General features: G+C 51.7%; 3 protein-coding genes, 1 non-coding gene and 1 pseudogene across 4 annotated transcripts; 4 read left to right on the forward strand and 1 right to left on the reverse strand.

Moving 5' to 3' along the window:
- Positions 1–16,643: 16,643 nt before the first annotated feature.
- Positions 16,644–19,469, reverse strand: LOC103627746 (putative laccase-9). Its single transcript, XM_008648054.4, has 3 exons — positions 19,081–19,469; positions 17,411–18,899; positions 16,644–17,129 (listed from the first exon to the last, which is right to left on the reverse strand). The coding sequence occupies exons 1-3, from the start codon at positions 19,207–19,209 to the stop codon at positions 16,999–17,001; spliced, it is 1,749 nt and encodes a 582-aa protein (XP_008646276.1). The 5' UTR covers positions 19,210–19,469; the 3' UTR covers positions 16,644–16,998.
- Positions 19,470–22,416: 2,947 nt separating this feature from the next.
- LOC111589498 (U1 spliceosomal RNA) lies at positions 22,417–22,577 on the forward strand. The gene has a single exon (XR_004849902.1). It is a non-coding gene; the product is annotated as a U1 spliceosomal RNA (small nuclear RNA).
- A 643-nt stretch (positions 22,578–23,220) lies between these two features.
- On the forward strand, positions 23,221–24,561 carry LOC100285204 (uncharacterized). Its single transcript, NM_001158098.2, has one exon. The coding sequence runs from the start codon at positions 23,246–23,248 to the stop codon at positions 24,419–24,421; it is 1,176 nt and encodes a 391-aa protein (NP_001151570.2). The 5' UTR covers positions 23,221–23,245; the 3' UTR covers positions 24,422–24,561.
- Positions 24,562–25,137: 576 nt separating this feature from the next.
- Positions 25,138–27,735, forward strand: LOC103627747 (transcription termination factor MTEF1, chloroplastic). Its single transcript, XM_008648055.4, has 2 exons — positions 25,138–26,380; positions 27,287–27,735. The coding sequence occupies exon 1, from the start codon at positions 25,182–25,184 to the stop codon at positions 26,352–26,354; it is 1,173 nt and encodes a 390-aa protein (XP_008646277.1). The 5' UTR covers positions 25,138–25,181; the 3' UTR covers positions 26,355–26,380; positions 27,287–27,735.
- LOC103628857 (uncharacterized) lies at positions 26,360–29,391 on the forward strand (annotated as a pseudogene).
- The last annotated feature ends 41,583 nt before the right edge of the window (positions 29,392–70,974 follow it).

Here is a 70,974-nt window from a genome sequence, read left to right on the forward strand (position 1 = left end):
GATATCTCCCTTTTGCTGGTGGTCTCTCAAAAAGTGATGCCGGATGTCTATGTGCTTTGTGCGGCTGTGCTCAACAGGATTCTCCGCCATGCGGATAGCACTCTCATTGTCACATAGGAGTGGGACTTTGCTCAGATTGTAGCCAAAGTCCTGGAGGGTTTGCCTCATCCAAAGTAGTTGCGCGCAACATTGACCTGCGACAACGTACTCGGCCTCAGCGGTGGATAGGGCAACGGAGGTTTGTTTCTTAGAGTTCCATGACACCAGGGACCTTCCTAAGAATTGGCACGTCCCCGATGTACTCTTCCTATCGACCTTACATCCAGCATAGTCGGAGTCTGAGTATCCAACTAAGTCAAAGGTAGACCCCTTGGGATACCAGAGCCCGAAGCAAGGCGTAGCAACCAAATATCTAAGAATTCGCTTCACCGCCACTAAGTGACAATCCTTAGGATCGGATTGAAATCTAGCACACATGCATACGCTAAGCATAATATCCGGTCTACTAGCACATAAGTAAAGCAAAGAACCTATCATTGACCGGTATGCTTTTTGATCAACGGACTTACCTCCTTTGTTGAGGTCGGTGTGTCCGTCGGTCCCCATCGGCGTCTTTGCGGGCTTGGCGTTCTTCATCCCAAACCTCTTTAGCAAGTCTTGCGTGTACTTCGTTTGGGAGATGAAGGTGCCATCCTTGAGTTGCTTCACTTGGAACCCAAGGAAGTAGTTCAACTCGCCCATCATCGACATCTCGAATTTCTGCGTCATCACCCTGCTAAACTCTTCACAAGACTTTTGGTTAGTAGAACCAAATATTATGTCATCGACATAAATTTGGCACACAAACAAATCACCATTACAAGTCTTAGTAAAAAGAGTTGGATCGGCTTTCCCAACCTTGAAAGCATTAGCAACTAAGAAATCTCTAAGGCATTCATACCATGCTCTTGGGGCTTGCTTAAGTCCATAGAGCGCCTTAGAGAGCTTACACACATGGTCGGGGAACCGATCATCCTCGAAGCCAGGGGGTTGCTCTACGTACACCTCCTCCTTGATCGGCCCGTTGAGGAAAGCGCTCTTCACATCCATTTGGTACAACCTGAAAGAATGGTGAGCGGCATATGCTAGCAAGATTCGAATTGACTCTAGCCTAGCCACAGGAGCAAAAGTCTCCTCGAAATCCAAACCTGCGACTTGGGCATAACCTTTTGCCACAAGTCGAGCCTTGTTTCTCGTCACCACCCCGTGCTCGTCCTGTTTGTTGTGGAACACCCACTTGGTTCCCACAACATTTTGCTTCGGACGAGGCACCAGCGTCCAAACTTCATTTCTCTTGAAGTTGTTGAGCTCCTCCTGTATGGCCAGCACCCAGTCCGGATCTAGCAAGGCCTCCTCTACCCTGAAAGGCTCAATAGAAGAGACAAAGGAGTAATGCTCACAAAAATTAACTAATCGAGAACGAGTAGTTACTCCCTTGCTAATGTCACCCAGAATTTGGTCAACGGGATGATCCCTTTGAATCATCGCTCGAACTTGGGTTGGAGGTGCCGGTTGCGCATCTTCCTCCATCACATGATCATCTTGTGCTCCTCCTTGATCATCCGCCTCCTGTTGATGAACCTGTTCATCGTCTTGAGTTGGGGGTAGCACCATAGTTGAGGAAGATGGTTGATCTCGTTCATCTTGTTCCTGTGGCCACACTTCTCCAATCACCATGGTTCGTATAGCGGCCGTCGGAACATCTTCTTCATCTACATCATCACAATCAACAACTTGCTCTCTTGGAGAGCCATTAGTCTCATCAAATACAACGTCGCTAGAAACTTCAACCAAACCCGATGATTTGTTGAAGACTCTATACGCCTTTGTATTTGAGTCATAACCTAATAAAAACCCTTCTACAGCTTTGGGAGCAAACTTAGAATTTCTACCCTTCTTCACTAGAATGTAGCACTTGCTCCCAAATACACGAAAGTAAGATACATTGGGTTTGTTACCGGTTAGAAGCTCATACGACGTCTTCTTGAGGAGGCGGTGAAGGTAGACCCTGTTGATGGCGTGGCAAGCCGTGTTCACGGCTTCCGACCAAAAACGCTCGGGGGTCTTGAACTCTCCAAGCATAGTCCTCGCCATGTCGATTAGCGTCCTGTTCTTCCTCTCTACCACACCATTTTGCTGTGGTGTATAGGGAGCGGATGAGAGCACCTAGAGGGGGGGGGTGAATAGGTGATCCTGTAAAAACTTAAACTTATAGCCACAAAACTTGATTAGGTGTTAGCACAGTTTATGCCAAGTGGCTAGAGAGGAGTCAAAACACAATAACCACAAGAATCCAATCACAGAGATGACACAGTGGTTATCCCGTGGTTCAGCCAAGTACAAAACTTGCCTACTCCACGTTGTGGCGTCCCAACGGACGAGAGTTGCACTCAACTCCTCTCAAGTGATCCAATGATCAACTTGAATACCACGGTGTTCTTGCTTTTCTTTTCTCAATCCCGTTTGCGAGGAATCTCCACAACTTGGAGCCTCTCGCCCTTACAAAAGATGTTCACAGAGAATCACAGAGCAAGGGAGGGATTAGCAACTCACACACGACACAAAGATCACAGCGAATACGCACACACAAGACCCAGACTTGAGCTCAAAAGACTAGCACACTAGAACGGAGCTCAAATCACTAGAATGTCGAACAAGTGCGCGAGATTGATGTGTGAGTGATCAAGAGTGCTCAAGGAATGCTTGGTTGTCCTCCTCCATGCGCCTAGGGGCCCCTTTTATAGCCCCAAGGCAGCTAGGAGCCGTTGAGAACAATTCTGGAAGGCCATCTTTGCCTTCTGTCGTCGGGCGCACCGGACAGTCCGGTGCACACCGGACACTGTCCGGTGCCCGATTTCTTTCCTTAACAGGCGCAGCCGACCGTTGCCGACCACTGCAGATCTGGCGCACCGGACAGTCCGGTGCACACCGGACAGTCCGGTGCTTCCTTCTGACCGTTGGCTCGGCCACGTGTCGCGCGGCGATCGTGCGGCCGACCGTTGGCCCGGCCGACCGTTGGCTCACCGGACAGTCCGGTGCACACCGGACAGTCCGGTGAATTTTAGCCGAAGTCGCCGGAGAAAAACCCGAGAGCGGCTGGTTTGCTCCGCGCTGGTCTGGCGCACCGGACACTGTCCGGTGCACACCGGACAGTCCAGTGCCCCAGCCCGAAGCAGACCTCCACTCCTCTTCTTCTTCCTGTTTCTAACACTTAGACAAGAATATTAGTACACAAAACCAATGTACTAAGGCTTAGAAACATACCTTAACTTGTGATTTGCACTTTGTTCATCCATGGGCATATTTTCACATTTAAGCACTTGTGTTTGCACTCAATCACCAAAATACTTAGAAATGGCCCAAAGGCACATTTCCCTTTCAATCTCCCCCTTTTTGGTGATTTATGCCAACACAACATAAAGCAACTAGAACAAGTGCAAAATCACTTCAAATAAAATAAACTTGAGTTTTATTCAATTTTGGCATATATGGATCATCCTTTGCCACCACTTGGTTTGTTTTTGCAAATCAAACTCAAATCTCTATCTCTAAGTCAAACACACATGTTGAAGCATAAAGAGAGTCATTCCAAAAGAGATTGATCAAAGATTTCAAAAACTCCCCCTATTTCCCATAATCAACATTTCTCCCCACAAGAAGCCAACTTTTGACAAAAGAGACACTACAAGAGTTTTGTTTTGACAAACCAAAAGCTCTATTATACTTTTTCAAAATTTCTCAAGTGGTAGCTGATCCATTTATTGCTTTGGCCTTTATTTTCTCCCCCTTTGGCATCAAGCACCAAAACGGGATTAATCTTGGCCTCTTAACCCCATTGCCTCACCAAAGTCTTCAATTAAAAGCAAATGGCAATAAGATGTCATGAGATGAACTTGGAATAAGTTACCCTCTCATCGGAGTGCAGTGGAAGTCTTTCATGGTCCAAGTCCACCTTTTCCCTTTCAATTCTCCTTCGAGACTAAATCAAGCAAACTCAAGCATATGGTTAGTCTCAAAGGGTCAAGTTGTAACACATCTCCCCCTAAACATGTGCATCACTTTGCAACGGACTTGTGAGGTCCAGGGAGTGTTTGTACAACTTGAGCACCATAATAAGCAACAAAATGCAAAAAGGAACATGATCAAAAGCATAAACACATGTATGCTACAATTCAATCCAAGTTCCGCGAATCTAAGACATTTAGCTCACTACGCAGCCTGCAAAAGGTCTTCTCATCTAGAGGCTTGGTAAAGATATCGGCTAGCTGGTTCTCGGTGCTAACATGAAACACTTCGATATCTCCCTTTTGCTGGTGGTCTCTCAAAAAGTGATGCCGGATGTCTATGTGCTTTGTGCGGCTGTGTTCAACAGGATTTTCCGCCATGCGGATAGCACTCTCATTATCACATAGGAGTGGGACTTTGCTCAGATTGTAGCCAAAGTCCCTGAGGGTTTGCCTCATCCAAAGTAGTTGCGCGCAACACTGTCCTGCGGCAACATACTCGGCCTCAGCGGTGGATAGGGCAACGGAAGTTTGTTTCTTAGAGTTCCACGACACCAGGGACCTTCCTAAGAATTGGCACGTCCCCGATGTGCTCTTCCTATCGACCTTACATCCAGCATAGTCGGAATCTGAGTATCCAACTAAGTCAAAGGTAGACCCCTTTGGATACCAGAGCCCGAAGCAAGGCGTAGCAACCAAATATCTAAGAATTCGCTTCACCGCCACTAAGTGACACTCCTTAGGATCGGATTGAAATCTAGCACACATGCATACGCTAAGCATAATGTCCGGTCTACTAGCACATAAATAAAGCAAAGAACCTATCATTGACCGGTATGCTTTTTGATCAACGGACTTACCTCCTTTGTTGAGGTCGGTGTGTCCGTCGGTTCCCATCGGCGTCTTTGCGGGCTTGGCGTCCTTCATCCCAAACCGCTTTAGCAGATCTTGCGTGTACTTCGTTTGGGAGATGAAGGTGCCGTCCTTGAGTTGCTTCACTTGGAACCCAAGGAAGTAGTTCAACTCGCCCATCATTGACATCTCGAATTTCTGCGTCATCACCCTGCTAAACTCCTCACAAGACTTTTGGTTAGTAGAACCAAATATTATGTCATCGACATAAATTTGGCACACAAACAAATCACCATTACAAGTCTTAGTAAAAAGAGTTGGATCGGCTTTCCCAACCTTGAAAGCATTAACAATTAAGAAATCTCTAAGGCATTCATACCATGCTCTTGGGGCTTGCTTAAGTCCATAGAGCGCCTTAGAGAGCTTACACACATGGTCGGGGTACCGTTCATCCTCAAAGCCAGGGGGTTGCTCTACGTACACCTCCTCCTTGATTGGCCCATTGAGGAAAGCGCTCTTCACATCCATTTGGTACAACCTGAAAGAATGGTGAGCGGCATATGCTAGCAAAATACGAATGGACTCTAGCCTAGCCACAGGAGCAAAAGTCTCCTCAAAGTCCAAACCTGCGACTTGGGCATAACCTTTTGCCACAAGTCGAGCCTTGTTCCTCGTCACCACCCCGTGCTCGTCCTGTTTGTTGCGGAACACCCACTTGGTTCCCACAACATTTTGCTTCGGACGAGGCACCAGCGTCCAAACTTCATTGCGCTTGAAGTTGTTGAGCTCCTCCTGCATGGCCAATACCCAATCCGGATCTAGCAAGGCCTCCTCTACCCTGAAAGGCTCAATAGAAGAGACAAAGGAGTAATGCTCACAAAAATTAACTAGTCGAGATCGAGTAGTTACTCCCTTGCTAATGTCACCCAGAATTTGATCGACGGGATGATCCCTTTGAATCATTGCTCGAACTTGGGTTGGAGGTGCCGGTAGCGCTTCTTCCTCCATCACTTGATCACCTTGTGCTCCCCCTTGATCAAGCGCCTCCACTTGAGGTACCTGTTCGTCATCTTCGGTTGGGAGTTGCACCATAGTTGAGGAAGAAGGTTGATCTCGTTCATCTCGTTCCTGTGGCCGTACTTCTCCAATCGCCATGGTTCGTATAGCGGCCGTCGGAACATCTTCTTCATCTACATCATCACAATCAACAACTTGCTCTCTTGGAGAGCCATTAGTCTCATCAAATACAACGTCGCTAGAGACTTCAACTAAACCCGATGATTTGTTGAAGACTCTATACGCCTTTGTATTTGAGTCATAACCTAACAAAAACCCTTCTACAGCTTTGGGAGCAAACTTAGAATTTCTACCCTTCTTCACTAGAATGTAGCATTTACTCCCAAATACACGAAAGTACGATACATTGGGTTTGTTACCGGTTAGTAGCTCATACGATGTCTTCTTGAGGAGGCGATGAAGGTAGACCCTGTTGATGGCGTGGCAAGCAGTGTTAATGGCTTCCGTCCAAAAGCACTCGGGGGTCTTGAACTCTCCTAGCATCGTCCTCGCCATGTCGATGAGCGTCCTGTTCTTCCTCTCTACCACACCATTTTGCTGTGGTGTGTAGGGAGCGGAGAACTCGTGCTTGATCCCTTCCTCTTCAAGAAACTCCTCCACTTGAAGGTTCTTGAACTCGGACCCGTTGTCGCTCCTTATCTTCTTCACCTTGAGCTCAAACTCATTTTGAGCTCTCCTGAGAAAGCGCTTGAGGGTCCCTTGGGTTTCAGACTTATCCTGCAAAAAGAACACCCAAGTGAAGCGGGAAAAATCATCTACAATAACTAGACCATACTTACTCCCTCCTATGCTCAGATAGGCGACGGGTCCGAAGAGGTCCATATGCAACAGCTCCAGAGGTCTTGAAGTGGTCATCACATTCTTGCTGTGATGCGCTCCTCCCACTTGTTTACCTGCTTGACAAGCTGCACAAGGTCTATCCTTTTCGAATTGCACGTTAGTCAAACCTATCACATGTTCTCCCTTTAGAAGCTTGTGAAGGTTCTTCATCCCCACATGTGCTAAGCGACGATGCCACAGCCAGCCCATGCTAGTCTTAGCTATTAAGCATGCATCTAGACCGGCCTCTTCTTTTGCAAAATCAACTAAATAAAGTTTGTCGTCTAATGCACCCTTAAAAGCTAGTGAACCATCACTTCTTCTAAAGACAGACACATCTACATTTGTAAATAGACAGTTATATCCCATATGACATAATTGACTAACAGATAGCAAGTTATATCCAAGACTCTCTACTAAAAATACATTAGAGATAGAATGCTCATTAGAAATTGCAATTTTACCTAACCCTTTTACCTTGCCTTGATTCCCATCACCGAAAATAATTGAATCCTGGGAATCCTTATTTTTGACGTAGGAAGTGAACATCTTCTTCTCCCCTGTCATATGGTTTGTGCATCCGCTGTCGATAATCCAGCTTGAACCCCCGGATGCATAAACCTGCAAGGCAAATTTAGGCTTGGGTTTTAGGTACCCAACTCATGTTGGGTCCTACAAGGTTAGCACAAATATCTTTAGGGACCCAAATGCAAGTTTTGTCTCCCTTGCATTTTGCCCCTAATTTCCTAGCAACTATTTTCCTATCCTTTCTACAAATAGCAAAGGAAGCATTTAAAGCACAATAAATTGTAGAAGGTTCATTCACTACTTTCCTAGGAGCATGAATAATATTTGCAACATTTCTTTTAGGAACAACATTTCTCCTAGTAACATTTCTATCATACACATAAGAAGAACTAGGAGCAAACATGGCATGAGAATCATATGAATCAAAAGCATCATAACTTCTATTTACATTTCTAGTTTGTCTTCTATCATGATACAAAAAGGCATGGTTCCTTTTAGCACTAGTAACCATAGGGGCCTTCCCTTTCTCCTTGGCGGGAATGGGAGCCTTATGGCTTGTTAAGTTCTTGGCTTCCCTCTTGAAGCCAAGTCCATCCTTAATTGAGGGGTGTCTACCAACCGTGTAGGCATCCCTAGCAAATTTTAGTTTTTCAAAATCACTTTTGCTAGTCTTAAGTTGAGCATTAAGACTAGCCACTTCATCATTTAGTTTTGAAATTGAAACTACGTGTTCACTACAAGCATTAATATCAACATCCTTACACCTAGTGCAAATTTCAACATGTTCAACACAAGAGTTGGATTTATGTGCTTCTACTAGTTTAGCATTTAAGTCATCATTAATGCTCTTTAATTTAGAAATTGAATCATGGCATGTTGACACTTCACAAGCAAGCATTTCATTCCTCTTAATTTCTAATGCAAGGGATTTTTGAGCCTCTACAAACTTATCATGTTCTTCATACAACAAATCCTCTTGCTTTTCTAAAAGTATATTCTTTTCATTCAAGGCATCAATTAATTCATTAATTTTGTCTATCTTAGATCTATCTAAGCCCTTGAACAAACATGAATAATCTACTTCATCCTCATCACTAGATTCGTTCTCACTTGAAGAAGCATAGGTAGAGTTGCGAGTACATACCTTCTTCTCTCTTGCCATAAGGCATGTGTGACGCTCGTTGGGGAAGAGGGCTGATTTGTTGAAGGCGGTGGCGGCAAGTCCTTCATTGTCGGAATCGGAAGAAGAGCAATCCGAGTCCCACTCCTTGCCTAGATGCGCCTCGCCCTTTGCCTTCTTGTAATGCTTCTTCTTTTCCCTCTTGTTTCCCTGTTCCTGGTCACTGTCGTTATCGGGGCAGTTAGCGATAAAATGACCAATCTTACCGCACTTGAAGCATGAGCGCTTCCCCTTTGTCTTGTTCTTGCTTGGCTGCCCCTTGTGACCCTTCAGCACCGTCTTGAATCTTTTGATGATAAGAGCCATCTCTTCATCATTGAGCCCGGCCGCCTCAACTTGCGCCACCTTGCTAGGTAGCGACTCCTTGCTCCTTGTTGCCTTTAGAGCAATGGGTTGAGACTCGTGGAGTGGACCGTTCAACGCGTCGTCGACGTATCTTGCCTCCTTGATCATCATCCGCCCGCTCACGAATTTTCCAAGTACTTCTTCGGGCGTCATCATCGTGTACCTGGGATTCTCACGAATATTGTTTACGAGATGAGGATCAAGAACGGTAAATGACCTGAGCATTAGGCGGACGACGTCGTGATCCGTCCAGCGCGTGCTTCCGTAGCTCCTTATCTTGTTGATAAGGGTCTTGAGCCGGTTGTAAGTTTGAGTTGGCTCTTCTCCCCTTATCATGGTGAATCGTCCAAGCTCGCCCTCCACCAACTCCATCTTGGTGAGCATGGTGATGTCGTTCCCCTCGTGAGAGATCTTGAGGGTGTCCCATATCTGCTTGGCATTATCCAAGCCGCTCACCTTATTGTACTCTTCCCTGCACAAAGATGCTAAGAGAACAGTAGTAGCTTGTGCATTTTTATGAATTTGTTCATTGATAAACATAGGGCTATCCGAGCTATCAAATTTCATTCCATTCTCTACAATCTCCCATATGCTTGGATGGAGAGAGAATAAATGACTACGCATTTTGTGACTCCAAAATCCGTAGTCCTCCCCATCAAAGTGTGGAGGTTTACCAAGAGGAATGGAAAGCAAATGCGAATTCGAACTATGTGGAATACGAGAATAATCAAATGAAAAGTTCGAATTGACCGTCTTCCTGTAGTCGTTGTCGTCGTCCTTTTGGGAAGAAGAGGACTCATCGCTGTCGTAGTAGACGATCTCCTTGATGCGCCTCGTCTTCTTCTTCTTCCCTTCCTTTCGTCTATGACCCGAGCCGGAGTCGGTAGGCTTGTCATCTTTGGGCTCGTTGACGAAGGACTCCTTCTCCTTGTCGTTGATCACGATTCCCTTCCCCTTAGGATCCATCTCTTCGGGCGGTTAGTCCCTTTCTTGAAGAGAACGGCTCCGATACCAATTGAGAGCACCTAGAGGGGGGGGTGAATAGGTGATCCTGTAAAAACTTAAACTTATAGCCACAAAACTTGATTAGGTGTTAGCACAGTTTATGCCAAGTGGCTAGAGAGGAGTCAAAACACAATAACCACAAGAATCCAATCACAGAGATGACACAGTGGTTATCCCGTGGTTCAGCCAAGTACAAAACTTGCCTACTCCACGTTGTGGCGTCCCAACGGACGAGAGTTGCACTCAACTCCTCTCAAGTGATCCAATGATCAACTTGAATACCACGGTGTTCTTGCTTTTCTTTTCTCAATCCCGTTTGCGAGGAATCTCCACAACTTGGAGCCTCTCGCCCTTACAAAAGATGTTCACAGAGAATCACAGAGCAAGGGAGGGATTAGCAACTCACACACGACACAAAGATCACAGCGAATACGCACACACAAGACCCAGACTTGAGCTCAAAAGACTAGCACACTAGAACGGAGCTCAAATCACTAGAATGTCGAACAAGTGCGCGAGATTGATGTGTGAGTGATCAAGAGTGCTCAAGGAATGCTTGGTTGTCCTCCTCCATGCGCCTAGGGGCCCCTTTTATAGCCCCAAGGCAGCTAGGAGCCGTTGAGAACAATTCTGGAAGGCCATCTTTGCCTTCTGTCGTCGGGCGCACCGGACAGTCCGGTGCACACCGGACACTGTCCGGTGCCCGATTTCTTTCCTTAACAGGCGCAGCCGACCGTTGCCGACCACTGCAGATCTGGCGCACCGGACAGTCCGGTGCACACCGGACAGTCCGGTGCTTCCTTCTGACCGTTGGCTCGGCCACGTGTCGCGCGGCGATCGTGCGGCCGACCGTTGGCCCGGCCGACCGTTGGCTCACCGGACAGTCCGGTGCACACCGGACAGTCCGGTGAATTTTAGCCGAAGTCGCCGGAGAAAAACCCGAGAGCTGTCCGGTGCACCGGACACTGTCCGGTGCCCGATCTCCTTCCTAAAACAGCGCAGTCGACCGTTGCCGACCGTTGCAGATCTGGCTCACCGGACAGTCCGGTGCACACCGGACAGTCCGGTGCCTACTTCCGACCGTTGGCCAGACCACGTGTCGCGCGCAGATTCTGCGGCCGACCGTTGGCTCGGCCGACCGTTGGCTCACCGGACAGTCCGGTGCACACCGGACAGTCCGGTGAATTTTAGCCGTACGCCGTCGGCAAATTCCCGAGAGCAGCGTCTTCAGGTCGAGGCAGCCTGGCGCACCGGACACTGTCCGGTGCACCACCAGACACTGTCCGGTGCACCACCGGACAGTCCGGTGCCCCAGACTGAAACAGCCTCTTGGCTGTACACAGCCAACTCTCTTCTTTTCTTCTTCTTCATGTTTCTAATACTTAGACAAGTATATTAGTACACAAAACCAATGTACTAAGACTTAGAAACATACCTTTGCTCTAGATTTGCACTTTGTTCATCCATGGGCATTGATTCACGTTTAAGCACTTGTGTTGACACTCAATCACCAAAATACTTAGAAATGGCCCAAGGGCACATTTCCCTTTCAAACACAATGATTTGTTTTACCGAGGTTTGGTTCTAAAGAACCTAGTCCCCGTTGAGGTGGTCACAAAGACGGGGTCTCTTTCAACCCTTTCCCTCTCTCAAACGATCACTTAGACCGAGTGAGCTTCCTCCTTAATCTCATAGGTCGCTTAGACCCCGCGAGGACCACCACACACTTGGTGTCTCTTGCCTTGCTTACAGGTCACTTTGAAACAAGAAAGAGGAAGGAAGAAAGCCAACCAAGCAACAAGAGCAACAAAGAAACACAAGAACGATCCTCTCACAAGTCCTAAAACACTAGAATTGAATTGGGGACTTTGATTGGATCGGAGGCTTTGATTTGTGTCTTAGAGTGTTTCACTTTGCTCTTGTATTGAATGGAGAGTGTTGAATGCTTGGATGGTTGGAGTGGTGGTGGTTGAGGGGTATTTATAGCCCTCACCCACCAAAACAACCGTTGGGGCAGGCTACTGTTCGGTGTGCCAGCCACGTCACCCAACCATTAGGGTTCTGACGCAGTCGACCGTTGGAGCGCTGACTTTTGGTGACACCGGACAGTCTGGTGCTGCACCGGACAGGCACTGTTTACTGTCCGGTGCGCCTCTGACCTCTGTTTTGACTTCTGCCGCGAACTATAGCGCTGTCAGGGGTACTGTGCAGTCGACCGTTGCGCCGAAGAGCCGTTGCTCCGCTGTCACACCGGACAGTCCGGTGGCACACTGGACAGTCCGGTGGATTATAGCGGAGCGGTGCTGGAAAAAACCGAGAGCGACGAGTTTGGACTTGTACGGTCCTGGTGCACCGGACACTGTCCGGTGGCACATCGGACAGTTCGGTGCGCCAGACCAGAGCACTCTCAAGGTTCTTGCTCCTTTGAATTTGAACCCTATCTTTCATCTTCTATTGGTTTGTGTTGAACCTTTATGTACCTGTAGAACATATAATCTAGAGCAAACTAGTTAGTCCAATTATTTGTGTTGGGCAATTCAACCACCAAAATATTTATAGGAAAAGGTTTGACCCAATTTCCCTTTCAATCTCCCCCTTTTTGGTGATTGATGCCAACACAAACCAAAGCAAATATGTAAGTGCAGAATCGAACTAGTTTGCATAATGTAAGTGCATAGGTTACTTAGAATTAAGCCAATTTATAATTTCACTAGATATGCATGGTTGCTTTCTTTTATTTAATATTTTGGTCCACGTTTGCACCACTTGTTTTGTTTTTGCAAATTCTTTTGAAATTCTTTTTAAAGTTTTTTTGCAAATAGTCAAAGGCATATAAGTAAGGTTGTAAGAAGCATTTTCAAGATTTTGAAATTTTCTCCCCTGTTTCAAATACTTTTCCTTTGACTAAACAAAACTCCCCTGAATGAAATTCTCCTCTTAGTGTTCAAGAGGGTTTTACCAATTTTTTGTAAATATCAATTTAACACGATCAAATACATTTAGATACCAGTTCGAAAAATTCTTGAAAATTTTGAAATTGGTGGTGGTGCGGTCCTTTTGCTTTGGGCTTAATATTTTCTCCCCCTTTGGCATTAATCGCCAAAAACGGAGACTTTGAGAGCCCTTTTTATATTTTCTCCCCCATTGATAAAATAAATATGAGTGAAAGATTATACCAATCGGAGAGTGTGGTGGAGTAACGACGAAGGGTAAATGATACCGATAGAGTGGAGTGGAAGCCTTGTCTTCGTCGAGTACTCCATTTCCCTTTTAATCTACGACTTAGCATTAAAAAGACACTTGGAAACACATTAGTCATAGCAAACGAAAGAGATATGATCAAAGGTATTTAAATGAGCAATGTGTGTAATGTTTCAACCACCAAAATATTTATAGGAAAAGGTTTGACCCTATTTCCCTTTCACATGGCCACTGCCCTCGCATGAGCTCCATCCAAAGGACTGGATTTCCATTAGAGAACACATGGAGAACTACTAGGGCGTCGACTATGATATTGATAACCTGCCTAGCTTCTCTGACTAAGTTGTAGTGTTTGTTGTAAGGTTATAAACAAATGTATCTCCATGAACTCGTAGTGTAGCATGTTCTTGTGTGATGCGTGCATGCTTTACTATCATGTATGTTATTGATATGTTCCATTGGTGAGTGTTTATGATGTCTATGAAACTATTGGTTGCTACTCATGTGAGTTTCCATGAGGTCTGTGAAATACTTATGGATGTTCCTTTAGTGAAAATTTTGTTGGTTGTTGCTTCTACAAGTGTCCATGAGGTTTGTTCCTTCATGGTGCCAATATTGTTGGTTACTGCCTAAATAGTCCATTCCATCTCCCATTCAAAGTTGTGGAGTCAATACTCAAATATGGTCGACACCCATTCAAGAATCCAACAATGCTTGGTATGAAACAACAAAAAAATCTATGAAAATATATGTCACATTTTTCCCTATAGACATATCTCTACAACACTGGCAGGCATTCTGAGCTCAGCCTCCGCCTTAAAGTTAAACAAATAACAAAAACTTTCTTCCCAAGTACCAAAAATGTGTTCATCAGCCTTTTTACCTTCCATCCCATATTGTGGAATATCATATGGTCAAATTGTATTTGTCATATAAGTATACAACTCTTCTTTCAACTTCATGGCACCCTTATTTAGATTTTTAACATTGGGATTGCCTTCTCTGCAACCCAATGGTAAGAAGCCATCTTTGTCCATACTCTACCAGTTGATGCACACATATGTCCTTCTTTATTTGCTATAGGCTTCACACAAAGTAAAGATCGATATGATACAAAACATACAAAATGTTGAACTATACTTTACTTATATATATCAAAATAAAGCAATGTACATGACAAGTAAACAAAATAGTACCCTACCGTGTTTTGCATCCTACATCAACCTTGCCACGATTCTTCATGTACACCCTCTAAACATGTCTCAGTATGATTGCTCTGTTCCTAACTAAAATTGAACCTTGATAACATAATGCTTTAAAGCATACCTGAACTCATTCATGCTAAATTATATGTTTCCCACTATCATTGGAGTAGTGGCGGATCCAATGTTGAATTAGGGGGGGTAATGTCCAAATGACCAATGGTGAAGGCAACACAAGTTGATAGGAGGGCTTTATTTCTCTCTCTTCTTCTTACTCATTCCTTCTCCTCTACCTTCTACCTATTTCTCTAATGCAGTGGGGCTTATTTCTCTCTCTTCCTCCTCTATACTCCATCTCTATATCTATTGGAGTTTCATGGACAGAGGGGGACTAGATCCCCCTAGCCCCTTCAGACCTGCCACTACATTGGAGGGTCTTCCTTATCATAAAAGACTGAATTCTCACCGGGAAGCAAATGGTGAACAACTAACTCCCCATGGACCCCATCAGTCATGTTCACATCCACAACAGTAGATTCCTTTTCCTTTTTGTTTCATGTGCATCCCTAGCTTGTTCAACCATCTCATGTTCTTTTCTAAGTCCAAGAAATTCATACTTAGATTCCTCATTCATAACATGTAGTGTGGCACCTATTTGGTCATCAGCAAATGGAATTATCTCAATGCTACTCTAGCCAAAGACATGTGGAACAGGTGTCTCATTATTTTTACATGCTTGTGCACTGTTACTAGCTATGACTGCGTTCTTAACTACAACTTTGGTGACAACAGAGCTAGAATCTAATTATCTCCTTTTGTCCTCAACATCGACCAACAAATGCATCTTATTCTCACTATTTAGGTCACAAAATGCAAGGAACAAATTAAAATAGTCTACCAACTTCTCTTCCTCTATCATGCCCAGTTATATATATATATATATGATTGCTTCTTGTCAACTTCTCGAATTCACCATTTCAGCAAGGTTCTTCTGTAGATCTGACATCTTATACAAGTGACAATCTACAACCCATCCACTATATTTGCATGGCACACCAGCAAAGCTACCATAATCCAACTTAGTAGTAAGCTGACTGAACTGAACACATAATGTAAATGCCGCGTCCAAACCAATCATACCCATTCAAAAATAAGATCAAATCATCAGTTTAAGTTCACTAATGCTCTCCCCTCCCACCAAAGAAACGACATCTCAAGTCAAATTTAACATGATCTATTAAAGGGTTATTGAGAGGGACTAGGGTCTTACCCTGGTGGGGAAACACTTTGATTCATGGCGGGAATGTCGAGCTTGTGTGCGGAGGAAATGAAGAGGTCTGCATGGTTTATGGTTTAGAAAGCGGTGAATTCCTCGACGATTCGGTGGATTCTAAATTCATGCTAGTTTGAGCGATTTTCATAGAAGTGATTCTCATAGAAGCGAACTGAGAAGCAAAGCGTTTGACAGCCAGATGCCAATTTTGATAACCAGAATCCGAAACAAATAGTCCCAACAATGACTATTTTGGTGCCTTAAAGATGTTTAGGCATCAGGGATAAAGCCAAAAAGGGTTTGCAGGGGCCATGCCTCACTCCCTAATAAATCAACAACAGTTATCTGCTTAATATATAGTGTACTATCTATATTTATATTTGTGTTAATAAAAATATAGACGATAAATCCCACAAAATACATTAGAATAGAATACTCGAGTCCAAACTTGATTGCCTATTGTATTAAGACATCTCAATAAAGTTTGAGATTTCTTTAACTGCATACTTATATTTTATTATACTTTCATATGTAGAAATAACAGTTCAATATACATTAATACTTTAGCCATAATTTATCAAGCGGTAATAATATTGTTACATTAATTCACTTTTTTCTTGGATTGCACTACATATGCAGACATGAGTGGCGAATTTAGCCAAAAATATTGTTGAGATCACTAGGATTAGCTTCATCACATAATACAACATATTTTAAAAAATATCAGTGTTTTACTAAATGATTTATAAATTTTATCGGATCAACTAACCCAATAATAAAACCCTAGATTTGCCTATGCACACACACTTACCCTATAAACAAACACACATTATACCATACTATCAACCCTCGAAATATTATACCCATAGATTTTGAGATTCCTAGATAAACATCATTGCTTACCATGGTAAGACTGTCTCCAGTAGTTCCGGTAAAATACGAGACGTGTAACTGTAGATGATATTATTTGCATTGACACTATTTGCAGAGTGAAATTTGAAATAGGAGACGGGATAATGGATCTGCTGAAGATAGCCTAAGAACAATACGAGTAGTACTTGAACGGTATTGTTATTATCAAACAAATTTTCTCTAAATAATCATGATACTATCATGGCAAAAAAAAAGTGCACATAAGAAGCACATGTTTATATTGAATTTTCACGGGATGTGTGCATAATGTAGCTCCGTGACATACATTGTTTAATTACACTTGAAGATTGAACTAGGAGTAAATCCACACAAATAATAAATACAACGAATTTATTTTTCTCTTCCGTCCAAGTGAAAAGAGAGGGAGAAAAGAATACAAACAACACTAATTACATCGTCTCAACTGACCAGAAGAAACAGTCTACTTAAAATCTGTACCACGAATAAATAAATAAATCAATTATCTGAGATTAGTTATCTTGCTGGATTGTCTTGCTCTTGCATACATACACTCTGGCAGTCATGCATGGCTTCGTTTCCTTAGCACTTGGGCATGTTAGGAGGACGTGGCATCATTTGAGCGTTTGGGGTCTTGCCATTTTTCACGATGAACACAGTGTCCATGCCCCACACCGTGTGACGATCGAAGTGGCAATGCATAAACCACACACCTAATAAACAAGCAGCACAACGTGATGAGAAAAAAAAACATATACAATAAAACAACATTTATATACTGTAGTTAGGGGTGGTAATGGATCGTGATCTAAATAGTTCTTCACAAAATATCAAGGCCCTAAATAAATTATAGTTCAAAAATGAATAGGAATAGAGCCCGATTCTAATTCGATTCGATCCTTAAATCTTATAGTGCAAAATTTATAGCCCATTGTCAGCCTTAACTGTAGTTCGATCGATCATTGTTGCCCAAATTTAGCAAGAGGGTACTCACCAGGATTTGCCGCGCGGAAACGCATCGCAGCCCAGCCGCCCGTGGGCACAGAGACGGTGTTCTGGTACGGCGGGTCGACCAGGTTGTACGTGGCCGGGTCCTTGTCCTTGTCGAAGTTACCGAACCCTCGGCCCACCACGTAGAAGCTGAAGCCGTGCAGGTGCATGGGGTGGCTCTCGGCGCCGAGGATGGCCGTGTCCTGGAACACCACCTCCACGACGGTGCCGTACTCCAGGACCTTCACCTTGGTGCCCCGCTTCGTGAGCCAGAACTCCTGTGGCGGGTTGGGTGCCGTGAAGTTGAAGAGGAAGGGCGGCTTGTTGGGGAAGTCCGGGTCGTACACGCCGCTGGTGGAGTGGTAGTAGGCGTCGAGGATGTCGGTCGTCGGGCTCACGAAGCTGACGTTGTTCAGGCTCGCCGCGAGGCGGTTGCCTCCGGGGCCGGCGCACGTCTGGTTGGCACCGCAGGGGAGCGTGTTGACGGAGATCGTCACGAGCATGTGCTCGTCAACCTCCATTGGCACGTCGATCGTGTGCTCCTCGGTGACCAGGGACCGTAGCTGCGCCGTGTACGCCGTTGCCGCGGCGGTGTCGTTGATGGCCGGCAGCTCGGGGAAGTCCGGTGGCCCCGCGGCGGGCGGCGCGTCCGTGTACTCCAGGATGGCCGTGGTGTTTTTGTCGTCGAACGGGAGTCCCGCGTTGGTGAAGAAGGGCCTCGCGGCCATGTAGTAGCGGCTGTTGGCCGAGCCGTTGGTGGCGCGGTTGGCCTCGAGCAGCATGTTCATGGTCTGTCCAGGGGAGATCATGATGTAGTCGACGGTGAACGGCTTGAGGTAGCGGCCGTCGGTGCCGACCACGGTGAGGCGGTGCCCGGCGACGGCGAAGAACATCTCGTTGGTGAGCCCCGCGTTGATGACTCGGAGCAGGTACGTCTTGCCGTGCTCCACGGACATCTTGAAGGTGTCCGCCTTGGAGCACGGGGCGAAGTCGCCGGGCTGGCCGTTGATGGTGTTGGCGTCCGAGACATCGACGTCGCCACCGGTCCGCTGGGACTCGAGGAGGATCTGCTCCACGTCCGCGTTCCACCACTCGCCGAGGATGATGGGCACCTCCCTGTGCGGCTTGGGGTAAGGGTAGACGGTGCCGCGCTTGGGGTGGATGACGATGGCGCCGTGCACGGTGGCGCGGTCGAAGTCGCTGTGCGCGTGCCACCACAGCGTGCCCTCCTCCTCGGTGAAGATGATCTTGTAGGTGAAGTTGGCGCCGGGCTGGATGGGGCACTGCGTGATGTACTCCGGGCCGTCGGACCACGGGTTGCGCGGCTGGTCCACGCCGTGCCAGTGGAGGGTGATGTTCTTGCTGCCCTGGTTGTACACATTGACGATGACCACGTCGTCCTTGCGCGCGTAGATGGTCGGCCCGGGGAACTGCCCGTTCACGGCCAGGATGGTCTTCTCGTGGCAGAGCCGGGTGACATTGGTCTCCTTTATCTGCAAGACATATATATCTCGTTCGTTATTTAATGAAATCAAGTATACGCATATATGCATGGTGCAGTAGTGTAGGCGTGTAGCACATAGCAGTGGGCATCAATTAACTAATTAAGGAGCTTGGATAACTAGCAAAGATGCTGGAATACAGCTATAGAGCTATATATAGGTCTCTACTTACAACGAAGTCGTAGTGAGTGTTCCTGGAGGCCTGGGCCGGGCTAGCTGCAACTCCAAAGGCTAACACCGCGCCTAGCAGTAACGGCCAGCTCAGCTGGCCTGCCGGCATCTTAGCTCTCTGACGTTGCATCTGACTAGCTCTCTCGATCAACGTCGCGCAAATGCTGATGATGATGCGTGCTCTGAGTTAGCAGCGAGCGAGGACGATGCAAACCAAGGCTGGCGCTTGCTATACTGCAATGCTGTGTGCTCCGTATGCGTCGTTGCTCTGGGATATCTGGATCGAGTGGAGGATGCCGCTGCTGGTATCCAATTTATAGAACGAGAGCTGCCAACGACGACGACGAGGGAATGCATAGGCACGCTCCGCTCGTCTTGCCGGGCCCCGCCAAAAGTCAGTACCTAATCTGCATCCACCGGTCCGGTCGATATAGAACTTCGAATAATGATTGTCTATTGTCTTGGATAGCAGCTTAGCAACTCGTCCACGTGTTCTAGTTCTTCTAGCATCGTTTTTTCGCCGGCGACAAATGCACGGTCCGGTCCCCAGAAGAAGCCGCGTTCCATGAAACGCCGCCCCTCCTCCGATCCGTTAGCGTGAGCTAATTGACGTGCGAACGTGAGACGACGACGGCGTCCGAGCTGAGTAGCTGACCCACCTAGCTAGCTATGATTGAATCTTCACGGATGGCACGACAGCCAAATTTGTGTGTTGCCAGTTTATTTACATGAAGCCAACATGCACGCACAGTCGCCTGGAAAGGCTGGAACGAGTCAAGGGACCAGATTCGCGCCACGTGGAATTTTCAACGAACGTACGGCAGCATGCATGCATATGCATGGATGGTTCCGACTTCCGAGCGATGCTGTCTTGCACTTACAGGTTACAGCGAATGACGAGTTGAAGACCCAGTTTAGAATATTTTGGCACACCTGCATATCGAAGAAGGTTGATGTACGTGGTCAATTTGACTACAGTATACAAACGTGGGTCGTATAACGAACCTGTGTCTGTGTGCTGACGTACTATGCAATCGTGAAGAAGATATATATTCATTCTATCGATATCGGAACCTACCTACGCTACGCATCCACACGCATCGATCAACGTGCGTACAGTAACAATCACACCTTCTTAAACTATGACGCAATCGCCTAACGCGCGCGAAGCAAACAACAGATGGACGTATAGATTCGTGCGTTTTTTTAGCAGCGGAACGGAGGGCATGTTTGACACATTCAGACTATTGTATGCAATGCATGCAGCAGACATTCAGACTACCCGTGTATATAGCAATGCATGCTATATTGACGCACACGCAGTGACACATAGACCTGCTGCGCTTCAACAACCTACAGATCGGCCTGCGAATTTTCGGCGAGCTGCTCTCAGCCATCATGCACGTGTAGTATTACAATGCTGCAACGCATACATGCATGTACGTACCTAGCTGGCTGGCTAGGCTTGTATGCACGGTGATATGATGAGTATGTACGCGGGCCTGAGACACTGTGTGTGACACTTATATTACACCAACTAATAACGGCCACAAATGTCTATCTCTCGCGTCTTTCAAAAAACAAGTGTTCTCTTGCGAGTTGCGACACTGCCAACGACAACGACAATATCCTCTTGCGAGCTCCTCATCCGATCAAACCATTTACCATAACAACATAGACAATAGGTTTTGTCCTCTTTTAGATTCTATTTTAGGCATTATTTTCAATGGATGTTCATTGATTCTAGATGCTATTCTAGGCTCTCTTTTTTTCAGCCCAACATTTTTCTCACTAATAGTAATGAAAAATCGAGAGATTGGGGGAGGGGGGGTTGGGCCTTGTAACTGACATTAAGTGGAGGCCTGATTAATTGGTACTAATCATTATAATCCCTCCGTTCATAAATACATGACACCGTTGACTTTTACAAAACTACTCGTATTATTCAAAAAATAATGAATTATCATTTATTTTTATGTTTTATTTTATCACTTAAGTTCTTTTGTGTTTGACTTAAAATTTTACATTTTTAATAAATATTTTAAATAATATGAGCGGTTAAAGTTTTTAAAAGGAACAATTGGATCTATACCATTAAAAGATCCAAACTTTAGATATATACCATGGACCCCACATGTCATTGACTCATGTGGACCCACATGTAAGTGAGATAGTAATGGTATGGATCCAAAGTGGTGATCTTTTAATGGTATGAATCCAAATTTCCCTTTTTAAAAAGAAAAAAAAATCAATAATATCATATATTTGTGAATGAAGGTAGTACATGGTTTCTGAAAATTGACCAGCGGCCAAGATCCGCACTCTGTACGTGCGTCCACCCATGCTTGCCGGCCGTTCGTCGCAGTCATCTCTATGCCAACATCTCAATGCAAACATCCGTTTGAACTCCGCGTGCCAAAAGCAGATTATCAATACGAGTAGTAGATTATGCCGTTTTGACTTTACTAACTAGGGAAATTCGTGCGCAGAGACGACTTCTCAACTGGTTCTTGCTGGATTACGTACGAAAGCGAGCGAGCGCGTGCGCGTATATATCCATGAACCAATAGGAGCGAACAGACTGGCAATGTGATGTGCATGTAGGAGCGGCCTGCCGACTACGCCCGGCCGGCCGGCGCAAAAGTCGAACACGAAGCTGATACTTATTTGAAGTTGGACGCGACAGCCCAGATGACATCGACGTTTTCGTTACTTTAGTTGATAAACTATGTACTCCCTCCGTTTTTTATCATAGTTTAATTAAAAACAAACTAACTGATGACAAATAATCGAGAACAGGATAGTATATATCAACAGCTTACAACCGGTAGTGTAGTCTTGCTCTCAGTAAGTTCTCCTGCTTGATTCTTTTAAATATATGTTTAGACATAAATATATGAAAATAAATAAATATTACACACCTTGAAACCTATATTATCATGAACAAACACAAGCTAAGGTTTTAGGTCTAGACTATAGTTTGGCCCTGAATGCGATTAGGACGCCATGGATAATTCCGCACCCAAATCCGACTAGTAAACGTTATACAGCACAAGTCTTATTTCGTGAAAAAAACAGACTTGCTGGATGTTTCAGAAAAAAGAGAAAAAAAATCCAAATCCAAGCTGGAACAGGCTTGGCCCATTTATTTGCACCTTTGTCAGCCCAACAAAGCACCACGTTTGTTTTACACAGTGCTGGCATTCAGAACTGTCCCATGCCCAATCCAACGGAAACGACGTCCTAGAGCCGAAGAGTTTAGTCCCACCTCGGCACCGCAACTAGGTACTGGCAAGCTACACGGCTATATAAGAATGCCCCGGGCCAGCGTTGTTCCATACTTACCTGGACGGGGTCGATGGGCGATCATGAAGGCCCATGACCTGGATCAGTGGTCCACATTGCACTTGGTGGACACGCTGGTCTACCATCTCCCCAAGTGGGAGAGTGGACGTCATAATTTGTGCTAGAGGGGGTACGCGTTCGCGCGGCCCCTACCAGTTTTAAACATTTACTTTTGGGACCTTGGCGGGTTTATTATGTTATGTGGGACTTACTCATCTAGTGCAAAAAAATAAAATTAAGGTCTCGTTAAATAAAATCTAGTCTGGGCGACTATTAAACCATAAATTTAAATATTGATTGTTCAGTTGTAAGATTAATTAATATAAAAATAGAAAATGTTTAGGAGATAATCGTACTAATGTTTAAATTAATTATGTTCGTTTTATAATTTATGTAAATATTTTTAAAATTAGACTATATTTGATTTTTAAGTAAGTTACAATATATATAATTGGTTGTATATTTGTACTATGTTTAATATTTCCAAATTATAGTCCGGTGACAAACACGACCTTAATAAAGAGATCCTTTTTATTTAAGGCTTCAACTGTTTTGCCCTAGTGGTTCGCCCTGGATGAGAACGAAGAGGACCATGGTCTTGGGCCTAATCGGAGAGGGGCTTCGATGAAAAGGTAGAACCACGGTCGTGGGCCTAATTGGAGAATGGATAAGGGCCTGGATAAAAAGTTAGCGCCCGCAGACTCACAGTTCGTCAGTTACGGAGTTACCGTCGCCAGCAGTCTCCGCGCCACACCTGTCAGCACAACCTATCCGATTTCCGGGCTCATCCCGACGTACAGCGTCACATCGGCGTCGCCGCGATGCTACTCCTCCCGGGGCGTCCAGTGCTCTCGCCGGCGCTGCAGTACTCCTCCTCGCCGTCACCATCCCGTCTCCGCCCCCTCCCTTGCACCAGCAACGCCCCCACATCTGCTTCCACCGCCGCAGACGCTGCCACGCCCTCGTCCTTCTCCGTCGAAGACTACCTCGTGAACAGGTGCAATCTCTACGCCAACGTGGCCGCGCGCGTGGCGCCGGAGCTCTCCGCCATCAGGTCTCCCTCGAAACCCGACGCCGTGCTCGCCTTCCTCGCCAACACGCTCGAGCTCTCCCCGCCGCTCATTGCCGTGGCAGTGGCCCGCGACCCGACGATACTCACCTGCAGCGTGCCAAGGACGCTCGCGCCGCGCGCGGAAGAGCTCCGCGCCCTCGGTTTCACCGCGTTTCAGATGGGCCTTATCGTCGCGCGTTGCGGCGCGGCCGCATTCCGCTCACGCGCGCTCGTCCCCAGTGTCCAGTTCTGGCTCCCGTATCTTCGTGGTCGCGTCGACAAGCTCGTCGCCGCGCTCAAGGGCAACCCGGGCCTCCTCACCGCCGACCTCCGGACGGTCAAGTCCACCGTCGCGCTGCTCCAAGAGGAAGGCACCCTCACCGATGGCGACGTCGGCTGGTTCGCCATCTCATACTGCTCCAAGCTGCTTGTCGCGAGCCCGGACGAGGTCGACTCCGTCCTAGCCCGCGCCGACGAGTTCGGCGTGCCGCGCAAGACGCGGGCGTTCAAGGACGCGATCATCGCGGCGTTCAGCGTCACTCCGGAGCGGCTCGCATGGAAGGTCGCGTTCTTCAGGGACGAGCTCGGGTGGACGGAGGCGCAGGTGAAGACGGCAGCTGCGAAGATGCCGACGCTGATGACGGTCTCCGCGGAGCGGATCCGGAGGAACTGGGAGTTCCTGACCACAGAGGTCGGGATGGACGCGGAGCGCGTGGCCAGCTTCCCGGCGCTGCTGAGGTACGACCTGGAGGGGCGGCTGGTGCCGCGGTTCCAGGTGATGAGGGTGCTGCAGGCGCGGCGGCTGTGGCGCGGCAGGGACTTCAACAACATCGCTGCCATCACGGAGGAGGATTTCGTGGCCAAGTTCATCAGGCCATTTCTGGTCAAAGTCCCAAGCTTGGCCAAGATCTACGAGGCCGCTGTCATCGAGAAGGAAGAACAGTAGCGGGATAGTGTATCATCAGTGGGATGCTGGACAACCGGAGAGCTGATGATCCCTGTAGATAGCCAGGCATATGCAACTCCGTTGTAGATTTTAGTTTTGATAAAAGGATTACATGCCTTTAATGCAAAGATTAGATTCAACATGAAACTGTTGAACTGTGTAAAGTGAGAAACAACTTTTGAACACAGGAGTCCGGAGCTTCTATTGTGAAGGCGTGGTATAATTGCCATTTTTTTCTATAGAATTGTCTGCGCCACAATTTTTATTTTTCAGTTACGCCATTTGATCTGATCGCATCAAACTTTACTTATTTCAGTCGATGTCAGGTCGAACCCTGAGAAGGTTTAATATTGCAATATGACTTTGATTAGTGCTTGATACCTAATTCTCAACGAAGAACGGACTGGTTGATATTCTACATATCAACCCAAAATTAGGAGTACACAATTAACGCGTCGTTCGGTACTACTAGTAGTCAATGATTTCATGAACTCCAAAGATTTTACATGGTTTCTTCATGCTTCAAAATGTATTCGAATTTTCCCCCCGAAGTTTAGCTATCGTAGCTCAAATACAAATTCTAAACTTTTCAAAAATTATTCTAATTATGAAATTCTTGTTTCCAAAAACAACAAAATATTTCATTTGGCATTTGCTGTTGCGCCGTTGCCGTCTGCGTGCGCCACCGTCCACTGAACTGTGGATTACATGCGAGTATGCGACTCAAGTCAAAAATCACCACCCGCTCCCACTCCCAGCCATGCCTCTCATCTTCTTCTCCGCCGCAGCCCCCCTCGTCGCCGTCTCCCTGCTGCCCCTCCCCACCCACTGCTGCCTCCGCCTCACCGCCACCCGCGCGGCCGCCACGAGCACAACCGCCACCCCGGGTCCCGCTCCCGCGAGCACCTTCGCCGTCGAGGACTACCTCATCGCCAGCTGCCACCTCACCCCACCGCAGGCGCTCAAGGCGTCCAAGAGCCTGGCGCACCTCAAGTCCGCATCCAACGCGGACGCGGTGCTCGCCTTCCTTGCGGACCTCGGGCTCTCCCCAAAGGAGGTGGCCGCCGTTGTGGCGTCCAATCCGCGTGTCCTCTGCGCTCGCATCGACCGTTCCCTGGCTCCTATCTCCACGGAGCTCCGCGCGCTCGGCCTCTCCCCGTCCCAGATCGCGCGCCTCGCGCAGATCGCCGGCCGCTACTTCCTCTGCCGCAGCTTCGTCTCCAAGGTACGGTTCTGGCTCCCGCTCTTCGGCTCCCCCGAGCGGCTCCTCCAGGCCAGCGACTGGAACTACTGGCTCCTCAGCTCCGACCTCGAGAAGGTGGTGGAGCCCAACGTGGCCTTCCTCAGGAAGTGCGGCCTCAGCGCAGTCGACATCGCCAAGCTGCTCGTGGCCGCGCCGCGGCTCGTCACCATGCCTCCGGAGTATGTCCAGGACGCGGTGCGGCGCGCCACGCAGCTCGGCGTGGCGCCGGGCTCCCAGATGTTTCGCCACGCGCTCTCCACCGCGGGATGTATCGGGCAGGAGAAGGTCGACTCCAAGGTCGCCGTCCTCAAGGAGACGCTCGGGTGGTCGCAGGAGGAGGTGAGCCTGGCCATCAGTAAGGCGCCGCGGATCCTGGTTGCGTCCGAGGAGAGGCTGCGCCGGAACGCGGAGTTCCTGCTCAACGAGGTCGGGCTGCCGCCGCAGTACATCGCCCGCCGTTCGGTGCTTCTCATGTACAGCCTCGAGAGGCGGATAGTGCCCCGGCACCTCGTGCTGATGGTTCTCAAAGAGAAGGGGTTGGTTGAGCAGGACAGGTGCTTCTTCAACGTGGTGGCACCAACAGAAGAGAAATTCTTGGAGAAATTCGTTGCTCCCTACGAGGAATCCATCCCTGGTCTTGCCGATGCTTATGAGTCTGCTTGTATGGGGAAAGTGACCCGGGGCCTATGACTGGAATGTCGAGGAGAATTTCGAAGGTTTGTGTTCCCTCCATTGTGCATTTGTGTAACCTCATTCTACTGATCTCGCTTCAACAGAAAAATTATTCCACTGATGAACTATCGAAGACGAAGGCAGTTTCATGGACATTAGCTTAGGTCCACACTAGTAAGCGCATAAATTCATGTTATAGCCATGAAAATGTTCATTTCTAACTTAAGGATCGTTTCATATGAAAGTGCAAGCAATATAATTCTTTTTTTCCCATGAGATTTTAGTTAATATATATAATGGGATCATTGTCTATTAGACTGTCTCTAGTAGGTAAGGTAAAATAGAAGATGTGAAAATGTAAATGACAATGTTTAACACGGTTTGCAGAGTACAGTTTAAAACAGAGGATTAGATAGGAGATGAGACAGAGATCTGCTGAAGATAGCCCGTACTATCCTCTTAACAGTGTGTCATCTTGTATCGTCCTTGTGCCATTCTCCGATTGCTTTGAAATATATTTTAAAAATGCAACACAAGGGAATTTCTTTAACAGCCTGTAATGTAACACCCCACCCACCTACACAATCTCTTCCTTCTCTTCTCCTCCCACTCCCCTACCATGTAAGGCTGTCTTCAGCAACGTTCTCTAAATTTCATCCCCTAAAGAAATATTCTCTGTACTTTACAGCACACTCTAAAAGATTATGTCCTCTATATCATCTTAGTCTCCAGCAACGTCCTCTAAATTTGGTCCTCTATAGCTACAATATTAACAGAATACACAACTACCTTATTTATTAATTGTTTTCATATAATTTTAATTGGATCTAACGTGTCGCATTAAAAATGATGCAACTAATAATTTTCCAAAACCACAAATTAGTGAACGTGTAAATATTATGCAAAAAATAATGTATATAAATTATGTGAATTTTGTTCTCTCTCTTCAGCCTTCGTCATCTCCTCGGTGGCCAACTCCATGTATCCATAGTGGTAGTGTCAGAGACGGATGCCGCGGATGAAATATCCAACCTGACGCGCGAACCAGCAAATCAAGGCGATAGAGAACGAGCCCAGAACCTCAATGTTTGGCGGATATACTTCGTCCTCCAAATTTTACCGGACCCTTTACAGGAGCTTGCTAGACGCATAAAGTAGCTGAAGAACTGCTATATATAACGTACAGAACGTTTTACCGAGCGTTGCTGGAGGCAGCCTAATTCCGGCCTACTGTATACCCTTGTCTTTAAATTATAGGTCTTCAGGTGGATACTCTCCGTCCCTCCATTGCCCTGCCAAAAAAAAATATGGCACTTAGTAAACCACTTTTAAGTCTTAATAAGTAATCAGCGTTGCTATGTAATGCTTAATGTCAGAATATCTTTGCCTGAAAGTACAAGTAAACTAGGGAGCTGTTTGGTTCAGTGTTTTGCTTCCGTAGTGTTTCCCATGCTATGAAATCACATAAGTTATGGTTGGTTGGACTAAAGCCTTGTTTAGATACAATCTAATTCACATTAATCTACATGTGTTGAGATGGATTGAGATCATATTTGATTATTCCTATCCTATGTGGATTTGATTTAATTGAAAAAACTATATATTTTTTGACTTGTTTAGGATTTAAATCCACTCAATCCCACCAAATTTATATAGATTGAGAGTAAAACGAGTATGCCATAAAGTGGGAATTAAACTAAATTCCACCTCAATCTAGTCCAATGCAAGTGGATTGAGGTGAATCCGGTAACATCCACTTAAGGCCTAAGTCGGAATCGACATCGGAGGCCCGTGCAACGTCATTTACCGCCCAGCGGTCCCAGCCCCAAGCGTTATCTGATTAACTTTGAACCAGGGAAGTACAAAAACAGTGTAAATCCAACATGGCAACAGCAGTGCTTCGCCCTGACACTTGTGGGCTCAAATAATGCTTTTCAGCCCAATAGATATCCGGTCGCGCTTGTGGAGATTTCGACTTTCTCTGAGGGGAAGGGGCGCGTGAGAGGTCGGAGCCTGTCACTACCGCTCTCGTGGCGCGGCTTCGTCATTATATTATTCCTCAGCTGCGCATCACCAATTTAGTATTATGCAGCACACATCCGCGCCATATTGGGATTGTTATTCTTCCGAGCACTGTTACCATCCATGAGATGTGGTAAAAGTCAAGTTTATCCCTCCCTTCTGGCTCTTCCATTCCACGGCGCCGCCTCTCTGTCTACTCTTTCTGGTCAGCATCATGGCCGGCCTGGCTGCCATGGCCGTCGACCTCGTCACCCCCGGGGCGCTCGCGCACGACGCCGTCATGGAGTACCTCCTGCCGGCTGTCGTTCCACTGCTGCTCCTCGGCGCCGACCTCCGCTGCGTCGTCCGCACCACCGGCGACCTCCTCAAGGCATTCCTGCTCGGATCTGGTTGCTGCTGAACATTGGCGGAGGTAAGTGCTTTGATTCGCTTACTCACTCACACACATCGGTGCCGCTGCCCACTGATGACATCACCGACTGCGACGAACAGCGGTGAACTACGTCGCCATCTCGGAAGCTCTAGGCCTCACGCCGTCCGTCCTTGCCGCCGGCGTCGCAGCGGACAACCTCATCTCAGCGCTCTTCTCACTGGCGCCAAACATCCCAGCAGAGTCCAAGCAGCGACGACGAGTCCGCAGAAGGACGACGAGCGGCTGTCGGTGCTGAACGGTGGCGCGGCGGTCGCTTTGTCCTTCATCATCTGCAAGGACGGATTGGCCATGGCCGCACAACTGGGGCTCCAGGGCGGCACGTTGCCCTGCGTCACGACGCTGGCTGTGTTCCTGTCCACGGCGTTCCCGGAGCCGCTCGACAGGCTGGCGCCTGCCGGCGAGACCCTGGCGCTCATCCTCATGCAGCTCTTCTTCTACCTCCATGCAGACGGGGTTGCAGACAGGGTTGGCAGCGGCGCTGGCACCTGGTGGCAGACGGCGGCGCGGGCTCCTGCTGGCAGACAGCGGCGCTGGCACCTGGTGGCAGACGCCGGCGTGGTCAACTTAAGGCAGACGACGGCGTGGGCGATAGAGAGGTAGTCATAATAGAGAATGGACTCAAACGACTAGGGTAGATTAGTACGAAGGGGTACACAAACTTCATCAACCGCAAGAAAACACACGGTAATAGAGCGGGGGATAATAACAATCTCAATATGACGCGGATGTGTGCTGCATAATACCAAATTGACGATGCGCAGCTGCGAAGTAATATAGTGGCGAAGCCGCGCGAGGAGAGTGTTACAAACTCAAATAACTCTGCCATGTTCCGCCTCCAAAAACATTTCTCCATTCACCTGCAAGATCTCCTTCCCGTCCACCGCTCTTCATCCCTCATACAGTTCTCCCTCCAGCGCGCTCTCCTCTACATCTACATCGCCTTCGCGACCTACTCCTCTGCGTGCCACTTCGCCACCGATGACTACCTCGTCTCCACCTGCGGCCTCACCCGGAAGCAAGCCGCGAAAGCAGCCAAGCGTATGTGCCACTGGAAATCGTCCTCCAACGCCGACGCAGTGCTCTCCTTCCTCACCGGCCCGGCGCTCGGCCTCTCCAGACTCCAAGGCCGACATCACGCTGCTCGTGGCCAAAGACCCGCGCATCCTCAGCTGCAGCGTCGACGACACCCTGCGGATCCGCGTGGATCTCTTCCACAGATACGACTTCTCCGCAGCACAGATACGCAGCTTCGTCCGCGTGGCCCCCTGCTCCTTCCGCACCTTCAACATCGACGAGAAGCTCGGCTTCTGGATCCCCCTCCTCGGCTCGCCCGACAAGTTCCTCCGCATCGTCAGTCGGGGGAACTACCTCGTCGCCTACGACATCGACAAGGTGGTGAAGACCAACCTCCATCTGCTCCAGGATTGCGGTCTATCTGTCTAGGACATTGGCACAATGTGCGTGACCAACCCGATGCTGCTCCCCGGCAACCCGGACCTTACCGAGACCATCCTCGCGCGTGTTGATGAGATCGGCGTGCCCCGCAACACGTATTTGTTCAGACAGTGTCGGGGACCATAATTAGGGGTACCCTCAAGACGCCTAATTCTCAGCTGGTAACCCCCATCAGCATAAAGCTGCAGAGGCCTGATGGGTGCGATTAAGTCAGGGATCAGTCCATATGAGTGACTCGATCACGCTTCACCCGAGCCTAGCCTCGGACTCGGGCAGCCGACCTCGAGGGACTTCCGTCTCGCCCGAGGCCCCCCTTTTAACGGCGGACACATCTCCGGCTCGCCCGAGGCCTTGGCTTCGCTAAGAAGCAACCCTGACTAAAACGCCGCACCGACTGACCAAGTTGCAGGAGCATTTAACGCAAAGGTGGCCTGACACCTCTATCCTGACGCGTGCCCCCCGGCAGAGCCGAAGTGACCGCCGTCACTCCGCCGCTCCACTGACCGGTCTGACAGAAGGACAGCGCCGCCTGCGCCACTCCGACTGCAGTGCCACACGATAGAGTGAGTCTGACAGGCAGTCAGGTCTTGCCAAAGGCGCCATAGGAAACTCCGCTCCGCCCGACCCCAGGGCTCGGACTCGGGCTAAGACCCGGAAGACGGCGAACTCCGCTCCGCCCGACCCCAGGGCTCGGACTCGGGCTAAGACCCGGAAGACGGCGAACTCCGCTCCGTCCGACCCCAGGGCTCGGACTCGGGCTAAGACCCGGAAGACGGCGAACTCCGCTCCGCCCGACCCCAGGGCTCGGACTCGGGCTCAGCCCCAGAAGACGACGAACTCCGCTCCGCCCGACCCCAGGGCTCGGACTCGGGCTCAGCCCCAGAAGACGGCGAACTCCGCTCCGCCCGACCCTAGGGCTCGGACTCGGGCTAAGACCCGGAAGACGGCGAACTCCGCTCCGCCCGACCCCAGGGCTCGGACTCGGGCTCAGCCCCAGAAGACGACGAACTCCGCTTCGCCCGACCCCAGGGCTCGGACTCCGCCCTGGCCTCTGCCAAACGATCTCCGCCTCGCCCGACCCAGGGGCTCGGGCTCGGCCTCGGCAACAGAAGACAGACTCGACCTCAGCTTCGGAGGAGCCCCCACGTCGCCCGACCTCGGACGCGGGCCCGCCACGTCAACAGGGAGCGCCATCATCATCCTACCCCGAGCCGACTCGGGTCACAAAGAACAAGACCGGTGTCCCATCTGGCTAGCTCCGCCAGATGGGCAATGATGGCGCCCCACAAGCTCTGTGACGACGGCGGCTCTCAGCTCTCTTACGGAAGCAGGGGGACGTCAGCAAGGACTCGACCGCCCCGACAGCTGTCCCTCCACCAGGCTCCGTTGCTCCTCCGACAGCCACGACATCACGCCAGCAGGGTGCCAAGATCTCTCCGGCTGCCACATTGGCATGTACTTAGGGCGCTAGCTCTCTCTCCGCTAGACACGTAGCACTCTGCTACACCCCCATTGTACACCTGGATCCTCTCCTTACGCCTATAAAAGGAAGGACCAGGGCCTTCTCAGAGAAGGTTGGCCGCGCGGGACCGAGGACGGGACAGGCGCTCTCTTGGGGCCGCTCGCTTCCCTCACCCGCGTGGACGCTTGTAACCCCCCTACTACAAGCGCACCCGACCTAGGCGCGGGACGAACACGAAGGCCGCGGGATTTCCACCTCTCTCACGCCCGACTCCGGCCACCTCGCCTCTCCCCCCTTCGCGCTCGCCCACGCGCTCGACCCATCTGGGCTGGGGCACGCAGCACACTCACTCGTCGGCTTAGGGACCCCCCGGTCTCGAAACGCCGACAGTTGGCGCGCCAGGTAGGGGCCTGCTGCGTGCTGACGAACAGCTTCCCGTCAAGCTCCAGATGGGCAGTCTCCAGCAACCTCTCCGGCCCGGGACGGTGCTCCGTTTCGGGAGTCTTGAGTTCATGTCCTTCGACGGCAGCTACGACATGATACTCCTTCCACCGCCGCGCGACAACGACAACGGCGGCCGACATCCCGCCCGCCGGCGGCGGAGTCGACGACATCTTCCCCGCGTGGTGGAAGAACAACGTTCGAGCTCGCTCCGTCCTCTCCCCCGCCAACGAAGGAGGAGGCGGGGCAACCAAGGCCAAGCGGGAGGCCGCGCTTCGTCGGCTGTCGAGCGAGTCGACATCCCCAGCACCCCGACGGAAGGCACGCCAGGCGTCGACCTCGCGTTCAAGACGAAGGCAAGCGCCGTCCCCCGCGACACGCCAATCTCGAACAAGTGGACGACGCCGGCGCACTCGCGAAGAGCTTGCAGGACGTCGCCCTCGTACCTGAGATGACGGTGCAACCAGTCCCCGATGTGACTACGTCGCTCCGCGTCGACCAAAAGGTACCGACTAATTCCCATCCTACGTCTTTTCGACTCGGCCTCAACCCGCCAAGCGACCTCGCTTTGGCGGGCGCTCTCATTGAGGCGAGTGCAACCCCACTGGGGTTTCGTATGCGGTCGCCTTGGGACCGGTTGACGGACGTCTCGACCTACGGGCCCTCTAGGTCTAAGGAAGATGACGATCCCAGCATCTGTTGGGATTTCTCTGGACTTGGCAACCCCAGTGCCATGCGGGACTTCATGACCGCATGTGACTACTGCCTCTCCGACTGTTCCGACGGAAGCCGCAACCTTGACGACGAGGACTGCGGCCCAAGCCGCGAATGTTTCCACATCGAGCTAGGGGATCCCTCCGAAGGCAACCATCTTGGCATGCCGGAGGACGGTGATTTTCCTAGGCCGGTGCCTCGCGCCGACATCCCGCGGGAGCTAGCTGTGGTCCCCGTTCCGGCGGGGGGTCACGACCCACAGCTCGAGCAAGTCCGCGGGGCGCAGGCCAGGCTCGACGAGGGAACAGGAGCGCTTGAGACGATCCGCTGGGACGTCGGGCAGGTATGGGCGGGCCAACCCCCGGCCGGAGAAATACGTCACCTGCCCCAGGGTCTCCAGCACCGCGTCGCCAACGATGTCAGGCTCAGGCCGCCGCCCGCATCCAGCGGGGTTGGTCAGAACCTGGCAGCCGCAGCGATGCTCCTCTGCGCGATGCCGGAGCCATCAACCACCGAGGGTCGGCGAATCCAGGGAGAGCTCAAGAATCTCCTGGAAGGCGCTGCGGCCCGACGGGCCGAGAGCACTACCTCCCGAAGGCAGGGATACCCCTAGGAACCTCATGTCGCGACTTCCCGATTCATGCGGGAAGCCTCGGTCTACACCGGGCGCACGCGCAACACCGCGCCTGCGGCCCCGGGCCACCTCGGCAACGAGCACCACCGTCGCGACCGTCGGGCCCACCTCGACGAAAGGGTGCGCCGAGGCTACCACCCCAGGCGTGGGGGGCGCTACGACAGCGGGGAGGATCGGAGTCCCTCGCCCGAACCACCCGGTCCGCAGGCCTTCAGTCGGGCCATCCGACGGGCGCCGTTCCCGACCCGGTTCCGACCCCCGACTACTATCACAAAGTACTCGGGGGAAACGAGGCCGGAACTGTGGCTCGCGGACTACCGCCTGGCCTGCCAACTGGGAGGAACAGACGACGACAACCTCATCATCCGCAACCTTCCCCTGTTCCTCTCCGACACTTCTCGCGCCTGGTTGGAGCACCTGCCTCCGGGGCAGATCTCCAACTGGGACGACTTGGTCCAAGCCTTCGCCGGCAATTTCCAGGGCACGTACGTGCGCCCCAGGAATTCCTGGGACCTCCGGAGCTGCCGGCAGCAGCCGGGAGAGTCTCTCCGGGACTACATCCGGCGATTCTCGAAGCAGCGCACCGAGCTGCCCAACATCACCGACTCGGATGTCATCGGCGCGTTCCTTGCCGGCACCATCTGCCGCGACCTGGTGAGTAAGTTGGGACGCAAGACCCCCACCAGGGCGAGCGAGCTGATGGACATCGCCACCAAGTTCGCCTCTGGCCAGGAGGCGGTTGAGGCTATCTTTCGAAAGGACAAGCAGCCCCAGGGCCGCCCATCGGAAGAGGCTCCCGAGGCGTCTACTCCGCGCGGCGCCAAGAAGAAGGGCAAGAAGAAGTCGCAATCGAAACGCGACGCCGCTGACGCGGACCTTGTCGCCGCCGCCGAGTACAAGAACCCTCGGAAGTCCCCCGGAGGTGCGAACCTCTTCGACAAGATGCTCAAGGAGCCGTGCCCCTACCATCAGGGGCCCGTCAAGCACACTCTCGAGGAGTGCGTCATGCTTCGGCGCCACTTCCACAGGGCCGGGCCACCCGCGGAGGGTGGCAGGGCCCACGATGACAACAAGAAAGAAGATCACCAAGCAGGAGAGTTCCCCGAGGTCCGCGACTGCTTCATGATCTACGGTGGGCATGCGGCGAATGCCTCGGCTCGGCATCGCAAGCAAGAGCGCCGGGAGGTCTGCTCGGTGAAGGTGGCGGCGCCAGTCTACCTAGACTGGTCCGACAAGCCCATCACCTTCGACCAGGCTGACCACCCCGACCATGTGCCGAGCCCGGGGAAATACCCGCTCGTCGTCGACCCCGTCATCGGCAACGTCAGGCTCACCAAGGTCCTGATGGATGGGGGCAGCTGCCTCAACATCATCTACGCCGAGACCCTCAAGCTCCTGCGCGTCGATCTGTCCTCCGTCCGAGCAGGCGCTGCGCCCTTCCACGGGATCATCCCTGGGAAGCGCGTCCAGCCCCTCGGACGACTCGACCTCCCCGTCTGCTTCAGAACGCCCTCCAACTTCCGAAGGGAGACCTTGGCGTTCGAGGTGGTCGGGTTCCGAGGAACCTACCACGCGGTACTGGGAAGGCCATGCTACGCGAAGTTCATGGCCGTCCCCAACTACACCTACCTGAAGCTCAAGATGCCGGGCCCCAACGGGGTCATCACTGTCGGCCCCACGTACAAACACGCGTTCGAATGCGACGTGGAGTGCGTGGAGTACGCCGAGGCCCTCGCCGAGTCCGAGGCCCTCATCGCCGACCTGGAGAACCTCTCCAAAGAGGTGCCAGACGTGAAGCGTCATGCCGGCAACTTCGAGCCAGCGGAGACGGTTAAGGCCGTCCCTCTCGACCCCAGCGGCGACACCTCCAAGCAGATCCGGATTGGTTCCGGGCTCGACCCCAAATAGGAGGCAGTGCTCGTCGACTTTCTCCGCGCAAACGCCGACGTCTTTGCGTGGAGTCCCTCGGACATGCCCGGCATACCGAGGGATGTCGCCGAGCACTCGCTGGATATTCGGGCCGGAGCCCGACCCGTCAGGCAGCCTCTGCGCCGATTCGACGAGGAGAAGCGCAGAGTGATAGGCGAGGAGATCCACAAGCTAATGACAGCAGGGTTCATCAAAGAGGTATTCCATCCCGAATGGCTTGCAAACCCTGTGCTTGTGAGGAAGAAAGGGGGAAATGGCGGATGTGTGTAGACTACACTGGTCTCAACAAAGCATGTCCGAAGGTTCCCTACCCTCTGCCTCGCATCGATCAAATTGTGGATTCCACTGCTGGGTGCGAAACCCTGTCCTTCCTCGATGCCTACTCAGGGTATCACCAGATCCGGATGAAAGAGTCCGACCAACTCGCGACTTCTTTCATCACGCCGTTCGGCATGTACTGCTATGTCACCATGCCGTTCGGTTTGAGGAATGCGGGCGCGACGTACCAGCGGTGCATGAACCGTGTGTTCGGCGAACACATCGGTCGCACAGTCGAGGCCTACGTCGATGACATCGTAGTCAAGACAAGGAAGGCTTCCGACCTCCTCTCCGACCTTGAAGTGACATTCCGATGTCTCAAGGTGAAAGGAGTCAAGCTCAATCCTGAGAAGTGTGTCTTCGGGGTACCCCGGGGCATGCTCCTGGGGTTCATCGTCTCCGAGCGAGGCATCGAAGCCAACCCGGAGAAGATCGCAGCTATCACCAGCATGGGACCCATCAAGGACTTAAAAGGCGTACAGAGGGTCATGGGATGCCTCGCGGCCCTGAGCCGCTTCATCTCACGCCTCGGCGAAAGAGGTCTGCCTCTGTACCGTCTCTTAAGGAAGACTGAGTGTTTCGCTTGGACCCCTGAGGCCGAGGAAGCCCTCGGGAACCTAAAGGCGCTCCTTACAAAGGCGCCTGTCTTGGTGCCCCCAGCTGATGGAGAAGCCCTCTTGGTCTACGTCGCCGCTACCACTCAGGTGGTTAGCGCCGCGATTGTGGTCGAGAGGCAAGAGGAAGGGCATGCACTGCCCGTTCAGAGGCCAGTCTACTTCGTCAGCGAAGTACTGTCCGAGACCAAGATCCGCTACCCACAAGTTCAGAAGCTGCTGTATGCTGTGATCCTGACAAGGCGGAAGTTACGACACTACTTCGAGTCTCATCCGGTAACTGTGGTGTCATCCTTCCCCCTGGGGGAGATCATCCAGTGCCGAGAGGCCTCGGGCAGGATCACAAAGTGGGCGGTGGAAATCATGGGTGAAACAATCTCGTTCGCCCCTCGGAAGGGCATCAAGTCCCAGGTGTTGGCGGACTTCGTAGCCGAATGGGTCGACACCCAGCTGCCGACGGCTCCGATCCAACCGGAGCTCTGGACCATGTTTTTCGACGGGTCGCTAATGAAGACGGGAGCCGGCGCGGGCCTGCTCTTCATCTCACCCCTCGGAAAACACCTACGCTACGTGCTACGCCTCCATTTCCCGGCGTCCAACAATGTGGCCGAGTACGAAGCTCTGGTCAACGGGTTGCGGATCGCCATCGAGCTAGGGGTCAGACGCCTCGACGCCCGCGGTGACTCGCAGCTCGTCATCGACCAAGTCATGAAGAACTCCCACTGCCGCGACCCGAAGATGGAGGCCTACTGCGATGAGGTTCGACGCCTGGAAGACAAGTTCTACAGGCTCGAGCTCAACCACATCGCTCGGCGCTACAACGAGACTGCGGACGAGCTGGCTAAAATAGCCTCGGGGCGAACAACGGTTCCCCCGAACGTCTTCTCCCGGGATCTGCATCAACCCTCCGTCAAGATCGACGACGCTCCAGAGCCCGAGGCACCCTCGGCACGGCCCGAGGCACCCTCGGCACGGCCCGAGGCACCCTCGGCACAGCCCGAGGCACCCTCGGCTCAGCCCGAGGTAACCTCGGCCCCCGAGGGCGAGGCACTAGACGTCGAGGAGGGGCAGAGCGGGGCCACGCCTGATCGAGATTGGCAGGCCCCGTACCTGCAATATCTCCGCCAAGGAGAGCTACCCCTCGACCAAGCCGAGGCTCGGCGGGTAGCGCGACGCGCCAAGTCGTTCGTCTTGCTGGGCGATGAGGAGGAGCTCTACCACCGGAGCCCCTCGGGCATCCTCCAGCGATGCATCTCCATCGCCGAAGGTCAGGAACTCCTGCAAGAAATACACTTGGGGGCTTGCGGCCATCATGCAGCACCCCGAGCCCTTGTCGGGAATGCTTTCCGGCAAGGCTTCTACTGGCCAACGGCGGTGGCTGACGCCACTAGAATTGTCCGCACCTGCGAAGGGTGCCAATTCTATGCGAAGCAGACCCACCTGCCCGCTCAGGCTCTGCAGACGATACCCATCACCTGGCCCTTCGCTGTATGGGGTCTGGACCTCGTCGGCCCCTTGCAGAAGGCGCCCGGGGGCTACACGCACCTGCTGGTCGCCATCGACAAATTCTCCAAATGGATCGAGGTCCGACCCCTGAACAGCATCAGGTCCGAGCAGGCGGTGGCGTTCTTCACCAACATCATCCATCGCTTCAGGGTCCCAAACTCCATCATCACCGACAACGGTACCCAGTTCACCGGCAAAAAATTCTTGGATTTTTGCGAGGACCACCACATCCGGGTGGACTGGGCCGCCGTGGCTCATCCCATGTCGAATGGGCAAGTAGAGCGTGCCAACGGCATGATTCTACAAGGGCTCAAGCCTCGAATCTACAACGACCTCAACAAGTTCGGCAGGCGATGGATGAAGGAACTCCCCTCGGTGATCTGGAGCCTGAGGACAACGCCAAGCCGGGCCACGGGTTTCACGTCGTTCTTCCTGGTCTACGGGGCCGAGGCCATCTTGCCCACTGACCTGGAATACGGTTGCCCGAGGACGAGGGCCTACAACGACCAAAGCAACCAAGCTAGCCGAGAAGAATCGCTGGACCAGCTGGAAGAGGCTCGGGACAAGGCCTTACTACACTCGGCGCGGTACCAGCAGTCCCTGCGACGCTACCACGCCTGAGGGGTCCGGCCCCGAGACCTCCAGGTGGGCGACCTGGTGCTTCGGCTGCGGCAAGACTCCCGAGGGAGGCACAAACTCACGCCCCCCTGGGAGGGGCCATTCATCATCGCCAAAGTGCTGAAGCCCGGAACATACAAGCTGGCCAACAATCAAGGCGAGATCTACGGCAACGCCTGGAACATCAAACAGCTACATCGCTTCTACCCTTAAGATGTTTTCAAGTTGTTCATATACCTCGCACCCACGCAAAGTTTAGTCATCAAGGAAGGGTCGGCCTTGCCTCGGCAAAGCCCGACCCTCCCTCGGGGGCTAAAAGGGGGGAGACCCCCTCTGCGTCGAAATTTTCCTCGAAAAAGGATCTCTTTTTAGCAGAATCTCTTTCGTGCTTTTCGACTACTTCGAAAAGCGGATCCTGGAAACGACGGAGTACACGTAAGCAGCCAAGGCTGACCGAGCCGAGGGACTCCTACGCCTCCGGGATACGGATACCTCACTCATCACCTTCTGCGATAAGTAACTCGCGTTCGGATAAAGTGATTCCGCGGACCGAACAAGTCTTCACGTTCGGAAGCTCTTCTGCCGAAGCAGTCCTTCAAGCCTTCTCGACTGAATCGGTGACAGGGCTTCATGGACGGACGAAAGTACGCGTAAGCGGCAAGGCCGACTGAGCCGAGGGACTTCCACGCCTCTGGGATACGGATACCTCACTCATCACCTTCCGCGAGAAGCAACTCTCGCCCACGCAAACATCCCTGTTACCGACGGAAAGTCCAGATGCTCGAAATAAGAGGAAAGAAGACGCGGCTTTACAACATAGCGAGGGTGTGTTTTCTGGCCTCGGCGGCCGCAGAAGGCACACGCTACAAGACAATCTGATCCTGCAGGCTCGGGTCTTCACGCTGAAGGGGGCCGTAGCACCCTCGGCATCGACGACGCCTTCAGCGAGGTCCGACCCAGCCTCGGACCGCGACGTAGTCCGAGGACTTCTCCGGGAATCCGTCCCGAGCAGGCGGCTCGGCCGGTTACCCCTGGGGCCTCGGCCAACCATCTTCCAAGGGCGCCAGCCCGACCCGAGGCCTCGGCTGATCGACTCCGGCGTCAGCCCCGCTGATGGGCAACCCGGCTAGGCTCTGGCCAACCAGGTTCCCATTTTCAAGCCAACTCCGCCTCTGTTCGTACTGATATCGCTACCCCTGGCCTCGGCTCATCGAAGAGCGGCCGAGGGGTCTCTTTAACTAAGCTAGAGGAGCCTCAGACAACAAGGCCGATCGAGCCGAGGGATTCCTACGCCTCCGGGATACGAATACCTCACTCGTCACCTTGACACGGGGCGACTCATGCTTGGTGAAGCGGTTCAGATAATCAACAGGCGAGACTTAGTGCTCGAAAATGAGGAAAAAACACGGCTCCGTGCCGAAATTACATACATGTTCAGGCCTCGACAGCCGCAATGAACAAAAACACTGGCATTCGAAGTGCCATTACAAACGGAACTCCGGTTCCCCCTCCGCAGGTACGAACAACCCCACTCCGAGGGGGAAGGCCTGCGGAGCAACAGAAGACTGACGAGCGGCTCGCCGCCGCCCGTTCTGACTACGACGACAACGACCCCCGCTCCGGATCGCCGAGCCGCAGCAGTGCAGGCCTCAGGGTGGGCGCTGCTGCAATCTTGCCCTCGCCCACGCCGACGCTCGAGGGGCGAGGACAAGTACGAAGAACCAGAGGCCCGGGGCGCGGATGGTGGCGGCGATCCCGTCGGCGACGGGGACTTCTCGAGCCGCCCCCGCCTCGGCGCTGATGGCGGGGGCCACCAGCCCCCCGGTAGATCCCCACTCAAATCCTCCCAGACGAGTGGGGCACCGGCCTCTGCGCGAGGGTGCCATCCTAGTGCAAAAGCAGGGCCACCCCAGAACACGAACGCCGCCCTAGCAGCGCGCGGCATCGTGGGTGGTCCTCCCGTGCACACGGCGCGGCAGCCGCCCTCCGGCAGGAGGGGCCGCCGGGAGCCCAGCCAACGACTCTGACACGCTGGAGGTGACGACGCCCGCCGTCGATCAGCCCCACGTTGTCTAAGTCCGCGCCGCCCGCAGGGCCAGTGAGCGCCTCCTCCCCCGAACGCCGCGGGAGAGGGTGACCCGCAGACCCGCACGGGAGGTAGAGCGCCGGCTCAGCCTGGCCCCCACCCCAGCGAGGATGATGAACATCCTTGAAGCTGAGGGTGGGACCAAGATCACAGCCTGGCTTGCTCTTCCCCACCCAGGAACTGGTGGTCACCATCCTGGGTGACCGCCGGCGTGGGGGTGCGGCCGGGCCGGCTGATGAAAATCCTGGAAGCCGAACGATGGCTGAAAGGTACCAACTCCCACGGAGTTGCGTTCCTCCAACGAGGAGGCGGGAAGACGGCGGATACCCCCCATCCGGGGGCTTGGAAGATGGAAAGACACGACACATAAGGGAGGAAGAAGACATGGTTGCCTTCCGAAAGGGGTCTCCCTCCTTTTAAAGGCAACTCTCCCTACGTGCGCCCCCAAACGCCACGGGCTGAGTCTTCTCCAACACGCTCCAAGGCCCTCCCCTGCGACTCGGGGGCTGGGTCCCGCATGTCATGCAAACCGGCTCAGAGCAGAAGAAGCCAAACCGCCGCGCGCGGTGCACACAACCGCCCAGCGGTTACAAGCGACTCCCCGCTTTTGCCCAGACCAACGGGCGGAAGGGGCGGGCAGCCATGCAGGCGGCATGCAACCGCGCCAGGTGGACGCGCTTCTCCGACTTCTGACACGCCAGCTTGGAGGCCCAGGCCCACGCGTCACGCAACAGCGCGCCAGTTGCTGCATGCAAGCAACTGCACCGCCACTTGCGCCACCGTCGCACCTCTTCGGTTGCGGAACCTATGCCGCGACTCGAGGCGACCCAGCGCATGACCCAGCAGCGCCAGCCTGGCGCGATGGTCAATGCGGACGAAAGTGGGCCGGCAGTAATGACGGTGGCAGGCGGGTGGGAGCAGCAATCACGTCGTCAGCCAGGCTCACGTCCCATCCAGGGGCAGCAAGAGAGCCTCCTCCCACGGCGTGAAGACGGTGCGCCCGTGATCCGTTCCTCGAACGGCTCGCGCACGCGCAACGGCCGCCCCGCCAACCACTCGCCCCGTCGCATTAACTCCGCGGCGGGACAGGCGGCGCCACTGGCAGGAGAAGCGGGCGACGCTTCGCCTTCGCCGTAATAACCGCGCCAAAAAAGGTACGCCACGTCGTTCGATTTCGTATCCTTTTCCTTTTTTCCTCTTTCTCTATCTCTTGCAACAGGGACCGGGAAAGGGGGATACCCCGAAAAGGATCCTTCTCTGTGAAGGAACCGGGCTCCGAGCCCCCCCTACTGATCAGAGGTTCGAAGGCTGGCCCTCCGAAGGGTTCAACAGTCGCCTCAGATCGCGTGGGCCCGACACCCACTACTGGTCAGGGGTTCGAAGGCCAGCCCCCCGAAGGGCTCCATGGCCGCCTCAGGCTACTCGGGCTCCGCGCCCATTACTGATCAGAGGTTCGAAGGCTGGCCCCCGAAGGGTTCACAGTCGCCGCAGACGCCGAGCGAGGGATGACCAGGGGTACGTTCGATACATAACCGAGGCTCGGGCTGCGCTCCCGAGGTACCCTAGGACATTTCCGAGACCAGCGGGAACGATCTTGTAACGGAATCCCATCGGAGGGAGGCATCGAGCCCTCGGACCCCGTCGCCAGGGGACCGGGTCCGGCAGATCACCCGCAGGTACTTTTGGGCGTGCCTCTGGGCCCCCTAGCCGACCCCCAACGAACGGGGCACGGACGTCCACTCGGATCACTGAAGCGTCCCCAATCCTCTGGGACTCAAATGTGATACAATTACTAGTCCCAAGAGGCTAGTAAACACATTTATACATCAGATGATTACAGATCTGCTTAAACGACAAACCTATAAAGGTGGCGAACAACTTTAAGAGTTGGTCCACAACTCGGGACATATCATCAGAGTGGGGCTGAAGCAGCCCGATATACGCAGTGAAGCAAATCAGCGGTCCAACAGCCACAGGCAAGGTTGGGAACAGCCGTAACTCTTACCCGATCTCCTTTTTCTGAAAAAAAATAAATAAGCAAGGGTGAGTACAAACGTACTCAGCAGCCCACCTTCACCCGCGGAATGGGGAAATCAGATATAATGCATGGAATATGTGGAGCTCAGAATATTTTGCAGAAACAGCAATATTTTATGCAGGGTTGTTTTGAAAAAACATTTTGTACTTTCTCAAAGCGCATCCTCTCCAAAAGGAGCAGGAAGTTTTTCAGTATTATAACAAAATCCCCTGGACTAAACCATCCAGGTATCTCAGCAGTTTCCCACTGGTTTTCCTTTTCAAAAATAGCTACTGGACTTCCCGTCCACCATAGCTCACGGCTAAACCGCCGGACCTTTTAAAAACCATTTTTCTCAAACGCACCCCTTTTTGAAAACAAAAACATTAATTGCCATACCATACCAGACTCGTCCATACCAGTGGACACGGACTATTCGAATAGGTTTGAACTCTGCGCAGAGGTGTACACTTTACCCACTAGTCCGGTTTCTGCGATCTCACCGTCGTGAGACCCGAATGCCGAATCTCTTTCTTTCCTTGCACGTCCTAACCTTAACGGTTATACCGGAAGGAGTCAGGCCACCACCATGTCCAAACCGGACAAAACTTTCCCCCTCCTTATCCTCCCGGTGCTCCCCAGCCTTCATAATCCTGGGGTTGGACCGTACGAGTTCAGATTGAGTGACTGCCCACACAGTCTCGAGTGGTTGTACTTATCATGAGTACAGGTAGTGAAAGATGACAAACCGGTCCTTATACGAGGGGACAATCCTTCTGCTCACGCCTAAACCAGCTGAGCCATCACCTTAGGCCCTCCCCTAAACCAGGGAGTCCCTGATTATCCCACTCACAAGGTGATAAGGGTGAAAACCCTTCATCATACACATTTTGAAAAGCATTTTCTTTTGAAAACTCACACCTTTCCTCAAATCATTGGTAACAAATATATCAGGGATTGATTGCGGCAAGCGGCTGGGTGGCCATAATAACTTGTCTCAAAATCATATCATGCATAAAATAACAGGCTGAGGGTTGTGGTTGTAAAAGCATAGGTAATTTATGCATCAAAGGGATCCAGTGAGCTTGCCGTGCTTATCCGGCGAAGGGGAAAGAGGAGCTCGCGGAACTGGCTTCTATCTCCACTGCCTGGCGTAGACTTGCAGATCTGGCCTCCACGAGACGACACGAACGCTCCGATAACTATGCAACATGAACAAGCAAACATACAAACAAGCAAGTATACCAACAAATATTTAGTATAGTGGTCAATATAGTGATATATGGATGGGTAGAGTCTTGAGTAGAATATGTGTCATGTGGTGTTGGGATACTGCTGGTGGTGGAGCGAAGGTGCTTACCAGGAGGGTGGACTGGAGACGAAGCGACACTATGCGTGTAGCTGGCAGAGCGGAGTAACTGAGTGAGTGGGGTGTTTGCCTTGGCTGAGGGTGTTGCGTGTGTGTGGAGAGGGAGAGGGTACCTAGGTGTATTTATAGCTGGGTGTATGTGGTGTAGCACAGCGAAGTTCACTGTTGGTGAGAATAGTGACGAATGAATCGTCTGACTTAGTATGAACAGGAGAGTTATAGGCAGAATATGGGACGAGAGTATTTTGGGAGTTTTCTGGAATATGAACCATGCTTAAGGGATGACATGGTTGGATAGGGAATAGTTTGATAAGAATTTAGAAACGAGAATTATTGGAATCTGAGTTCGGAAGCCTGGTTCGAAGGAATCTCAAGTTAAGCGTGCTCAACTTGGAGAAACCTAGGATGGGTGACCAGCTGGGAAGTTCCCTACTGGAATGAAAATCACAGTCACCGGAGTTTGTATAACTGGAATATGGGCCTGGCTGGTCTTAGGTGGACTGGACAGCATGATGGATGAGTAGTTGAAATTTGGGGTAATCGGATGATCGATGAATAGTAACGGTGAATAGTGTCGGCGTTTCGAGACAGGGGGGTCCCTAAGCCGACGAGTGAGTGTGCTGCGTGCCCCAGCCCAGATGGGTCGAGCGCGTGGGCGAGCGCGGAGGGGGGAGAGGCGAGGCGGCCGGAGCCGAGCGTGAGAGAGGTGGAAGTCCCGCGGCCTTCGTGTTCGTCCCGCGCCCAGGTCAGGTGCGCTTGCAGTAGGGGGGTTACAAGCGTCCACGCGGGTGAGGGAAGCGAGCGGCCCCAAGAGAGCGCCTGTCCCGTCCTCGGTCCCGCGCGGCCAACCTTCTCTGAGAAGGCCCTGGTCCTTCCTTTTATAGTCGTAAGGAGAGGACCCAGGTGTACAATGGGGATGTAGCAGAGTTCTACGTGTCTAGCGGAGGGAGAGCTAGTGCCCTAGGTACATGCCGATGTGGCAGCCGGAGAGATCTGGGCATCCTGCTGGCGTGATGTCGTGGCTATCGGTGGTGCGGCGGAGCCTGATGGAGGGACAGCTGTTGGAGCGGTCGAGTCCCTGCTGACGTTGTCCTGCTGCCGTAAGAGAGCTGGGGGTCGCCGTCGTCATAGAGCTCGTGGAGCGCCATCATTGCCCCTCTGGCGGAGCTGGCCGGACGAGACGCCGGTCTTGTTCTCCGTGACCCGAGTCGATTCGGGGTAGGGTGATGATGACGTTTCCTGTTGACGTGGCGGTCTGTGCTCTAGGCAGGGCGACGTGGGGTTTCCTCCGAAGCCGAGGTTGAGTCTTGCCTTCAGTTGCCGTGGCCGAGCCCGAGCCAGGGGGTCGGGCGAGGCGGAAGTCGTCCGGCCGAGGCCAGGGCGGAGTCCGAGCCCTGGGGTCGGGCGAGGCGGAGTTTCGTCGTCTTCCGGGTCTTAGCCTGAGTCCGAGCCCTGGGTCGGGCGGAGCGGAGTTCGCCGTCTTCCGGGTCTTAGCCTGAGTCCGAGCCCTGGGGTCGGGCGGAGCGGAGTTCGCCGTCTTCCGGGTCTTAGCCCGAGTCCGAGCCCTGGGGTCGGGCGGAGCGGAGTTCGCCGTCTTCCGGGTCTTAGCCCGAGTCCGAGCCCTGGGGTCGGGCGGAGCGGAGTTCGCCGTCTTCCGGGTCTTAGCCCGAGTCCGAGCCCTGGGGTCGGGCGGAGCGGAGTTCGCCGTCTTCCGGGTCTTAGCCCGAGTCCGAGCCCTGGGGTCGGGCGGAGCGGAGTTCGCCGTCTTCCGGGTCTTAGCCCGAGTCCGAGCCCTGGGGTCGGGCGGAGCGGAGTTCGCCGTCTTCCGGGTCTTAGCCCGAGTCCGAGCCCTGGGGTCGGGCGGAGCGGAGTTCGCCGTGGCGCCTTCGGCAAGGCCTAGTTGCCTGTCAGACTCACTCTGTCGAGTGGCACTGCAGTCGGAGTGGCGCAGGCGGCGCTGTCCTTCTGTCAGACTGGCCAGTGGAGCGGTGGAGTGACGGCGGTCACCTCGGCTCTGCCGGGGGCGCGTGTCAGGATAGAGGTGTCAGGCCACCTTTGCGTTAAATGCCCCTGCAATTTGGTCAGTCGGTGTGGTGATTTAGTCAAGGTTGCTTCTGAGCGAAGCCAAGGCCTTGGGCAAGCCGGTGATGTGTCCGCCATAAAAAGGGGGGCCTCGGGCGAGACGGAAGTCTCTCGAGGTCGGCTGCCTTCGGCCGAGGCTAGGCTCGGGTGAAGCGCGATCGAGTCACTCGTGTGGACTGATCCCTGACTTAATCGTGCCCATCAGGCCTTTGCAGCTTTATGCTGATGGGGGTTACCAGCTGAGAATTAGGCGTCTTGAGGGTACCCCTAATTATGGTCCCCGACAGTAGCCCCCGAGCCTCGAAGGGAGTGTTAGCACTCGCTTGGAGGCTTTTGTCGCACTTTTTTGCAAGGGGACCAGCCTTTCTCGGTTGCATTTCGTTCCGGTGGGTGCGCGCGAGCGCACCCGCCGGGTGTAGCCCCCGAGGCCTCGGAGGAGTGGTTACACTCCTTCGAGGTCTTAATACTTCGCTTAGCGCTTCGGCTGGTCTGGTCGTTCCCTCATGCGAACTGGTCGTAGCCCGGGTGCACGGTCGGGGCCCAAGCTCTCGGGCTGGTATGTTGACGCTGTCAACGATTTGGCCGGAGCCGGTTTTTGCGAGAGCAGCCCCCGAGCCTCTGCACAGGGCGAGAGGACGATCAGGGACAGACTCGGCTTTTTACATACGCCCCTACGTCGCCTTTCCGCAAGGAGGAGGGGGGGAGTGCGCCATGTTACCCTCGATGGGCACCGAACATGGTGTCTCCGGTGAGCTGCAAGCGGGTAATCCGAGTGGACGTCCGTGCCCCGTTCGTTGGGGGTCGGCTAGGGGCCCAGAGGCACGCCCAAAAGTACCTGCGGGTGACTTGCCGGACCCGGTCCCCTGGCGACGGGGTCCGAGGGCTCGATGCCTCCCTCCGATGGGATTCCGTTACAAGATCGTTCCCGCTGGTCTCGGATATGTCCTAGGGTACCTCGGGAGCGCAGCCCGAGCCTCGGTTATGTATCGAACGTACCCCTGGTCATCCCTCGCTCGGTGTCTGAGGCGACTGTGAACCCTTCGGGGGCCAGCCTTCGAACCCCTGATCAGTAATGGGCGCGGAGCCCGAGTAGCCTGAGGCGGCCATGGAGCCCTTCGGGGGGCTGGCCTTCGAACCCCTGACCAGTAGTGGGTGTCGGGCCCACGCGATCTGAGGCGGCTGTTGAACCCTCGGGGGGCCAGCCTTCGAACCCCTGATCAGTAATGGGGGGCGCGGAGCCCGGTTCCTTCGCGGAGAAGGATCCCTCTCGGGGTATCCCTCTTCCCCGGTCCCTGTTGCAAGAGATAGAGAAAGAGGAAAACGGAAAAGGATACGAAATCAGACGACGTGGCGTACCTTTTCTGACGCGGTTATTAAGGCGAAGGTGAAGCGTCGCGCGCTCCTCCTGCCAGAAGCGCCGCGTGTCCCGCCGCGGAGTTAATGCGACGGGGCGAGTGGTTGGCGGGGCGGCCGTTGCGCGCGGGTGATCCGTTCGAGGAACGGGTCACGGGTGCACCGTCTTCACGCCGTGAGAGGAGGCTCTCTTGCTGTCTCAGGATGGGACGTGAGCCTGGCTGACGACGTGACCGCTGCGCCCGCCCGCCTGCCACCGCTATTACTGCCGGCCCACTTTCGGTCGCTTTGACCGACGCGCCAGTCTGGCGCTGTTGGGTCGCCTCGAGTCGTGGCATAGGCTTCGCAACCGAAGAGGCGCGATGGTGGCACAAGTGGCGGTGCGGTTGCTTGCGTGCAGCAACTGGCGTGCCATTTGCTCGACGCGTGGGCCTGGGCCCCAGGCTGGCGTGTCAGAAGTTGGAGAAGCGCGTCCATCTGGCGCGGTTGCATGCCGCCTGCATGGCTGCTCGCCCCTTCTGCCCGTTGGTCTGGGCGGAAATGGGGGGTCGCCTGTAACCGCTGGACGGTCGTGCGCACCATGCGCGGCGGTTTGGCTTCTTCTGCCCTGAGCCGGCTTGTATGACATGCGGGACCCAGCCCCCGAGTCGCAGGGGAGGGCCTTGGAGCGTGTTGGAGAAGACTCGGCCCGCGACGCTTGGGGGCGCACGTAGGGGGAGTTGCCTTTAAAAGGAGGGAGGCTCCTTTCGTAAGGCGACCATGTCTTCTTCCTCCCTTAAGCGCCGGGTCTTCCCGTCTTCCAAGCCCCCGGATGGGGGATATCCGCCGCCTTTCCGCCTCCTCGTTGGAGGAACGCAACTCCATGGGAGTTGGTACCTCTCAGCCATCGTTCGGCTTCAAGGATTTTCATCGCGCAGCCTGGCTGCTCCCTTCCGCCGGTGGCCACCCAAGACAGTGACCTCCAGCTCCTGGATGGGGAGAGACAGACCAGGCTGTGGTCCCGCCCTCAGCGTCGGGTGCGTTCGTCATCCTCGCTGGGGCGGGGGCCGAGGCGAGCCGGGGCTCTACCTCACGTGCGGGTCGGCGAACCACCTCCTCTTCCAGCTTCTGGTGGTGGCAATCGTCCTCCCGCGCTGCGACGGAGTCGTCCTCCAGTCATGCCGGGGAAGGCGAACTGTTGCTGTCCAGCTAGGATGCAACATTCCGTCTTCCCCCTCGCATTCGGGGCGAGGACGGCAGCGAAGATCTACCGGAGCGCTTGGGGGCGGCCCGCTCTTTGGCTTTGATGGCTTGTTCGCATCCCTTGAGTGGGACCGCGAACAAAAGCCTTCCGGTGACTGCGTTCACCTGGGGCCATGGCTGCCGCTGCAGAGGTCGTTGCCCCGCAGGCCCGAGGTCGCTTGTATCCTCGGGGACGGAACCGGAGTCTCGTTTGCAATGGCACTTCGAATGCCAGTGAGTTCGTTCATTGTGGCTGTCGAGGCCTGAACGTGTATGTAATTTTGGCACGGAGCCGTGTTTTTTCCTCATTTCCGAGCACTAAGTCTCGCCTGTTTTATTATCTGAACCGCTTTACCAAGCATGAGTTGCCCCGTGTCAAGGTGACGGGTGAGGTATCCGTATCCCGGAGGCGTAGGAATCCCTCGGCCCGTTCGGCCTTGTTACGTGAGGCTCTTCTAGCTTAGTTGAAGGGACCCCTCGGCCGCCCTTTGGTGGATCGAGGCCGGGGGTAGCGATATCAGTATGAACAGAGGCGGAGTTGGCTCGAGAATGGGGAACCTGGTTGGCCGGAGCCTAGCCGTGTCGCCCGTCAGCGGTGCCGACGCCCAAGTCGGTCAGTCGAGGCCTCGGATCGGGCTAGCGCCCTTGGAAGCCGGTTGCCCGAGGCCCCAGGGGTAACCGGTTGAGCCGCCTGCTCGGGCCGGATTCCCGGAGGTGCCCCTGGACCTCGGCGCCGCCCGAGGCTGGGTCGGGCTTTGTTGTAGACGTCGTCGATGCCGAGGGTGCTACGGCTCCCCTCGGCGTGAAGACCCGAGCCTGCAGGATCAGATCATCTTGTAGCGTGCGCTTTCTGCGGCCGCCGAGGCCAGAAGAACACGCCCTCGCCGCGCTTGCGAAGCTGCGTCCTTTTTTCCTCTTGTTTCGAGCATCTGGACTCTGTCGGTAATAGGGATGTTTGTGTGAGCGAGAGTTGCTTTTCGCGGAAGGGACGAGTGAGGTATCCGTATCCCAGAGGCGTGGGAATCCCTCGGCTCGGTCGGCCTTGCCGCTTACGCGTACTTTCACCCGTCCATGAGGCCCTGTCCCCGATTTAGTCGAGAAAGCTTGAAGGACTGCTTCGGCAGGAGAGCTTCCGAACGTGATGACTCGTTCGGTCCACGGAGTCGCTTTATCCGAGCGCAAGTTACTTATCGCAGAAGGGGACGAGTGAGGTATCCGTATCCCGGAGGCGTAGGAGTCCCTCGGCTCGGTCAACCTTGGCTGCTTACGTGTACCTCGTCGTTTCCAGGATCCGCTTTCCAAAGTAGTCGAGAAGCACGGAAGAAATCCTGCTAAAAAGAGGTCCTTTTTCGAGGAAAAAAATTCGACGCAGAGGGGGTCTCCCCCCTTTTAGCCCCCGAGGGAGGGTCGGGCTTTGCCGAGGCTAGGCCGACCCTTCCTTGACAACTAAACTTTGCGTAGGTGCGAGGTATGTGAACAACTTGAAAACATCTTAAGGGTAGAAGCGACGTAGCTGTTTGATGTTCCAAGCGTTGCCGTAGATCTCGCCTTGATTGTTGGCCAGCTTGTATGTTCCGGGCTTCAGAACTTTGGCGATGACGAACGGCCCTTCCCAGGGGGCGTGAGCTTGTGCCTCCCTCGGGCGTCTTGTCGCAGCCGAAGCACCAGGTCGCCCACCTGGAGTTCTCGGGACCGGACCCCTCGGGCGTGGTAACGTCGCAGGGACTGTTGGTACCGCGCCGAGTGTAGTAAGGCCCTGTCCCGAGCTTCCTCCAACTGGTCCAGCGATTCCTCTCGGCTGGCTTGGTTGCTTTGCTCGGTGTAGGCCCTCGCCCTTGGGGAGCCGTATTCCAGGTCAGTGGGCAGGATAGCTTCAGCCCCGTAGACCAGGAAAAACGGCGTGAAGCCCGTGGCACGACTCGGCGTCGTCCTTAGGCTCCAGACCACCGAGGGGAGTTCCTTCATCCATCGCCTGCCGAACTGGTTGAGGTCGTTGTAGATCCGAGGCTTGAGCCCTTGTAGAATCATGCCGTTGGCACGCTCTACTTGCCCATTCGACATGGGATGAGCCACGGCGGCCCAGTCCACCCGGATATGATGATCCTCGCAAAAATCCAAGAATTTTTTGCCGGTGAACTGGGTGCCGTTGTCGGTGATGATGGAGTTCGGGACCCCGAAGCGATGGATGATGTTGGTGAAGAATGCCACCGCCTGCTCGGACCTGATGCTGTTCAGAGGTCGGACCTCGATCCACTTGGAGAATTTGTCGATGGCGACCAGCAGGTGCGTGTAGCCCCCGGGCGCCTTTTGCAAGGGACCGACGAGGTCCAGACCCCATACAGCGAAGGGCCAGGTGATGGGTATTGTCTGCAGAGCCTGAGCGGGCAGGTGTGTCCGCTTCGCATAGAATTGGCACCCTTCGCAGGTGCGGACAATTCTAGTGGCGTCAGCCACCGCCGTTGGCCAGTAGAAGCCTTGCCGGAAAGCATTTCCAACAAGGGCTCGGGGTGCTGCGTGGTGGCCGCAAGCCCCCGAGTGTACTTCTTGCAGCAGTTCCCGACCTTCGGCGATGGAGATGCATCGCTGGAGGATGCCCGAGGGGCTGCGATGGTAGAGCTCCTCTTCGTCGCCCAGCAAGACGAATGACTTGGCGCGTCGCGCTACCCGCCGAGCCTCGACTTGGTCGAGGGGTAGCTCTCCTCGACGGAGATATTGCAGGTACGGGGCCTGCCAATCCTGGTCTGGCGTGGCCCCGCTCTGCCCTTCCTCGACGTTCAATGCCCCGCCCTCGGGGGCCGAGAGTACCTCGGGCTGGGCCGAGGGTGCCTCGGGCTGAACCGAGGGTACCTCGGGCTGAGCCGAGGGTACCTCGGGCTGAGCCGAGGATACCTCGGGCGCGTCGTCGAGCTTGACGGAGGGTTGATGCAGATCCCGGGAGAAGACGTCCGGGGGGACTGTCGTTCGCCCCGAGGCTATCTTCGCCAGCTCGTCTGCGGTTTCGTTGTAGCGCCGAGCGATGTGGTTGAGCTCGAGCCCGAAGAACTTGTCTTCCAGGCGCCGAACCTCGTCGCAGTAGGCCTCCATCTTCGGGTCGCGGCAGTGGGAGTTCTTCATGACTTGGTCGATGACGAGCTGCGAATCACCGCGGGCGTCGAGGCGTCTGACCCCTAGCTCGATGGCGATCCGCAATCCGTTGACCAGAGCTTCGTACTCGGCCACATTGTTGGACGCCGGGAAGTGGAGGCGCAGCACGTAGCGCAAGTGCTTTCCGAGGGGCGAGATGAAGAGCAGGCCCGCACCGGCCCCCGTCTTCATCAGCGACCCGTCGAAAAACATGGTCCAGAGCTCCGGTTGGATCGGAGTCGTTGGTAGTTGGGTGTCGACCCATTCAGCCACGAAATCCACCAACACTTGGGACTTGATGGCCTTCCGAGGGGCGAACGAGATCGTTTCGCCCATGATCTCCACTGCCCACTTTGCGATCCTGCCCGAGGCCTCTCGGCACTGGATGATCTCCCCCAGGGGGAAGGATGACACCACAGTCACCGGATGGGACTCGAAGTAGTGTCGTAGCTTCCGCCTCGTCAGGATCACAGCATACAGCAGCTTTTGAACTTGTGGGTAGCGGATCTTAGTCTCGGACAGCACTTCGCTGATGAAGTAAACCGGCCTCTGAACGGGCAATGTATGCCCTTCCTCCTGCCTTTCGACCACAATCGCGGCGCTAACCACCTGAGTGGTCGCGGCGACGTAGACCAAGAGGGTTTCTCCGTCCGCCGGCGGCACCAAGACTGGCGCCTTTGTAAGGAGCGCCTTTAGGTTGCCGAGGGCTTCCTCGGCCTCAGGGGTCCAAACGAAACACTCGGCTTTCCTTAAAAGGCGGTACAGGGGCAGACCTCTTTCGCCGAGGCGTGAGATGAAGCGGCTCAGGGCCGCGAGGCATCCCATGACCCTCTGTACCCCTTTTAAGTCCTTGATGGGCCCCATGCTGGTGATGGCCGCGATCTTCTCCGGGTTGGCCTCGATGCCTCGCTCAGAGACGATGAACCCTAGGAGCATGCCTCGGGGCACCCCGAAGACACACTTCTCAGGATTAAGCTTGACTCCTTTCGCCTTGAGACACCGGAATGTCACTTCAAGGTCGGAGAGGAGGTTGGGAGCCTTCCGTGTCTTGACTACGATGTCATCGACGTAGGCCTCGACTGTGCGACCGATGTGTTCGCCGAACACATGGTTCATGCACCGCTGGTACGTCGCGCCTGCATTCCTCAGGCCGAACGGCATGGTGACGTAGCAGTACATGCCGAACGGCGTGATGAAAGAAGTCGCGAGCTGGTCGGACTCTTTCATCCGGATCTGGTGATACCCTGAGTAGGCATCGAGGAAGGACAGGGTTTCGCACCCAGCAGTGGAATCCACGATTTGGTCGATGCGAGGCAGAGGGTAGGGAACCTTCGGACATGCTTTGTTGAGACCAGTGTAGTCTACACACATCCGCCATTTCCCCCCTTTCTTCCTCACAAGCACAGGGTTGGCAAGCCATTCGGGATGGAATACCTCCTTGATGAACCCTGCCGCCATTAGCTTGTGGATCTCTTCGCCAATCGCTCTGCGCTTCTCCTCGTCGAATCGGCGCAGAGGCTGTCTGACGGGTCGGGCTCCGGCCCGAATATCCAGCGAGTGCTCGGCGACATCCCTCGGTATGCCGGGCATGTCCGAGGGACTCCACGCAAAGACGTCGGCGTTTGCGCGGAGAAAGTCGACGAGCACTGCTTCCTATTTGGGGTCGAGCCCGGAACCGATCCGGATCTGCTTGGTGGTGTCGCCGCTGGGGTCGAGGGGGACGGCCTTGACCGTCTCCGCTGGCTCGAAGTTGCCGGCATGGCGCTTCACGTCTGGGACCTCCTTGGAGAGGTTCTCCAGGTCGGCGATGAGGGCCTCGGACTCGGCGAGGGCCTCGGCGTACTCCACGCACTCCACGTCGCATTCGAACGCGTGTTTGTATGTGGGGCCGACGGTGATGACCCCGTTGGGGCCCGGCATCTTGAGCTTCAGGTAGGTGTAGTTGGGGACGGCCATGAACTTCGCGTAGCATGGCCTCCCTAACACGGCGTGGTAGGTTCCTCGGAACCCGACCACTTCGTACGTCAGGGTCTCCCTTCGGAAGTTGGAGGGTGTCCCGAAGCAGACTGGGAGGTCGAGTCGCCCGAGGGGCTGGACGCGCTTCCCAGGGATGATCCCGTGGAAGGGCGCAGCGCCTGCTCGGACGGCGGACGGATCGACGCGCAGGAGCTTGAGGGTCTCGGCGTAGATGATGTTGAGGCAGCTGCCCCCGTCCATCAGGACCTTGGTGAGCCTGACATCGCCGACAACGGGTCGACGACGAGCGGGTATTTCCCCGGGCTCGGCACATGGTCGGGGTGGTCGGCTCGGTCGAAAGTGATGGGCTTGTCGGACCAGTCTAGGTAGACTGGCGCCGCCACCTTCACCGAGCAGACCTCCCGGCGCTCTTGCTTGCGGTGCCGAGCCGAGGCATTCGCCGCATGCCCTCTGTAGATCATGAAGCAGTCGCGGACCTCGGGGAATTCTCCTGCTTGGTGATCTTCGTTCTTGTCGTCGTCGCGGGCCCTGCCACCCTCGGCGGGTGGCCCGGCCCTGTGGAAATGACGCCGAAGCATAACACACTCATCGAGGGTGTGCTTGACGGGCCCCTGATGGTAGGGGCACGGCTCCTTGAGCATCTTGTCGAAGAGGTTTGCACCTCCGGGGGGCTTCCGAGGGTTCTTATACTCGGCGGCGGCGACAAGGTCCGCATCGGCGGCGTCGCGTTTCGATTGCGACTTCTTCTTGCCTTTCTTCTTGGCGCCGCGCGGAGCAGACGTCTCGGGAGCTTCTTCCGACGGGCGGCCCTGGGGCTGCTTGTCCTTTCGGAAGATAGCCTCGACCGCCTCCTGGCCGGAGGCGAACTTGGTGGCGATGTCCATCAGCTCGCTCGCCCTGGTGGGGGTTTTGCGACCCAGCTTGCTCACCAGGTCGCGGCAAGTGGTGCCGGCGAGGAACGCGCCGATGACATCCGAGTCGGTGATGTTGGGCAGCTCGGTGCGCTGCTTCGAGAATCGCCGGATGTAGTCCCGGAGCGACTCCCCCGGCTGTTGCCGGCAGCTTCGAAGGTCCCAGGAATTCCCGGGGCGCACGTATGTGCCCTGGAAATTGCCAGCGAAGGCTTGGACCAAGTCGTCCCAGTTGGAAATCTGCCCCGGAGGCAGGTGCTCCAACCAGGCACGAGCAGTGTCGGAGAGGAACAGGGGGAGGTTGCGGATGATGAGGTTGTCGTCGTCCGTTCCACCCAGTTGGCAGGCAAGGCGGTAGTGAAAGTTGCCTAGAGGGGGGTGAATAGGCAAGTTAAAACTTTTTCAACAAAAACTAGAAGCAAACTAGGTAAAACTGAATTGATCTCGAAATTCACCCAGTTAACTTTGGAAATGAGATGTTCTAAATGATCCACAGGGTTCAAAGTAGTAGATCTGAGAAGGGCACTTCTCAAAATCCACACACCAAAAAGATATAAACAATCTTCCACGGAATGGTGAGAGAACGAAGAACACTAACAAACACAATGAGCAAGAACGCAAGAGACACAGGATTTATCCCGAGGTTCGGTCACACCACAAAAGGTGCCCTACTTCCTCGTTGAGGTGCCCACAAAGAGCCGGGTCTCTTTCAACCCTAATCCTCCCTTTGCCGACCACAAAGGTCAAGCCCACACAATAATCTTTGCTCAAACGAGCGGGTAATACAAACTTTCTTGTGGTCTTCCACAAGATTTGGAGACTCACAAGAGACACCTAGTCGTCTAGGAGCTAGAAGCTCCAAGAGTAATGAATCCACAAAGAAATCGATGTAGTACCAAAGCTCGAATGAAGAAGAAGAGCAAGAGAGATTTAGAGATGAAGCACAAAACCGCAGCCCTCAAGCTCACTCAAAGATTTCTCTCCAAAGATTTGAAATGGGAGAGGCAAGAGATGTGTGTGAGAGAGAGGGAGGTGTTTCTTGGGTTAGAAATGGAGTTCAAATCGTGCTCACTACTTTGGGGAGAGAGGTAGGAGGTAGTATATATAGTTGGAGCTCAAAACTAGCCGTTGGGCCGATTTTTCTGTTTGAGGGCGGTTGAGCCTCCCCCCAGGGCGGTTGAACCTCCCCTGGCAGGCCTGGCAGCCTGTCTGCCAGTCTGACTGGCAGACTGACGCGCAGACTGACCGCAGACTGGTCAAAGTTGACCAAAACCGGTTGAACCGCCCAGGGGGGGCGGTTGAACCGCCCCTGACAGCTCCTGGCGACCTGTTTGCCAGTCTGACTGGCAGACTGCAGATCAGAGGTCAGAGGGGTCAGAGACCAGCTGAACTGCCCCTCAGGACCAGTTCAACTGGTCTTGACCAGTGAGTTTAGGAGAGAAAACCCCAGCTCAACTGCCCGGAGGCAAGTTCAGCTGGTGTATGGTCAAAGAGGTTCACAGCTGAAGTTGAGTTCAGCTGAAGTTGAGAAAGCTCAACTCAGCTGAAGTTCAGCTCAGCTGAAAAGCTCAGCTGCAGCTGAAGAAGCTCAACTCAGCTGAAGTCAAGTTCAGCTGGAAAGCTCAGCTGCAGTTGAAGAAGTTCAGCTGCTTTTCAGCAAGAACACTCTAGGTTTCTCAACCCTAACCACGGTCAACCATAGAACGTTAAAGAGATTTTTGCTTTTCAAAAATAGCTTTTGAATAGAGAGGTTTGAGCTTTGGCAAACACCAACCTTCTTTTTGGATCCCCCTTTATAGTACGACGATTCCTATACTCAAGTTAAATAAAATATAATGAAGTAAACTCCTTGAGTCATTGGTGTCTCATGTGTGATTTCTCCATGGCATTGCTTCATAAGGATCACAAACATCTTTGTCTCACCTTTTGAAGCAAACTCAAATCAAACCCAGTGACTTGTACCATATCACCTTATGTGAGTTCAAATCATGGCTTCAAGTCACCTTACTGATGCATCAACATGTTATAACTCTTCATAGCTGATTAGTTCATCGACTTAGTGCAAGTACTCTCTTCTTCACCTTAGCCATGGTACCTCGGTCTACAAGCCGTCGCTTGACCTTCACCTTCGCTTAGTTCCTCGAAGCCCTTTCCTTGCTATCTTCACCCTATCAAGCCATTCTTGAGTCACATCAAATTGAGCATCCATTGAGAGAATCATTTCTTCAATATTGTGAACCTTGCTTGAATGTCTTCTAGATATAATTGTCAAGATCAATCAAGCTCTAGTTTGATTCTCATAGAAGCATATATGGACTGACAGTAATATGGTCAAGCCAATTCACGATTCCTCATATCTTATTCTCTTTGGCTTGACCAATCCTCTAAATCACTTTGTCCTCTTATTCTGGTCATATGTATGTAGTGATTTCTCAGGTCTTGTCCATATATTCAAACCAATATAGAGATCATATTATATCCATTTGCATTGTCTCATTGGTTATATAACCTCGTGTTGAACCTTTGTTCACCGATCATTATACACTATTCAAGTATGTTCATCATACTGAATTTCCTGTTCAACACTTAGCAAACTCGTTAGACCTTTAAATGTGTTGTTATCCAAATCACCAAAACTCACAAAAGGGATGAATGCACTTTCAATCTCCCCCTTTTTGGTGATTGATGACAACACATTTAAAGCTTACATAAGATTTGATAAATAAGATTTTAAATCCTATGATATAGTTTCCTCCCCCTAAATATGTGCATTTCAGAAAATAACACTTTTGTACTCAAATGCCAAAAACACATATTTAGGTCAAAGTATAGACAACTTATATCATACTATCCATAGGGTGCAGTGTGTCATAAAATAAATGTGATGCTCATGACATGGAATGCACTTATCAACTTTCTTCATCTTATGTTTTTCTTATGACTTCCCCTTTTTGTTAATTATTTCTCCCCTTTTTAAAAGTCTTCTAACACTTAGTTACATAAGACTAAAGGTAAGCTTTAATGCACAATTTCTCCCCCTTTGTCATAAATCTCCAAAAAGGATACAAAGAATATAAGGGATAGAAATTATGATTAAGCGAGATGTGAACACACTATCATGAAAAGGATCCTTAGATGGCACAAAGGTAATGGATAAGTGTCACAAGTGATGTACCTTTGCGTTTTACCTTTTCAAGGGGTTTCCAGACTTGTGTTGTATTTAGAGTTCATTTTGCAATCTCTTGTCGGCATAATTGTGAATTTATTGGAGCAAAGAATCTTTAATACCCATCAAATTTGCAGTGGAAGCGATTGTCTTTGCCCGAAAATTCCTTTCTAATTTGAGACTACACATATAATAGACTTGGAAATGAAGTTAGTCTCAAAGATTCAAATTATAGACCATTCTCCCCCTAAATGTGTGCATACAAGTGATGAATACTTGTTTAGCTTATGCACTTGGACTCGTGAGGTCAGGGAATTAAGTTCTATAATTTGAACCTTGGTACAAATAAAGTATGAAAATATGAAAATGCACCAATTTAAGGAATTACTCATAATCAAAAGGTATACTAATAGACATGATATGCAATATTTTAAGCCAAGATTCTTGATAAGTTAGCATGTTTGACTCATACCTCACTAAGATGACTTAAGACTAACTTATGATATCACCACAAGAGGTATTAATCAAATATCTAGAGATTCTTTAATCGTCACCACAAGTGCAACCTTAGGGTGTGACTTAAGATATTGCATATACATGCACACACTAGCATGTAAGAGCCTAGATGTACAAAGGTAATACAATAGTTCATGGAATGACACACCTTTGTTCTATGCCACATGGTCTCCATTATAGTCATGAATTTCCATCTTAGCTTTTGATAGGCTTGACATTTCAAAGAGAAACTTATCCTCTTCAAACGATCAAGAGAAACTCATTTTCATTTCTATGGAACCATTCATCCTCATTTGATGTTCTCCAAGGTGTGAGACTACACAACATGAACTTGAAAGAAATCATTAGCCTCACAAGATATAGGCTAAACTCTCCCTCAATTTGTGCATGCAAGAGTACACAAAGTACACTTATGCACATTAACAATGCGAGGTTAAAGGAGATGTTTGTACTATATCTTGGTTTAACATAACATGCTTTACATAGATGATGAAAATTAAACCAATTGAAAGTTTAAGAACTTAAAGTATATCAATTGAAATTCTGAAGGGTAAAGCATGCTAATATGAACCTCAAACCTCATAATGAAGGATATCATATAAATATGTCACTACATCTTCATTATTAGGTTGACAAAAAGTGTAACTCCCTTCTTGAATCACTGTGATTTCTTTTCTCTTTATGATTTCATCCAACCAGGTGATCTTGAACTTCATTGATCTTGGCTTGGTTCAATCATACTTGATATGAGACCCATTGAAACTCAATGATTGAAACAACCAAGACTCTTATATCCGTGGATTTTGAATCCATCTTGAAAACACTTGGAAGGACCTTATTGAAACACTTAGAAAAGAGAGCATTAGAAACACAAGAGAGGGTTTCACAAATGATGATCCTTATATGTGGATCGCAAATGAATCATCATTCTTAGAACCCAAAAGGATAGATTAAATTCCTTTAAATTAGTGCATACATATAGTTGATGTCAAAGTTTTATGCATCATTTAACATTTTATATTGCAAGGAATTTAACCTATACTATGGTACATCCCACTAAGGATAGAAAACTAAAACAACTGAAGGAGAGGAAGTTTTCATACCTTGGCCTCTTATCAACTTCATCTTACTTTAGTTGAATAGCATCCTTTAAGCTTGTGATTTATCCAATGTAAAACAAGCACCATCTCTTAACATAGATTTTCTATGGATAAACTCAACACAAGAGATGACATTAGAAGCACAAGCACTAGTTTCTTATTTAGCAACCCTTTATATGTGGAAGGCAAGCGAGTTGCTAAAATAGAGAAACCTCATAATATGGACTAAATTTCCCTTGAGCCCTCATGCACAATATATTTTGAATGACATGGATAATATGCATGGTTATTCAATGAAGTTTAAAAGGGCTGACTTAATCCATATTATGGTGATTGTCTAATATAGAAGAATCAAATCCAAATTAATTAGAAAGAGTACATCACATAGTTTTGGATTGTTCACCATATGATAATATTCATTCATCTTCCAATTAGACCTTTATTTCATAATCAACAACTGATGCATATCCTCAAGTGCTTCTTTTTCCTTAGTGGCTACACAAGTCACAAAAAAAGATAAGATTTGAAAATAATATGCACTTGAGATTCAGTTGTTACCACCCTTGCTACTATTTTCATTATCGAGCACCCAACTTGATCCATTGAAGGAGTGATCCTGCAAAACAAGTTTAAGCTTCATATCTTGGTACCCAATTTGAATTGGGTCCTTTGAGATTAGTAGTAAAAGCCTTGAGTACCCACACAATCCTTATTGTGGCCTTTCTCTTTGTGTAGGCACCCACATATACATGACAACCATCTTACATGGTTTCAATTCAATATTTAATCACATAGATAAAAACTAGAGTTAAGAATAGGAGCCTTTTCTCCTTTTCTTGATACATCATTGTGTTGCCTTCTTGATGATGAACCTAGCTTGACCTTGGGTGCACCTAGCTTATTAAGGTTAATTGCACAAGCATTCATATCATAAAGACAAGTTATGCATGTAATTTACAACTTAGTGATCCAATTCAATGTGAAGCATATGGATACCGATTGAAGTAGATTTCTAAGATATCAAAATATGGGTTTCCAAAATTTAGAGAGTATGGATCACTAATTGTACATTTTACAGTTTAAAAATCATATCCATGTTAGTGCATATGTATGTGATGAATATCAACAAAAAGATTCTTATGCACTTTTAAAATTAACGATAAGGGAATTTTAAACTGCATCAAGAGTAGCTATTTAGAAAACAAAGATTACAATCCATATGAATGAGATACAAGTTTATCATTTTGGATTGTCTTAGCATAGCTTACTCAAGGGAAACTTATTCTCTATGACACAAGATATATAATGTTCTCCCACTAGATATGTGCATTAAGTATTTGAATGACTTGGCACATGCACTTTCAATTCAGTTAAGAGTCTCATGGGGAGTACATTACATATCATGGTCAAGGCATGACAAATTTGCAATGAATTAACTTATGCCTAAGAATACTTACCACCATATAGAACGTACCATTTGTTGTATCAATTGAAAGGTCTTACTTTATGAGAAGGTGTCATCTAAGTATTCTTCTTTTCTTCATTTGTGGAGACTTCCTTCTTTAGCTTGTTATCCCTTTTCCTTTTAGAACTAGTCGAAAAGCACTTTGAAAAGAGGTATTAGTAGTACAAGGAAGTATTTAATGAATGATGATATCTATATATGAATGGCAAACAAATCATCATTTATGAGGCGTAAAGGCATAAATTACATTCCTTTTAAATTAATGCACATGGATGAGTGAATTAATAATATGCACCAATTTACATATTTAAGCCAAAAAGAATTTAACTTTCATATTGACATTTTTTATAAAAAGAATGTCACTTGAAAGGAACTATTATTGGTCACATACCAAATGAAACAGTAAAAATCTTGCAAAAATAAAGCTGAAAAGGTTGCGACCGAGTGTCTGTGCAGATGAGACCGGACGGCAAAAGAAAAAGAACTGCGCTGCGCGCCCTGCATCCCTCACACTTCTGCACGGAAGAGACAAAAAAAATATTTTCCTTGCTGCGCGGGTGACAACGACTGGTCACAAGAACAAAAAGGCTGCGCACACTGCAGTTGAGGGAGGCAAGAAAAAAAAATATGCATGGCGCCCTGACACGTTTGCTCGGCTGTGAGAAGTGACCGAACAGAGCAGAGGTGTCCAAAAAAAAACTGGGCAGCGCCCAACAGAGGAGAAGTGACCGGACTCTGCATGCACACCCAAAAAAAAATCTGCATGCACACCCCTGCTGACCAGACAGAAAAAGTGGCACGCAGACAAGAAGCGACTGGAAAAAAAATACTCTGCGCGCGCGTGAAGAGACAGAAAAAAAATAAAAAATAAAAAAATCTGGCGCGCACAGGCTGTCCTGCTGTCCTGCTGACCGGCAGCAAGCAAAGAAAAACAAAGAACTGCACGCGCCGCAGGAAAGTGACAGCACAGGGGAAAAGTAGCAAAGCTTCTGCATGCACAGCCAAAAAAAAAAAGTTTGGCGCGCACAGGCTGTCCAGCGGAGCGGCAGCAAGCAAAGAGAAAAGAAAAAAGAAAAAAAAAGAATACTGCGCGCGCCAGGGAATTGACGGGTCAAAAAAAATAAAAAAATGCTGCGCGTGAAGTGACCGGACCAGCAGCTGGCACCTAGACAAAAAAAAATATTTTGCATGCGCATGTGACTGTAGCTGAGCACCCGTCAGAAAAAGAAAAAAAAAATAATTTTGGACGCCCTGCAGCTGAGCGGATGTGACTGCGCGACAAAAAAAAAGAAAAAATTCTGCGCACCTGACGCTGCTGCCCATCAGAAAAAGCGACTGCGCGACTGAAAAAGTGCAGCTGACCTGCGCGCGGACAGACCTGCGCAGACCGGTCAGACACCGGTTCAACCGGTCACCCACACCGGTTCAACCGGTTTTGGTCAGGGTGCTCCAGGTAAAAACTGGTCAAAAGCAGCTGAGCTGAAGTTCAGCTGCAAAGTTCAGCTGGCCTCCCCAGCTGAGCTAGAAAGTTCAGCTGGTCAGACCAGTTGAGCTTGGAATGAAAATTTTAAAATAATTTTCCACAATAAACCTCATTTCAAATTTTAAAATGTACACATAGATTGAATGACACACTCTATTTTAGAAACACATTCTCATGTTGTGAAACTACATAATTCACTTAGATAAAAACATTAGTCTCACAACTCTAGTCATATAGAGAATTCCCCTTTTGGTAAGTGCTTTAAGGATTTGAATTTCTTACTTAGCACTCTATTCATTTAAGAACATGAGATAATCCTCTTTATGTCTAGGTCATGGCAATAATACGATAATCAATTTGAAATATGCCACAAGACACATACAACCAATTTAAAGCATGTAGATTGTCACAATATAAACATATAAGCTTGCAATCTACCATATAATTGGATCTTTTCCATGCTAAGGTAAAATCTTTTAAGTTCATTCTCAAGTGCTTCATTTTTCCTATGTAGCTACAAAAGACACAAAGAAATATACCAATTAAAAGCAATGTACACTTAAGAATTAATTGTTACCATCCTTTGGATATCACTTGGTTGTAGGCCTTTTGCTTGATTCCCACAAAGGTTAATCCTTATTCCCTACAACATAAGTTCTTGCTAGAGATGAATATGAAGTTAGTGATATAACAACTCAATTCATCTTTGGGTCAATCTTAAAGGATAGACAATGTAAGATTGATAGCTTGAGATAAGAATTGAGTTGAACCGCTCAAGCACCCCAAAGCTTCATATCATCTGTGGGTACCTGCAAAACTTATTAAGTACATTTTGGTACCCATTTTTGGATGGGTCCACCAAGGTTAGCTAGCAAGTACTTAGGCACCCAAATGGCCTTTGTGCTAGTTTTAGGTGAACTAATTACCTTTCTAGCACAAATGTCATTTTTGGGTCTCCTAAGCGAATATGAATGAATTGACATGGTAGGCTTAGGATACTTACTCATGGGACAATCCTTGCATAGGTGTCCCTTTCTTCGGCAAGTGTAGCAAATCTGATTTTTAATTTTGCAAGACTCCTTCTTGCCTTGCTTCTTGTTTGCTACATGGTTAGTGAGCCTCTTTCTTTCTAAAGTTAAGCCACTATCTTTTATGTAGGGACATGACTTAATCTCATGTCCCTTCTCATGACATTGATAACACTTTCTAGTGCATCTTCTCTTATTTGGAAGAGTGGCTTGTTTGTTACCTTGTGTGGAGCATGTGGAGACGTGGTTGAGGCACTTGTCATGAGCTTTGGATTTCTTATCTTGATGTTTGCTCATGACTTTCTTGGAAAGCTTGGTATTCTTTTGAAGGGGTTTTGTGCATGCTACGGTTGTCCCCTTCTCAAGCTTTTTCACCATATTATCACGGTTATCTTGAGAAGGTTGAGCATGACACTTTCCCTTCAAAAGAGTTAAGCTCCTTCTTTGCCTTCCAACTTCTTCCTTGAGCTCTTTATTTTCTTGTGTGATAGAAATATCACTAGTTCCTGAAATTTCTAGCTCAATGGAAGATTGGCTTTCTTGAGAGCAACATTTGTTAGCACATGATAATATAGTTTCTACTTGAGTACATGTGCATATGTGAGGTTGGAATGATTTCAAATTAGTTAACACAACCTCATGAGCCATTTCTAACATGATATGTGAATCCATAAATTTATTATGAGAGCACACAAGCATATCATGTTTTTCTTGCAAAGCTAGATTTTCAATATTTAGCCTTTCTATCGTGTTCTTGAACATAGTATTTTTATTTTCTAATTGAGCAATATATGATGAATGATTAACAGCTTTAAATTGCTCAATTGAAATGTCTTCATACCTTTGGACCAAATCATCATGAGAGCACTTTAGCTTCTCATGCTCTTTGGTCAACTTCTCTAAGTCTTCAATTTTTCTGATGAGGAAGTCTTCTTGCTTATGAAGCATTTCTTTTTGTTCTTCCGCTCTTTTCATGAGTTTAAGCAAGCTCATCCGATGTTTCTTGCTTAGTTGAGTGAAGAATTGTTGAAGATCATCCTCATCTTCACTATCACTTTCTTGCTCCTCCTCATCCTCACTTTCGCTTTCACTGTCACTCCCATTAGCAATAAAGCACATATGAGAAGTGGATTTGAAAGACGAACCTTGTGAAGAGGTGGATTCGTCGTTTGGTCTCCATCGATCATTTTCTTCTTCTTCAATCTTGTTCTTCGCCTCATCTTCCTTCATTTTGAGGAACATCCTTTCGGCGATTTTCATGGCAAGATCTATTGCCCTAGGATCAACATCTGCACCAAAAGATAAAGTCGAGGCAACCTCAACTTTTTCAAGCTTAGAAGCACTTTCGTTTCTTAGTCCCCCCGACATGATCTTTCCTCACGCGGTTAAGCGTTAGAACGAGGATTAGGCTCTGATACCAATTGAAAGTTGCCTAGAGGGGGGTGAATAGGCAAGTTAAAACTTTTTCAACAAAAACTAGAAGCAAACTAGGTAAAACTGAATTGATCTCGAAATTCACCCAGTTAACTTTGGAAATGAGATGTTCTAAATGATCCACAGGGTTCAAAGTAGTAGATCTGAGAAGGGCACTTCTCAAAATCCACACACCAAAAAGATATAAACAATCTTCCACGGAATGGTGAGAGAACGAAGAACACTAACAAACACAATGAGCAAGAACGCAAGAGACACAGGATTTATCCCGAGGTTCGGTCACACCACAAAAGGTGCCCTACTTCCTCGTTGAGGTGCCCACAAAGAGCCGGGTCTCTTTCAACCCTAATCCTCCCTTTGCCGACCACAAAGGTCAAGCCCACACAATAATCTTTGCTCAAACGAGCGGGTAATACAAACTTTCTTGTGGTCTTCCACAAGATTTGGAGACTCACAAGAGACACCTAGTCGTCTAGGAGCTAGAAGCTCCAAGAGTAATGAATCCACAAAGAACTCGATGTAGTACCAAAGCTCGAATGAAGAAGAAGAGCAAGAGAGATTTAGAGATGAAGCACAAAACCGCAGCCCTCAAGCTCACTCAAAGATTTCTCTCCAAAGATTTGAAATGGGAGAGGCAAGAGATGTGTGTGAGAGAGAGGGAGGTGTTTCTTGGGTTAGAAATGGAGTTCAAATCGTGCTCACTACTTTGGGGAGAGAGGTAGGAGGTAGTATATATAGTTGGAGCTCAAAACTAGCCGTTGGGCCGATTTTTCTGTTTGAGGGCGGTTGAGCCTCCCCCCAGGGCGGTTGAACCTCCCCTGGCAGGCCTGGCAGCCTGTCTGCCAGTCTGACTGGCAGACTGACGCGCAGACTGACCGCAGACTGGTCAAAGTTGACCAAAACCGGTTGAACCGCCCAGGGGGGGCGGTTGAACCGCCCCTGACAGCTCCTGGCGACCTGTTTGCCAGTCTGACTGGCAGACTGCAGATCAGAGGTCAGAGGGGTCAGAGACCAGCTGAACTGCCCCTCAGGACCAGTTCAACTGGTCTTGACCAGTGAGTTTAGGAGAGAAAACCCCAGCTCAACTGCCCGGAGGCAAGTTCAGCTGGTGTATGGTCAAAGAGGTTCACAGCTGAAGTTGAGTTCAGCTGAAGTTGAGAAAGCTCAACTCAGCTGAAGTTCAGCTCAGCTGAAAAGCTCAGCTGCAGCTGAAGAAGCTCAACTCAGCTGAAGTCAAGTTCAGCTGGAAAGCTCAGCTGCAGTTGAAGAAGTTCAGCTGCTTTTCAGCAAGAACACTCTAGGTTTCTCAACCCTAACCACGGTCAACCATAGAACGTTAAAGAGATTTTTGCTTTTCAAAAATAGCTTTTGAATAGAGAGGTTTGAGCTTTGGCAAACACCAACCTTCTTTTTGGATCCCCCTTTATAGTACGACGATTCCTATACTCAAGTTAAATAAAATATAATGAAGTAAACTCCTTGAGTCATTGGTGTCTCATGTGTGATTTCTCCATGGCATTGCTTCATAAGGATCACAAACATCTTTGTCTCACCTTTTGAAGCAAACTCAAATCAAACCCAGTGACTTGTACCATATCACCTTATGTGAGTTCAAATCATGGCTTCAAGTCACCTTACTGATGCATCAACATGTTATAACTCTTCATAGCTGATTAGTTCATCGACTTAGTGCAAGTACTCTCTTCTTCACCTTAGCCATGGTACCTCGGTCTACAAGCCGTCGCTTGACCTTCACCTTCGCTTAGTTCCTCGAAGCCCTTTCCTTGCTATCTTCACCCTATCAAGCCATTCTTGAGTCACATCAAATTGAGCATCCATTGAGAGAATCATTTCTTCAATATTGTGAACCTTGCTTGAATGTCTTCTAGATATAATTGTCAAGATCAATCAAGCTCTAGTTTGATTCTCATAGAAGCATATATGGACTGACAGTAATATGGTCAAGCCAATTCACGATTCCTCATATCTTATTCTCTTTGGCTTGACCAATCCTCTAAATCACTTTGTCCTCTTATTCTGGTCATATGTATGTAGTGATTTCTCAGGTCTTGTCCATATATTCAAACCAATATAGAGATCATATTATATCCATTTGCATTGTCTCATTGGTTATATAACCTCGTGTTGAACCTTTGTTCACCGATCATTATACACTATTCAAGTATGTTCATCATACTGAATTTCCTGTTCAACACTTAGCAAACTCGTTAGACCTTTAAATGTGTTGTTATCCAAATCACCAAAACTCACAAAAGGGATGAATGCACTTTCAGGTAGTCCGCGAGCCACAGCTCCGGTCTCGTTTCCCCCGAGTACTTTACGATAGTAGTCGGGGGTCGGAACCGGGTCGGGAATGGCGCCCGTCGGATGGCCCGACTGAAAGCCTGCGGACCGGGTGGTTCGGGCGAAGGACTCCGATCCTCCCCGCTGTCGTAACGTCCCCCACGCCTGGGGTGATAGCCTCGGCGCACCCTTTCGTCGAGGTGAGCCCGACGGTCGCGTCGATGGTGCTCGTTGCCGAGGTGGCCCGGGGCCGCAGGCGCGGTGTTGCGCGTGCGCCCGGTGTAGACCGAGGCTTCCCGCATGAATCGGGAAGTCGCGGCATGAGGTTCCGAGGGATATCCTTGCCTTCGGGACGCAGTGCTCTCGGCCCGCCGGCCCGCGGCGCCTTCCAGGAGATTCTTGAGTTCTCCCTGGATCCGCCGACCCTCGGTGGTTGACGGCTCCGGCATCGCGCGGATGAGCATTGCTGCGGTTGCCAGGTTCTGACCGACCCCGCTGGATGCGGGCGGCGGCCTGATCCTGACGTCGTTGGCGACGCGGTGCTGGAGACCTTGGGGCAGATGACGTATTTCTCCGGCCAGGGGTTGGCCCACCCATGCCTGTCCGACGTCCCGACGGATCGGCTCAAGCGCTCCCGTTCCCTCGTTGAGCCTGGCCTGCGCCTCGCGGACTTGCTCGAGTTGTGGGTCGTAACCCCCCGCCGGAGCGGGGACCACAGCTAGCTCCCGTGGGATGTCGGCGCGAGGCACCGGCCTAGGGAGATCACCATCCTCCGGCATGCCAAGATGGTTGCCTTCGGTGGGATTCCCTAGCTCGATGTGGAAACATTCGCGGCTTGGGCCGCAGCTCTCGTCGCCAAGGCTGCGGCTTGCATCGGAACAGTCGGACAGACAGTAGTCACATGCGGCCATGAAGTCCGGCACGGCACTGGGGTTGCCAAGTCCGGAGAAATCCCAACCGATGCTGGGGTCGTCATCTTCCTCGGACCCAGAGGGCCCGTAGGTCGAGACGTCCGTCAGTCGGTCCCAAGGCGATCGCATACAGAACCTCAGTGGGGTTGCACTCGCCTCAATGAGGGCGCCCGCCAAAACGAGGTCGTTTGGCGGGTTGAGGCCGAGTCGAAATGACGCAAGATGGGAGTTAGTCGTTACCTTTTGGTCGACGAGGAGCGACGTAGTCACATCGGGGTCTGGTTGCGCCGTCATCTCTGGTTCGAGGGCGACGTCCTGCAGGCTTTCCGCGAGCGCGCCGGCGTCGTCTTCTTGCTCGGGGTCATCGTGCCGCGGGGGGACGGCGCTTGCCTCCGTCTTGAACGCGAGGTCGATGTCCGGCGTGCCTTCCGTCGGGGCGTCGGGGGCGTCGATTCGCTTGACGGCCGGCGAAGCGCGGCCTCCCGTCTGGCCTTGACGGCCCCGCCTCCTCCTCCGTTGGCGGGGGAGAGAACGGAGCGAGCCCGAATGTTGCTTTTCCACCACGCGGGGTAGATGTCGTCGATTCCGCCGCCGGCGGGCGAGTTGTCGGCCGCCATTGTCGTGGTCGCACGGCGGTGGAAGAAGTATCATGTCGTAGCTGCCGTCGAAGGACATGAACTCGAGAGCCCCGAAACGAAGCACCGTCCCGGGCCGGAGAGGTTGCTGGAGACTGCCCATCTGGAGCTTGACGGGTAGCTATTCGTCAGCACGCAGCAGGCCCCTACCTGGCGCGCCAACTGTCGGCGTTTCGAGACAGGGGGGTCCCTAAGCCGACGAGTGAGTGTGCTGCGTGCCCCAGCCCAGATGGGTCGAGCGCGTGGGCGAGCGCGGAGGGGGGAGAGGCGAGGCGGCCGGAGCCGAGCGTGAGAGAGGTGGAAGTCCCGCGGCCTTCGTGTTCGTCCCGCGCCCAGGTCAGGTGCGCTTGCAGTAGGGGGGTTACAAGCGTCCACGCGGGTGAGGGAAGCGAGCGGCCCCAAGAGAGCGCCTGTCCCGTCCTCGGTCCCGCGCGGCCAACCTTCTCTGAGAAGGCCCTGGTCCTTCCTTTTATAGTCGTAAGGAGAGGACCCAGGTGTACAATGGGGATGTAGCAGAGTGCTACGTGTCTAGCGGAGGGAGAGCTAGTGCCCTAGGTACATGCCGATGTGGCAGCCGGAGAGATCTGGGCATCCTGCTGGCGTGATGTCGTGGCTATCGGTGGTGCGGCGGAGCCTGATGGAGGGACAGCTGTTGGAGCGGTCGAGTCCCTGCTGACGTTGTCCTGCTGCCGTAAGAGAGCTGGGGGCCGCCGTCGTCATAGAGCTCGTGGAGCGCCATCATTGCCCCTCTGGCGGAGCTGGCCGGACGAGACGCCGGTCTTGTTCTCCGTGACCCGAGTCGATTCGGGGTAGGGTGATGATGACGTTTCCTGTTGACGTGGCGGTCTGTGCTCTAGGCAGGGCGACGTGGGGTTTCCTCCGAAGCCGAGGTTGAGTCTTGCCTTCAGTTGCCGTGGCCGAGCCCGAGCCAGGGGGTCGGGCGAGGCGGAAGTCGTCCGGCCGAGGCCAGGGCGGAGTCCGAGCCCTGGGGTCGGGCGAGGCGGAGTTTCGTCGTCTTCCGGGTCTTAGCCTGAGTCCGAGCCCTGGGTCGGGCGGAGCGGAGTTCGCCGTCTTCCGGGTCTTAGCCTGAGTCCGAGCCCTGGGGTCGGGCGGAGCGGAGTTCGCCGTCTTCCGGGTCTTAGCCCGAGTCCGAGCCCTGGGGTCGGGCGGAGCGGAGTTCGCCGTCTTCCGGGTCTTAGCCCGAGTCCGAGCCCTGGGGTCGGGCGGAGCGGAGTTCGCCGTCTTCCGGGTCTTAGCCCGAGTCCGAGCCCTGGGGTCGGGCGGAGCGGAGTTCGCCGTCTTCCGGGTCTTAGCCCGAGTCCGAGCCCTGGGGTCGGGCGGAGCGGAGTTCGCCGTCTTCCGGGTCTTAGCCCGAGTCCGAGCCCTGGGGTCGGGCGGAGCGGAGTTCGCCGTCTTCCGGGTCTTAGCCTGAGTCCGAGCCCTGGGGTCGGGCGGAGCGGAGTTCGCCGTGGCGCCTTCGGCAAGGCCTAGTTGCCTGTCAGACTCACTCTGTCGAGTGGCACTGCAGTCGGAGTGGCGCAGGCGGCGCTGTCCTTCTGTCAGACTGGCCAGTGGAGCGGTGGAGTGACGGCGGTCACCTCGGCTCTGCCGGGGGCGCGTGTCAGGATAGAGGTGTCAGCCCACCTTTGCGTTAAATGCCCCTGCAATTTGGTCAGTCGGTGTGGTGATTTAGTCAAGGTTGCTTCTGAGCGAAGCCAAGGCCTTGGGCAAGCCGGTGATGTGTCCGCCATAAAAAGGGGGGCCTCGGGCGAGACGGAAGTCTCTCGAGGTCGGCTGCCTTCGGCCGAGGCTAGGCTCGGGTGAAGCGCGATCGAGTCACTCGTGTGGACTGATCCCTGACTTAATCGTGCCCATCAGGCCTTTGCAGCTTTATGCTAATGGGGGTTACCAGCTGAGAATTAGGCGTCTTGAGGGTACCCCTAATTATGGTCCCCGACAAATAGTAACGGTAAAAAGTAACGGTAAAAAGTAACGGTAAAAAGTAAAGGTAAATAGTAACGGTAAAAAGTAACGATAAATAGTAACGGTAAAAAGTAACGGTAAACGGTAAAAAGTAATGGTAAAAAGTAATGGTAAACGGTAAAAAGTAACGATAAAAAGTAATAGTAAAAAGTAACTGTAAACAGTAAAAAGTAACGGTAAAAAGTAATGGTAAACGGTAAAAAGTAACGGTAAAAAGTAACAGTAAAAAGTAACGGTAAAAAGTAATGGTAAATGGTAAAAAGTAACGGTAAATAGTAACGGTAAAAAGTAACGGTAAAAAGTAACGGTAAATAGTAACGATGAACGA

This window comes from Zea mays, chromosome 5 (assembly GCF_902167145.1).
Source record: "Zea mays cultivar B73 chromosome 5, Zm-B73-REFERENCE-NAM-5.0, whole genome shotgun sequence".
In the NCBI taxonomy this organism is placed as follows: Eukaryota; Viridiplantae; Streptophyta; class Magnoliopsida; order Poales; family Poaceae; genus Zea; species Zea mays.

Coding starts and splice junctions, on each gene's coding strand:
- LOC103627747 (XM_008648055.4), top strand. CDS start 25,182: ATGCCTCTCATCTTCTTCTCCGCCGCAGCCCCCCTCGTCGCCGTCTCC.
- LOC100285204 (NM_001158098.2), top strand. CDS start 23,246: ATGCTACTCCTCCCGGGGCGTCCAGTGCTCTCGCCGGCGCTGCAGTAC.
- LOC103627746 (XM_008648054.4), bottom strand. CDS start 19,209: ATGCAACGTCAGAGAGCTAAGATGCCGGCAGGCCAGCTGAGCTGGCCG. Junction 18,900..19,080: donor ACACTCACTACGACTTCGTT/GTAAGTAGAGAC, acceptor TATGTCTTGCAG/ATAAAGGAGACCAATGTCAC. Junction 17,130..17,410: donor TTTCCGCGCGGCAAATCCTG/GTGAGTACCCTC, acceptor CTTGTTTATTAG/GTGTGTGGTTTATGCATTGC.